Source organism: Ischnura elegans, chromosome 12, assembly GCF_921293095.1.
Source record: "Ischnura elegans chromosome 12, ioIscEleg1.1, whole genome shotgun sequence".
In the NCBI taxonomy this organism is placed as follows: domain Eukaryota; kingdom Metazoa; phylum Arthropoda; class Insecta; order Odonata; family Coenagrionidae; genus Ischnura; species Ischnura elegans.
Genome location: NC_060257.1, coordinates 57,744,689 through 57,805,636, shown reverse-complemented (window position 1 = coordinate 57,805,636; position 60,948 = coordinate 57,744,689). Strand labels below are relative to the sequence as shown.

Sequence of the window (60,948 nt, the reverse complement as noted above, 5' to 3'; positions counted from 1 at the left end):
TATACCTCGTAATACAAAACGAACGCAATGATAATGGGACCGTATTAAAAATCTTGCATATATTTGAAGGTCTGGGGGGGGGGGGCACGTGCCCCCGTACCCCCCCCCCTGGATCCGCCTATGCCTAACGCTATTAAATGCTTGGGGCACCCATATTTTTACCGCTAACAGGAGAACGGCTCCAGCGATGCCGGAAAATAATGACCGTTTCTCCCGATGCCTCGAGGGATGGAAATCCCATTCCTTTTTCCGTTACTAGGTACGTCCCTTCCTCCGTCCCTGAAACCATAGCTTGCACCGTCCTTCTGCCAATCAGAATGTTCGGCCGCTTACGGTGATTGTGATTAAACACGACGGTATTTAATTGAACGGCGGTTATAAATACGGGGAGTGATGAAATATGCGATAGAAAAACGGTAGGAATGACCGTCTGATTAAGAAAATGATGGGTCGAATGATCCCTGAAAAGCTATCGCTGAGCTATCATTTTGAGGGACGGAAAAAATGATCGCGTGATTCAGGCTTAATTGATCAGCCGGATACTCATGCGGGATTTTGCCGTTTGCGGAAAATTCACCGTTGCCGTTGATAGAAATCGAAGGGTCACTGTGTAAAAATGTAACTTAAGTAAAAAGGAATGAGCCGAGTGATGTCTTGAAGAATGGGAATCCCTTGAGCCATCGCGAAAAATGATCGCGAGGAACGGTCATTTTCCCACCATCATTGGAGCGATCGCTGGAGCTGTCCCTCGGACGGGATGGAAAATATGATCGTGTTTTTCAGACTTTGAGGCAGATAAATGAGTCAGTAAAGAATAATCTAATCTAAATAATATCAGCATAATAATAATTGAAACAACTGTCGTGGTTTTCCACACTTTATAAATCTTTCTCGGCTGGTTTCAATGCTTACTCATCATTTTGAATAGACAACTCTCGAAAATGACGCGTAAGCATTGAAACCGGTCGAGAAAGATTAAAAAAACGTGGAAAATAACAACAGCTGTTTCAATTATTATTATCTATGGACTTCCACAAGGTAAACTCGACTGAATATCTACATAATTAAAGCAAGATTATTAATCCCCCTCAACTCAATCTATCTGGAGAAAAGGCCCATTTATTCATCCCGATTAGTACTTCAAACGGTTGGGTGTATACTATACTGTATAGTGCCTTAAACATTAGAAAATACCAGCCATCAAAGCTACCCCATGAAGTCAACTTTTACTGATCGTGCTATTTAGGCTTTAGCAACGGAAACAATCACGCGAATGAAAACCTAGTGCGGTGATTGTTGCGGGTAGTTACGGCGGAAACGGATCATTTATATTATTTCTATCAATTAAACCACTATCGTCCGTACCGATAGTTTTTCCAAGGCGAAATATTATATCGGAATCACCGACAACCTACCTTCATTGCCAAGCCCACCTTGGGGACGACGGCCAAAGGAAAGGAAGAGGATATAGGTGACTATAGAAACGGAGGGGTTGGGGGAAATGCATTGTTTATCCGTTGCTTGGCAAAGGCCAGCCAAGACCTTCGAGACGTGTTGCATCTAGCGCGCGCTGGGTGGGGGTTGGAGGGGTATGGACTACGTCACGCGTAGTTGGACCACGCTATCCGCGGCGAAGTGTCGCGACCGTGCGTGATATCATTCGCGGCTCTGTCGAAGAGGGAAGACCGCGTAGAGTGCGGTGCAGGGACCAACTCTCCGCAGCGTCCAGGGGAATGAAGGTAAGGGACTGATACACACAACGGGCGTGTAGAATTTGAGTTTCCCGGCGTATGATCTGCAGGAATAATCTATCTATCTAGCGATTTGATCGTTGGATTATTCTTCCTCATAGGATAATCCTCTAAAACCGCTGTCACAGTAATGGCTTCTCTTGGTTTCGCTAGCTAGTGGGTCCTTCTCGCTTCTATAGCGATAAGGCAGGGGTCTCCAAAATACGTGCGCGCGGGCCGGATCCTTCCCGCGCACTCGTTTCAAGTAGCGCCCGATTCTCGCTCGTATCGTTGGTATCGAATACTTAAGTAATCGGCAAATTTGCTATCGGGCCCGACGGGCGATTCGGAACTTGGAATGTGGTTCTCGTGGCCTAGTAAATTGGAGACCCCTGCGTTAAGGTTTTTCCCCGTCCCATCCCTTCCCTACCCCAGAGGCGTCGTCGGGCTCCTATCGCGGCGGCGCCTCTTTCCTTTTCTTTGCTCCCCCTCCCCAGGTGATCGGGCGTATTAGCAAGATTGCTGGGTCCCGGCCCCGGTGTTTTGTACCCTCGCAGAGCTCCCCTGAGCCCTCATTACCTCTTGTCGGGTTTCCCAGTCCAACGATTTGATCGATGGATTTTTCTTTTTAATAGGAAAATCCACCAAAATCGTTGGCACATTAATGGCTGATGCCTGGTGTCGCTATTTAGTAGGCCCTTTCCGTTTCTATAGCGGTGAGGTGTTTACCTCGTCCCTCCCTTCCCACCCTATCCATATCCAAGAGGCGTCGTCGGGCTCATATCGCTTTCCTTGTTCCTTCCCATCCAAACCCATTCCCGGGAGTGCAGGCGTATAAGTCTCGGACTTGGTTCCCGGCTCCGGTGCGATGTAACCCTCAGAGAACCCACCTTGGTGTCCTGATAATTGTAGGGTTTCCCAAAGGGCATTGCTTTGGATATATGGCCCCAACGTAAAAACGGTGAAGTCTGCCATCGTATTCATTATAATTATAAGAAACACTATAAATGTAGTTGGGAAGTGTGCTATAATTTCGGATATAAGTTCATGGATTCGTACATGCTACTTTCGGGTCCACCAAAATCGTTCAAACAATCAGACAATAACTCATACGTGTTAATTTACCGAGTAATCAGACCTTAATGGTGTTGTAAATGCATGTGTTGCTAAAGTGTACAAATTTCTAGGATGCTTGTTTTAAAAATCAGTACAACGAGCGATATAAACAAATATCCATATTTAGATGAGCTACATATCAAAAAAGTCGTCTATTCATTTATTAATAAATTATAAGAATTACTATAACAGTAGCTGAGAAGCACACTAGTGTTTCGGATATAAGTTGTTGTAGAAGTTTACCTCGAGGAGAAAATTAGTAACATTCTGAAGTTAACTGCGATGATGGTAGCTCGTGTTTCATTTCATAATAGTTAATAAGAAAAAATAACCTTCTCATAGCGAACCTCGGGATGGGTTTTTCAAGCCAAATATTATTTCATGGCGAGCTTCACCCGTGGTGTATTTAACTATTTGAACCCGTGCGCGTGACTGCGAACAAAGTCACAAGTTTCGTGCAGTGATTTATGCTTGTGTTCTGTGCAATCATCAGAGTGATGAAAAACAAGTGCTTTTTCTAGCTTGTGCGAATGAGACCAAGATTGATTCGTGTCGTTTCTTGACTACGACGATAGCATTTATTTTCATGTTGTTTATATTGATTGGAAATTCTATTTATTTACATTAAATTCAATACTCACGAAGGAGGAGAAGTGTCAGGAATTTGATGAAATCCATTGGTAATTTCATTGTCTATATTAATGGATTTTGGGGGTTACCCAAATTATTGCTTCCATACTGGTCAATGTTTATCCATTAATATTGACAAACATGGGCCGCGAAAGTTTTAGTAATTGCGCAATTATATGGTTTAGTTAACATTTTCCTTTCCATGTAATAACTCTCTTTTGATCGCTTTGAAGAATTTCCTACCAGAATTTCCTATTATTCATATTCTTGTACTTTTTGAAATTATGGTCAATGCAACCTAGAACATTTATATTTCATAGCCCAAAAAGTTAAAAATTTAGAAGAACATCTACTGAATGCTTATTAAATTAACTTTATCTCAAATATTAATTTACCTAAATTAATGGTAGAGATAAAGTAAATGTCCCAACAAAAGTAGAGACATAGAAGCTTTTGGAATCTCTGATAGATAGAAAATTTTGTATTTCGATAATTATTTCTAGGGTTTCAGACGTTTCTAGCGGGGGTCGATTCTATAATTTTCGTCATATCTCGTCTCGTTTACCCTAAACATTTGTATGAATCAGTCAATCAGTCAGTCAGTGATCGGAAGTGGATTTTATAGTATATAGATACTCAAGTAGGGTTTTAATATTGGTTTCTGCTTTTTGGTTATGGCTAAGTCACATTTAGAATTCATTTCTACTATGCATACTCTGCCAATTTTTAGTTTATTCCCGAGGTAAACTAAAAATTCATATGGCATATCTCTGTTTGTATTCTGTGCTGGTATCTATTTTGAAGTTTTCATATTCCATAGTAATGACGGCGAAGGGCTGAAATGCTTAACGGGCTAATTTCCGTTGAATTGTAAGCACGGGCTTATTCATGCTTCGCTCATCATTTATCTTAAGCTGTTTCCTAATACACGTGAAATTTCCCAGTGGTCTCGACTGAGCCTGATTACAAGTTGACTAAGGTTGCAATGACTCAATTATACATGCTTGTGCAAACAAACTGATTATGGTTGATTTACTGATAGTTTACCGCTCTCGCTATGCAATTGCCGAAGATACATATCATAATAACTATTATAAAAGGTAATAAATCATCAATTATTTACCGTGAGGAAACAATTTACTCGCGAAATTTCCCAATAGTCCAGTCACAGAGCCTGATAGCAAGTTGACTGTGGTTTCAGTGAATCAAGTACACAAAAGTTTGGGTATAAAAACTTATTAATATTGTTTTACTGATCGTTTACCGTTCTCGTAATGGAATTTCCGAAGATACAACTCCTAATAACTATAGATAATAGGTGATAAAACACCAATTATTAACCAAGAAAAAACAATATATGATTGTTGAACAAAAGAGGGGTATCAGCTGAAAAGAAAAGTCATAAACACTGATTTTCCGGTCGTCAATGCGTTAAAATTCGCAGGCGCGAAATCAATTGGCAATATTAAGCATATTCTGTTGTGTCCGATTTCTTATGTCTCTAATTTTCTTATTAGTGATGTCAAATTTCACTGTTAAAATAAAGTAAAGAAAAATTCTCCCGTACTAAATTTTGCTATTTTCTCGAAAACTCCAATTACTTCGCTTTGCTTATCATCATCCTTGCAATTTCCTCGTAATTGCGCAAATATTCGCTTGCATAATTGGCTGACAACATCTGGTGATTGAACTCTGCAGCGATTTTGATATGATACATGATTATGGGTGATCAATATTTGTAGATAAAATTTATTTGATGGTCGACTCTTATTTTTTTCATTGTTTATGTACCGTATCTGTGTTTCTAAGTCATTTAAAAACCCTTGATGTTAAAGAAAGGAATCAAAGGAATCCCACAAAACATTCTGTAGCAATTGCATATTCACTCGGATGTTACGTTCAAGGCTTAGATTGGTTGAGCTTTTAAAAATGGGTATCTTTCAGAGCGACACGGAGAACATTACATTAGAACTCCTCTTCATTTCCAGATCCGACAGAAACGATAAATTAAGAGAGATAATTTGCCGAAAAGGTTTTTCCCCCGCACGATAAACGACTTCAATAAATTCTAGGCGTACTTTCGGCAGAGAATTTCCTTTTTATGGGCAAACGGCTGGTGTCCTAACACCCCGCGCCACACACCAATTGAGGAGTCTTGCTGGGCAATATATAGATGTAGTATTCTATAGCTTTTATAGAAATGGGACATTCTGTTCACGGAATTCGTATTCTATACTTCAGTCTACCGTAGAAAATAAAAAAATACGCTCAACTTCCGTGGTCATATCCGTGAGCTTTGACCACGGTCGAAATTATCTTCTTAAGCAACTGCTTCTCGTGAAAAAACATGATATGGACGAGATAAGAAATGTGTAGCAGTATCAAATCCGACAATTTCAACATTTTCACACACGTGCCTACATCGGAACGTAATGTAGCGAGGTAGTGACCTTTTCGTTTACTCCACTGATCAAGCCAATCAATGCGTCAGCTATGAAGTTGAAAACCAATCGCATTTCTTCTTGGTCATCGCGGCAATTTCAAATGACAGCGATCGATGCATTAAAAACTTTGCGGGAAAACACTGGGTTGGTCAGTATCAAAATTAGTTCGGGGATTTTTTTTAAATCTCCTCATATTTAACAAAATATTGAGAGATTAAAATTTAGAATGTTTGAGACCGAAACAAAGTTGTTTTTTTCCTAAATTCTCATTTTCACAATCTTTCCCCGATGATAACGATTTGATACGCGATTACAATGAATCGTGATATTTTTGCGGCTATCTCGCTCTTTTTTCAAGTGTCCTTACATCTTATTTATCAAATATGTTGCTCAAAAACATACAAGGTGTGTTCAGAAAATAATGGGAACTATTTTTTTGAATTTTCTCGAGTTAGGAAAGTCCGATTTTCAAAAGTTTTTTTTTATTATGTTGGTATACGATGTACATGCCCCTGAAGTATGATAACGCTTTCAGCTGTTTGAATTGTTCACTTTGTTTTCGGTATCCGCCAAGATTTGACGTTCTTTTAAGAGCTATAGGCGATTTTTGGCTCACACTTCATAGCTTATTCGACGATTTTTGGACGAAAAACAATACTGTTGAGGCCGTTTTACACGGTACACGGAAGTGCGCAATCTAACGTACGTGCGAAGGCGCAATCAAAATTGCGTCGTGTAAAGCGGTGAATTGCTAGAACACATGACAGAATGCGTGGATGCGAGACGGCAAAATAGCCCCAGTCCTAATTTCGTTCATGCATTCGCGCAATTCCACGCCATTTTAGAAATTAATGCAGCTCTAACCTGCGCATTCCGTGCCCCGTGTAAAACGGCCTTTACAATACCCCGGCCTCCACATTCGCTAGACATGGTTCCGCATGAATTTTTCCTATATCCAAAAATAAAGAGAACCTTTACGGGCGGTCGTTTTACAAACATAGATGACACTAAGACGATTGGGTACAGAGCTAAAGGCTATCCCAAGGATCGAGTTTGAGAAGTATTTCGAGGACTGGAAGAAGCAGGGGCGCAGCTAGGAATTAAGGTTATGGGGGTTTTTATGGCGCAACTAATACTTACGAGAGTGGGGTATTGCATACCCACCAGGGTAATCAGGCGTTGCTGGTGCCTTCCTCCAGAAAAAATTGAAGAATAATGGTTCAAAATGGCGAGTTTTACGGCTTTCTAAGGGATCTTTGATAAATCCTAGCACTATTCTTTAAGTAATGCTGATCCAAATAAGGAAAATGGATTAAACTAAAAAATTTCTCTGAACTCAGGGGGGGGGGGATTTATCCCCCAAAACCCCCTCCTTGCTGCGCCACTGGGAAGAAGTGCTGGCACAAGTCCACAGTACGCAATGGGGACTATTTTGAAGGCGACAACATTAATGAAAGGAATAAATATTTTTTCGGAAAACTAAAACTTCTGTTATTTTCTAAACCACGTATTATGCGTCCCTCCTATGAACTATGCTAAGATTGAGAGAGCGTCGGATAATACTCAAGTCCTAAAGTACAATTTAATTAATCAACTCATGACATTCAACATATTAAAAATTGATTTATCATCACGTGCTTATAATCAGAGGATAAATTAATATTATACTAACAATAATACTTTTTACATTACAGGATTTCATGAGCAGCAGTCACAGCTGATCATCAAGGAAGCCACAATGTTGAAGGAAATCGCGTCAGTTATTTCAGTGCTGATAGTGCTGTATTACGTCAGCAGTACATTCCGTTATGTCGCGAAGTTTTTCATTTTCGGCCTGCTGAGCGTCATTTCAGCTTCTATATTTATTCCATTGATGCTGAGAAAGCCGAGGGACCCTAAAAACGCAAAGTAAGTACATGCATTGTTAAATGAGAACCTCCATTTGTACACGACCGCTCAAGCCCAAAGGGAACTACGCTATCAGCGCTAAAGTGCTTATGAAAGATGCTCCTTTCTCTTAACTATCGTATCAGTTTCGCTGATGTTCATGAGTTAACTATTGTTTGACGTCGTATTTTTCGTCAAGTGTCGTATACTTGTTGTTGTCGAGCCGGAAGTAATTATAAGTAAAATCCAGTTTCCATCAAAAGTCCATGCTATTATCCATTTGGCTATACCAAGCTTTCAACCCGCCTGGTCTTAACAGGGCCCACTGATCTCTATAGCCTTCTCCTCTTTCCCACCCCCCATTCCCCACCCTCTCCCTTCCCCTATCTTATCCTAATCCCCTCAGCCTTTGGGCATTCTCTGTCCTCCTCCTCAGTCTCTCCTTGTCTCCTTCCCGACGAAGACCCTAAGGGGTCGAAAATTTGAAACTAACGTGTGAGTTCTCTTTTATTTGTGTCTATGTTTTTGTGGCCTATCATGGCATTTATTTATATCTTTAAATTATATTGTATAAAAATACCCGATTGTACCTTCTTTATGTATAAATATTGTGTATTGTTTTATTCTCTGTATTTTATATTGTTCACACTTTTTCTTACATAGCCCTGAAGATGATTTAAAAAATAAATCGAAACGTTGGCTGAAACTTATTTTATAAATTACCTAAACTCCAAGAAATACTATATTATATATTAAACAAGGTCAAGAAAAGGGAAAAAAATAACACTTTTTTTCAGCACACGTGAAATGCATAGCGGTAGATTTTACGAGGTCTAACCGATTTGCAACGTGAAAGATAAAAGTCTTATATTGCGTCCAAGTATAATTAAGTAAATCCGAGAATAATAAATTGAGCCTAACTAGAAAATTGCTTGCGAAAGAAATTGACAATTATTTATTCATTTTATAATAATATTATATATTATATATAATTATTATATCATTTTAATAAATATATTATGCTACAATAATAATTATTCTTCGTTTTTTAATGATATAAGCATGTACGATGTGTTTATAAATACTCTAACTAACTACGGACTCTTTCTTTGGTACTGTAAAATTTATTGCCTCAGGGATACAATACCCACCAGGTACAATATCCTTGTTGTGATTTCCTATCAGACGTAAATATTATTCTTCCGAGAATTAAGTAACACATTAAAAAAGTGTTTTTCCGTTAATACAAGGAATAAATCAAACAGAAAGTGCGATAATAGAGGTATTTACACTATCGCCAACAATTTTATTTCATCAATTTTTATTATAAAAATAAGTTAAATTGCATTCATTTTCCAAACATTTTTAATTCATGGCAGTTCAGTTTGGTTATTTTTTCTACATTACGTAATGTGAATATATATATTATTAATTTGCAAATAATATTTTCAATTGTTTTTTTTATATTCCCATCAAACTTTTGCTTTGGTGACTTTTGATTTGTATATTATTCAAATTTCTCCTAATTTCAGTTTACCAGCATGGGGGTCCAGGATGACAGCAAAACTTTTAGGAGTGAAATATAAGATCAGGGGGAAAGAAAATATATGCCATGATGAAGGGTGTGTGGTACTCATGAATCACCAAAGTGCCATTGACCTGTTTGGTGAGATGAAAATTTTATTATATAAATATACTACCTTCTACCTAATGATATTGCTTAATCAATCTAAAATAAGTGATGGAAAGGTGTAGGTCGGAATCGATTTTCAAGCAATCGATTTTTGATCGAAAAGAAAAGCTCGAATTTTCAACAAAATCGAAATTTGAACCAAAACATCGATTAATCGAAAATATCGACGGTTCTCTTATGAAAAAAAACACAGTTCGTGCAAAAACACATTAATTATTATTTCGAAAAAACACGCCAAATACACATTCAAGAAGTAAAAAAATCTATCCACAATACTTGCTTGAATTATTAATGGTAAAAATTTATAAATTCACGATCATTGAAGTTTTGGGGAACCATTCGGCTCCTCTAAAATATTTAAGAAAGATCAAGTTTTCTTGAAGATCGTATCTTTTCAATTTCATCGGTCATCTCTTTCTTCTGCGACGTCAAATCTTTTATCTGGGACGGATGACGTTATCATTGGCCGGTAATGACGCTGCTGACATCATACGAAATGGTCAACATCAAGGTTGAAAAATCGATTTTGGATCGAAACTCAAAGTAGCTCGATATCGATTTCCTCGATATTTGACCATAAAAACTCGTTTTTTGTATTTAAATCGAAATATATTTTTCCATCACTATTTAAAATAGTTTTTTTTATCATGTAACGGATGTCATCGTGGTTTTAAAAATACTCTGGGTACAAAAATTGATATCCTCATTTTTAATTCAATAATGGGAGCGAGCATTGAAAACTTAGCAACGGAATATATTTATCAAAATGCATACTATAATAGAGGGGATTTATTTTAATTTCATTAGAAAACATATCATTTGATATCCAATTATGCCCATTTTGAATGAAAATTAAGCTAGGGTTTTCCACATAAAATATTTATTAAATCACTATCATGGTTTCAACGCACTAGTGATCTAATAAATATTTTATGTGGAAAAACATAGTTTCATTTTCATTCAATTTATTAGATCACTAGTGCGTTGAAACCATGGTATTGATCTAATAAATATTTTATGTGGAAAAAAATAGTTTAATTTTCATTAAATATGAATAAGTTCCATAAAGTAAAGCCTCAAAGCATCAACTTAATTATTCCCATATATAATGTCATTCCATCATGACAAAGTCATTGGGGAGATTTGGTGAAGTTAAAAAGATACATTACGTAGTAAAGGTATCAATTACAGGTAATTATACATGCATAAACAATTGAATACTTTCAAAAAGCCTGAAGGGTTAATGAAAAACATAATATAGAATAAAATATGGGATATAATGAGCACGTATAAATGGCGTTAAAGGAGTGATTTTCATGAAGATCGAACCTCTAGTCTTCTTGTAAAAAACAATAAAACTCTATTAACAATTTGTGCAATATCCTAGAGTATGCCTCAATGGTGTGGGATCCCTATGAGGTGGGACATATAAAGGCCTTGGAGAGAGTTCAAAGAAAAGCGGCTCGATACGTTTTGGGTGGGCATCGGAGGACAGAGAGCGTATCAGGCATGTTAAAAATACTGGGGTGGGAATCTTTGGAAAGTAGGAGAAAAAGAAACCGACTCTGCGGTATGTATAAAGTATACAAAGGGGATAAAGCGTGGAGGGAATTAAGCAATGAAGTGGGAAAACCTAATTTCATTGGTAGGAACGATCATAAGGTCAAAATCAAATGCCGGGCGCAGAGGACCAATGTTAAAAAATTTTCATACCTGAATAAAACAATTGAAGATTGGAACAGATTGCCTGCAGAGTTATTTGAGCTCTTTCCTAATAATGTAAAAATATTTAAGGAAAAGCTGAAAAAGTATTTAATTTTTTAGAAATTTTAATTAAATTTTAAAATTTGTACAACTGTCTAGTTGATATGTGACTTTGTGGGGATGTTGTGTTTTTATTTTTTGTATATACATGTTACCACCTGGCCAGTTGCCAAATTGTAACTTATGCAATAATAATAACTAATTACCTTTAGTTTCTCAACACCCTGATTCTATGTATTAATGTAAGATATTTTTCAGTTTTGGCCAATTTATGGAAAATAATGGAACGGTGCACAGTGATAGTGAAGAAGGCTGTGTTCTTCATTTGGCCGTTTGGATTGGGAGCTTGGCTGTGGGGCACAATATACATTGACCGACAAAACAAGGAATCTGCAAGGTCGGCTGTGAACAAAACAAGTATAGCGATAAAGGAAAGAAAGGTAAGATTGTTGAGATAAGCAAAAAACTTGATTTTTAAAAACAAAATTCATGTGTACTAAACATCTTATTATGGTTTCAAAAATGGACTATACCACCATTTAATATGCATGCATAAATGGGTCATGTAGCATTTGTATTTGTTCGCAATTTAATGACACATGATTGGCGAATTAATCTCATGAACAATTCTCTATCCCTGTTGGGAGAAAAACAGTCCATGACTGTTGATTAGGGGCGGTTATAAAACAACTTTTTTCGAAATTCAAAGTTCAACATATGTCAAAATGTAGCCCGAGGTACCAAATGAACAGAGAAAAAATTTTGTTTCTGTAGGTTGACATCCTACGTTGGCACCAGGGCCATTTATGATGAGCTTAAGCAACCCGCAACACATACCCTCTTTTACGCTATTTCGGCGATAAAAGTCCTGATTTAAACGGTATTTTCAGCCGATTCCGCACCAGTCATGTCTGAAATTGTCGAGGCAAGCAACATAGATCGAATACTCAAGTTTTTTTATGCAATAATCGGTACTAAAATGCAAATAAACGTAAAAAAAACTTTTAAAATTTCTTAATTCATGGCATATAATTTAATTTGGTGTACTCATATGATTATCATCGCACTAATATGACCCTACCTATTATATAGAACAAAATTGTTGATGTAAGCATATATTGTACATTATGTAGGAATGAAGGGCTATAAAAGTAAGTGATTGGCTTCTTTCGGGTTCTCTCCCGCGTCTGTTCATCTCAGGCGACGACATGTTTCGCAAACGTTTCAGTTTGATTCTCCAGGTCCGAATTGTAGGATGCAAAAATCTACCGATTCGATCGATGGATTTTTCTTCCTCATAGGAAAATCCACTAGGATTGGTAGAAAATTAATTGCATATGTATGCTTGGTTTCGCTAATTAGTAGGGCCTCCTTCGCTTCTATAGCGTTGGGATGTTTGCTAATTGTAAATTGTACAGGATAGGGGTTGCAGAATCATGCAATTAAATAGGGTAGAAAATTATGGCATTGAAATTCAACAGAGTGGAAAAGGTCGACACGGAGGATGAAAGCATGGGGATATGGGAAAAATTGCAAAGAGAATGAAAGACGGAAACTATCAGAGATGAATGGAGTAGAAAAGATAAGGCGATTAGGAATAAGAAGAAACAGAAACAAATGGTAAAAAAGAAATAGACATAGATAGACCATAAGAAAGTAGGAAAGAAAGAAGTAGAAGAAAATATTGTCGTAGAATAAAATGAAAGTGAAATAATTAGGAAGGGATAGGGGCTTCCGCTCCTATCCCTTCCCAGAGGCGTCGGCGGGCTCCCATCGCGGCGGAGCCTATCCTTTTTCCTACCTCTCCAGCCCCTCCCCGGGTGATCGGGCGTATAAGCCACGGGCTTGGGTCTTGGCCCCGGTGTGTTGTATCCCTAAGAGGGTTCACCTAGGACCCTCATACTCTCTGTAAGATGCAGTGGGTGATTTCCTTATATACCTTTCCTTCGGCTGGGGCCGATTCGTTTTGTTGCGCTTTCTTGTTTTCGTTGTAAACTAGTTTCCAACAGCTGGGCAGTGTGTAGCCATCATCTCTATTGAAATTATTTGGGTTTTTCTTTATTTCGATGACTTTTCTGATGAGTTTCGGATAATAGCGTCCTTATTTTGTGATCAATCTTGCTTCTTTCACATTTACACTGTGTTTCGGTCCGCTCCATGTGTGTTCGGCGATGGCTGATGTACGAAACTGCCTGTTTTTAACGGCTCTCCGGTGCTCTTGAAGGCGGCATCTATGAGTTCTAGACGTTTGGCCGATGTATGCCTGGCCGCAATCACTTCACCTCGTATACTTCTTCGTGGACGATTTCGGGCAGTTTGTCTTTCCTATTGCTGAGTAAATCTGCTGTCTTGGCGACGGAGGCGTATCTGGTCACCGCGTCGTGTCTCCTGAGTATTCTCGCGATTTTTTCCGCGGTTCCAGCCACGTAAGGCAGAAAGGAACATACCGGTTTTGCCAATGTTTGTAGTGCGGGCTCCTCAGACGTCCTTTTAAGGGCCGTAGATGTCTTCCCTTCTACCATTCTGTCTGCTTTGAGGATATTTTATACATTTACATAGTGTTAAAAAATGGAGTGCATTTGATACGATGGTAATCTTTCATAATTCCAAGGCCAAATTGCAATTGGATCCGAAATGTGGATAATTTTAAAACATGAGATTATTTTCTTCATGCATGCTATTGTTTTAAATATGGAGTCAACGGTGCACCCAGGATTAAAACTGGGGGGTGGGGAGAGTTGTAACATTTTAGCAGAGAAAGGTTGATGAAACCAAAATTAAAATATATATGAAAGCGCATTATTTGATTTTAAAGTATTTGCTTGAAAAAATATTGATTTTTATTTTAATTCCATATCTTATAATAATATAATTTTTCTTCAAAAGAAATTTGTTCAAAACTTTCGTTTTGAACTAAACTAATTTTCGCTTCTATGGGAGGGGGAGTAAGCTGCCCCCCTCTGGGTACGCCCATGTATGGAGAGGGGACACTTATAAAGATGCCAGAAGCTTCTGCCTTATAAGACCAAAAAATACTGAAATGTAAATTACAAAGTAAAATAACAGCAGTATTTTTTTGCAAAGCATCTATCAACTTAAGGTCTCTAAAATATTATTTCATGTTTTTAATGTATCGGCATATTATTGGTTACTTTCCATATCGCTTGGTTTGGAAAGATAATTGCAAAATATAATCTCCAACTCTATCGAGGATTGAGTCCTCAGAGGAAAAACTTCTCACTTTCAAAGCTAAAATTTGCTCTTCTCCGCTCTTGTCAATCAGAAAATCCGAAATCTTTTCAGCAAGATTCATATCCTGGTAAGCGAAGGAAATTGTGCAAAAACTTACACATATGTAACCTAATTGCAACACCATTTTTTAAATACCGTCCAACTACTTATAAACACCAATGAACATGTAAATACAATGGGAATCAGAATCCTACGATGAATCATTTTATTTCAGAACTATATTTTTTGGAATATGTATCTTTAATTAGTCATTAACAAGTCACAAATTGAGTAATTTTATCCACTTTGTGTTTCAGGCGAAGATATTGATGTTTCCAGAAGGGACCCGGCACAATGGAGAGACGTTACTGCCTTTTAAGAAGGGTGCGTTTCACGTAGCTCTCGGAGCAGAGGCACCAATACTGCCAGTTGTAACTTCTCGGTATTACTTTATCGACCATAAAAACAGAAGATTCGATGAGGGTGAGTACTTACTATATTCTAAAATGACACCATATTCAACCTTTATATCAAATAGATGCTGTTAATTTGCATTATAACCAGGGCAATGACATTATTTTTTTATTACCTAAATCGCAAGATTATTACTCCTGGAGAACGCATTTCACGCTCTTAGATTTTTAAATGACGATATCTATTTTTCGAGATCAAACGAAAAGTGAAAAATTTTAAGCGCGCGAAAACGCGACGGCTAAGTAGGAATGATGGGAAAAGTCTGTGTGACGTATTTCTGGTTCCCGCTGCGCAAAGTGAGGTGACCTTGGGGCGAGGCTTTGAGCGCTGATACGACGCAGGATGCTAGCAGGTAGCTGAGTACCCTGCTAGCAGGTAGCGCTTGTCTTTAATAAGGATTATTATTACCCTATCAAACGAAGGAAACTTTCCGACCTTAGGCAATTTTAATAGGTGGTTATTAAGATATGTTTCCCTGAACTCTGTGCCTCATGCATGCATTGGTAATCTCAGAAGATGTGAAACTCCTATCCTCTCGTGTAGAAACTAAGTCCCTGTGACGTCACGTGCAGTGGAATCGCATGGGCGCCAATCTGGCCTTTTTCAAATGAGGTTAAAATTGACCATTGCCATTCGTGTAAACCGGTATTTCTAAAACCAAATACTTTGTATTTTATGAATACATTAATGGTGGGTAACGACACGTAATCAATGCCTTTCGTTTTCTTTGATGAAGGAAACTACCCTATTCAACATGTACAAATTGCCCTGCGGGCTACCGACAGAGATGAACCATCACTAACATGCACCAGACGATTGAAATTTATTTCCACTAACATGCACTACGCAACATGTACGCTAAATATCGATGGCTAAGTTCTAAGAACACGTATGTCAAAAATAGATACTTTCCAGGAGAGCAAAAAAAAAACGATTAATTTTTTTAATTGCATATACTTTTAATTGAAATTAAAAACTAAAAATGCATAAAACTGAAAAAGAAGCATACAATTGCAAACAAAGAATTGTTTTTTGCTTGAATTTTTAGTTTTTATTTACAGTATTAGTAGTAAACAATAAAAAATTATGGTACTTTTTCACACAATCTATAAAATTTATAAAATTTTCAAAGTATGTCCCATAACTTTTTATTGTTTACAGTGGATTTTCACAAAGTTAAGCCGGAAACAATCGAGTTTAGTATTAGCAGTAATAACTCAGACCGGCCAAATTTTGAGATAGGTACGTGTTGTTAGAACTTAGCCATCTAGATGACACATGAGTTATGGGATTAATTTATATCCCACTGAAGTACAATAAATAAAATCAGAAATAATTTCAATTTTTGCATAGAGTGCTTCCGTCGATAAAAATATCATTGATAGGAACATTTTACCTCTTTGAATTTTTAAATATTATAAAGCCCAATTCTGACCACTCACTGGTTCATACCAACGCTCACGGCGAACGAGACGATGTACGACGAAAAGTTATACAATCGATCCCATTTAAAATCGTCTGCAACCCTAGGAAAAATTGTCGAAACACTAAATTTTCTGGGTATTACAGTTTTGCCAACTATGCCTCTACTTTCTGGCGGCATTTGGGGTTCAAAAATCGAAGTATCAAAAATGTCTTTCCGAATCTTGACCACGTGTTACGTCGAGAAACTAATTTTCAGGCCGATAGGAGCACGCTTAATTTTGGTAAAATCGTGCGATAGGGTGGTGTCCTATTTTTTTTATTGAAACGAAAGAGTGAAACGAAACGAAACAATTTCGTTTCACTTGCCATCCCTGCCTCTGGCATCAGCTATCCTGGGTTAAAATTTCGTGACACAATTTTTCTCCACATCATATAATTTAGCTCAGATCTCGCGGCATCCTGCAGAGCTTAACTGGAATATCTAGCAGGGTAGGGGGAACGTCGTAATCGGCTCCAAGTCAAGTGTTCCTCTACCTCCTCTGATTCCCTCACGGGGGAGCGCTGAAGAAAAAGTCAGCGCGTGGCATTGAAAAGTGTGGAAGGACGTTGTTTGAAGCATCGACAAATTGTTTGCCCGCGCTATTTCCGCATTGTTCCGAGTCAGAGAAATGTTTGTGAAGTGCTTTCGACCTCAAAAGTGTGACCGCAAATTGTATGAAGTGGAACTAATTCCTAGGACAAAGGACGAGGCCAACATATGTAAAATGCAAGACCATGACGTGAAGTTCAAAAAGAAAAGTATGAAAAAATTAATGAATCCAGGTCATCAGCAGAAAACAATCGAGACTGCGTTAAAAAATGGTTTGTTTCTTAATCGTCAGCGTTAGAGGGGCATTAAAGAGGTAGTTTATTATTTATTTATCGCGTAAATTTGATTTTTAACCTTGGAATCTCTTTAACCTCAAGAGAAATCAAACCTATGCTAAATTAAATTTGCAAGTACAAATTGATCTTACGACAGACCACCAGTTAAGCAGGTTCGTCAAGAAAACCAATTTACATCGTTAAAGAGGTAGAGGTTATAACATGATTTTAATCATGGTTCGTGACCATGATTAAAATTAAATGTTTTACATTCATACTCGTAATCCATCGATAATAATACGAAAAACTAGGGTACACAGATCGTGGATAACTCAAACTTTATGTTTATTTAATTCAATCTTTTTCCAAGCTCTTTCGGCCGACATTGGCACCATTTTCAGATAATTTGACTTTAACTAAATAATTCACTTGAAAAAAAAACTCACAAAAGCAGTCTGGTGTCGAGCAGTTCTATTTTTATCGCGATACTTATAGCATAGCAAACATTAACAGATTTTGGTCAAAATGACACTCATATTCAGTATTAATCAGTACACTAAACATGCTGCTTTATGATCCTGTTTAAAAATTTAGACTGTCAACTGCAATTTATAGAAAATATAGCACGCAGTGATTAATTTTTGTCGAAGTCAGCGGATGTGGCACAAATAGAACAGCTTAGCAACAAGTATGTTGAAAGTCTCATGAAAATGACATGGGCATCACATTTGTCGCACCAACCTGCTTAACCGGTTGTCCGAAGGAATGTCATTATGTGCACGCATATTTTATTTAGCACGCATTTACCTCCTCGTGATGTTACAGAGATTCTAATATTAAATATCAAATTGACTCGATGAGTAAATAAATGATACGCCAACGACTAAGTTGTATAAGTGGGTATCCTAACGTCACCTATCACAACCAATCTTGGGACAGAAAATATTAGAGATTTAAGCATAATCTAACCTAAATAATAAATAATAACAGAATTACTAATCCTCCTTAATCTAATCGGTATGGAAAAATACCGATTAATTTGTGGGATAAGTACTCCAAAAAGGTTGCGCGTACAGATCGTAAACATTTTAAATTAGTTTAGAAACTAGCCACGGGATAACTTTACAGGAGTCACCCGCAATGCACAAATGGTGCGAAAAATCCACAGAGAAAAAAATCATCTTCCATCGACCAGAGCCACCGCATGAAGTCAACTTTCTTCGGGAGAGATTTCATAGAACAGGACAGTGAAAAGATGCACAAATCTATCGCACTGTCTACTTATTTTAATCTTAAAACTGTACGACACGAGTTCCAAATGGCTCGCAGTCATCAACGGGTAACTGGCACGGTTTTGATATTAATATAAGTAGACAGAATGATATCTTTTCGTATCTTTTCGAAGCTGCCGAATAATGCGTCAATATAGTTTAAAATATTCCGAAGAATCCATAGGATAAGTATTAACATCGATTTGTATATTCTTCAATTCGTTCCCGATATTCGCAAACGATCATTTCTTTTCATCGCGAATCATGAAGGAGTTTCCCACTTCCCCCATTAATAGCTACGCACGTGACGATATAGTGGCCGTCTGCCGAGGAACAGCCGATGCCCTTCGCTTTGCCAGTCACCTACTATTTCACTCAAGAGCTGACCGTCTTCCTCGGGGTTCTCAACATCTCGTGATATTTCCGCGATCACGCACGCGGTCAATGTCTGTCTAACAGTCCGATGTTCACTTGTTTTATTTCCGCGAGAAAACGCGGTTCGCCCGACCGCACTGTTACGCAACCGTTCTATTAATTAGTGTTTCGATGAGTAATCGCGGAGAAATGACTCGAGCGGAGTGAATCTTGTGATTGTGTTGCAAATCTCCGCGGCGGTCGCGCTTACTTCGTGAGTCATCTATTTTCATTGTTTTAGCCTCGTTTGGCAGCGATGAGCTAAATCGGTCCAATCATCGTTGTCGATCACCGTTCACCATTCTTTTGAGTGAGTCAATCGCGAATGTTCCATCGTCGGTCGCTACCAACGTCAATCACGATCGAAGTCGGTCACTACCTATGTCGGTTAAAACCTCTTTCTGTATATATATAAGGTGTTTCAGGAGGATTCTGCAATCCTTCAGGAAGTGGTAGGAGAGTCAATTTAAAAAAATGTGTTCATAAACATGGGGTCAAAACTCCTTAGTTACTGAGATATGGCAACGAAAACATAATTTGAATGCACTTTGAAGTTACCACGAAAACGGTTTTTCTTGGGTACCCAGCCTTCTCGAAATTTTATTCAAAACTCTGGATTTTAAGGACATTTAATAATTAAGGTTGAACGAAAATGTGCAATAGGGTAGTTTCCTTCATCAAAGAAAACGAAAGGCATTGATTGCGATTCGTTACCTAGCATTAGTGTATTCATAATATACAAATTATTTGGTTTTAGAATTCCCAGTTTAGACGAATGGCAATGGTCAATTTTATCCTCATTTGAAAAAGGCCAGATTGGCGCCCATACGATGCCACTCCACGTGACGTCACAGGGACCTAGTTTCTATAAGAGTAGATAGGAGTTTTTCATCGTCTGAGATTACCAATGCATGCATGAGTCACAGAGCTTAGGGAAACATCTCATAATAATCACCCATTAAAATTACCTAAGTTCGGAAAGTTTCCTTCGTTTGATGAGGTTTTAACAATCCATAATTAAGGCAAGCGCTACCAGCTAGCAGGGTACTCTGCTACCTGCTAGCATCCTGCGTCATATCAGCGCTCAAGCCTCGCCCCAAGTCACCTCACTTGCGGCAGCGGGAACCTGAACGACGTCACGCGGAGTTTTCCCAGCATTCATACTTACCCGTTGCGTTTTCGCGCGCTTGAAAATTTTCACTTTTCGTTTAATCGCGAAAAATAGATATCGTAATTTAAAAATCTAAAAGCGTTAAATAAGTACTCCAGGAGTAATAATCTTTCGATTTAGGCAATAAAAAAATAATAGGAAACCACCCTATTGCCGAAAACAATTAATCTTGAAGCTTAATTAAACGACAGATATGAGCGAGTATCAACAATACGATTGTGCAATATCACCCATTTTGAAATTAATTGTTCCAGACAATTATAATGGTACATGCTAGTCAAATCTTAATTATTTAATGTCCTCAAAAATTCAGAATATTGAATAAAGTTTCAATATGACTGAATATCCAAGAATAACCGTTTTCATGGTAATTGCAAAGTGCATCAAATAAAAATACATGCGTTACAATAGTAACTAAGGAGTTTCGAAGCTATGTTTATTAAAAAAACGTTTAAAATTGTCTCACCTACCACCTTCTGAAGTGCTGAAGATTCCCCCTGAAACACTCAGAATATTTTTCCATAAATATTCTGGACATAACTCCATGATTAGACACAGTATCCCAAAGTTGCAAAAACCAAGATTATCTGAGGAGTCGCATTTGATGATGAAATTCATTCGAGAGCGCCCGTTTTCGATTGTGAATCACCGGAAACATTTTATCAATCTTGAACGATCGACGCTATCTTCGATCACGAATAACTGGCCACAGACTTCAATCACGAAAAACAGACCACTGATTTCGGTCGTGAACGACCGATCAGTGACCTCTATCGCGAATGACAACGATCAACATCGGTCGCGAATGTTTAATGTGTAAAACTATTGTATAAAACTTAATTATCACTTGACACTATTTTATCTTTCTTTATCCCTTACATATCAATATGGCTTCTTCCACAACAATCCCTTGTTTTTCTCTGTAACCAAGGCGCCAATTCAACATAAAGTCATTGAAAAATCAATAAGCAAAAACAAAAAACAAAAAAAACTTCAGAAAATGAAATACGTAAAAAGAAAGGAAACGTATATAAAAGCATAAACAAAAAATGATTTCGGTCATTCAAACCACAAGCATCATGATTGACGGACAACAATGGCACAATCGACCGAGTCATGAACGGCAAAAAAGAATGTGCCGTTCTTCGGAGTGATACCGTTCAACAATAGATCACACAAAACATCTCGATTGCGTACGTCGGTCGCTCACGACCTACCAAATCACTATTGTTTGGAGAGGTGAAGTAGTCTATTAACACCTAGTTCGCAACCGCTCCTTCATTAGAAGCTGGATGGCGTTAAGCACATCAGAATAACAAAGCGAGCGTAGAATTGAAAGAGGCGCACGTCTGCCATGGCGTTTCATAATAGATGAATGACATGGCGTTTCAAGCATGAAACACAAGCAGTGCCCTATCACTAGCTACTTAACAGAGCTATTTCACAATGAATGAGTTGATACAACTATAGGAATGGCGCAGTATTAAGGTAGAATGCACACCGTCTTTTGCTCACAGCTTTATTTTTTTCCCTCAAAAGACAAAAAGGCGACAACAACAATAATTATAAGCAAACTGTTTACAAATAACAACTGTTACTAATACTTCTAACACCTCCATTTGACAGCTTACTTGGTCAGTCCCATTCTATTCCTTAATTTTTCAAATTTAATTTTTGGAACTGGCTTCGTCAGTTCATCAGCAAACATGTCCTCACTCCTTCTCTAATGAATACCATCTTCATCTTGAACTTCCATGGTTGATAATTATTATGGTTTGATTTATGGACGGTTATCCTTTCACCATGAGCTTCCGACGATATTATTTTAAGTTTTTTACCCGATCGAAAGCCAGAGAAAGATTCAGTGATCACGTAGGCCGGGAAGATCCTCTTCATTCATCTATTTCATCTATCACAATGTCAAGAAGATTGGGGACGAGTTTCGTTCACAGAAAACTTATCACTGTATTTCAAACAAATACCACGTGGACCCAAAAAAATTGTTTTTTCGTCTCGAAAATGATGACATTCCAGCAATTGTTCTCTTTAACCTCAATGTATGTAAACAATTACATGTCGAGACTTTTCTTTTGGTTCCTTCTATTTCTGAAGCTGTGCGACTCATAAGGAAAGCTATGACAATATATGTACAAATGTACTTGACCGGCTATTTCGATCGCGTTCATAAATATGTCTATACAACAAGAAACTGATCTTTTACAAATTATACGTAACCATATACTCCAAGAAATTTGAAGTCATGATGCTCTAAAATGTATGGCTTATATAAAATTGTGGTACACAGGGAAATAAAATGATGATCTCCGTAATATAACCTCAAATTTTAAGTTCATATTCATTTTCTAATAGCTGCAACAATGTTAGCAAACAATAAATACATATTAAAAAACTTATTGTGTGTATGTCTCGCTAAAACTAGAGAATGGCTTAACCAATTTGGCTAATTTTGGCTTTAAAATGATCTAGAAAGTTCAGGGAAGGTTTTAAAGGCGCCAATACAATGAAACAGGGCTCATGAGGCCCTGGAGTGGGCCCCGACTCATTTCCATAAGAAATTCATATAAATTTTCTTATTGATGCCTGAGGACCCTTTTTCTACTGCACATTCGAATTAGTAATACTAGTTGTCACATAAGGTTGAAGCATGCAATTGGAAGGAAAAATAAATACACACTCTTATTCTAGCAATCGATTTACGTTTTCTACGTGATTTGCGGTGAATTTTGAAAAAAACATTCACATAAATGTAGAAATTTAGCGTTTTCAGCTTACTATCCCCTTGATGACCGTCAGTATTGTTACTATAGTTTGACATCTCTTTCTAAGTTTATTCACAAAATAAATCCTTTGCTTTAGTCTGTAAAAAGTTCATATGTCACTATATATTCACATATTTAGATTGAGAAAACTTTTTTCACATTTTGTAGGCTAATAGTATTATTAACCGTTTATATTTTTTAAGTATATTTACGGTGTAGTTTAAATTAGTTTATCGCTAAAAGTGCGAGAACTTCCTTTTCTTTGATTAATTACAATGCAAAGGAGAAGACGTTCTAACTTAGGTCGTCGAATTCAGTCAAATGTTCTACGAGCTATCTTAAATGCTAAACGTACTGATGACCAGCGAGAGACAGATAATAATAATGATAATCGTATTGTTCGTTCAATTGTATTAGGCTCAACTATGTGGAAAATAATACACGAAAATGAGACTTCGTTGATTTCCACAGATTTATTTCGGCTGTACGACATGTTTCGACAGAATCGTATTGTTGTGACAGAATAGGGTGGTTTCCTATTATTTTTTTATTGCCTTAATCGAAAGATTATTACTCCTGGAGTACGTATTTCACACTTTTAGATTTTTAAATGATAATATCTATTTTTCGCGATTAAATGAAAAGTGAAAATTTTCAAGCGCGCGAAAACGCGACGCGTTAGTAGGAATGATGGGAAATCTCTCCGAACGTCGTATTTCTGGTTCCCCCTCCGCCCGGTGAGGTGACCTTGAGGCGAGGCTTAGCGCTGATACGTCGCAAGCTGCCAGCGGGTAGCCTAGTGCCCTGCCGCCTGGTAGCGCTTGGCTTGAATAAGGATTATTAATACCTTATCAAACGAGGAAAACTTTCCGACCTTAGCCAGTTTTAATAAGTGATTATTAAGACATGTTTCCCTGAGCTCTGCGCCTCATGCATGCATTGGTAACCTCAGACGATGTATAACTCCTATCTTCTCCTATAGAAACTAGGTCCCTGTGACGTCACGTGGAGTGGCATCGCATGGGCGCCAATCTGGCCCTTTTCAAATGAGGATAAAAATGGACCATTGCCATTCGTCTAAACCGGCATTTATAAAACGAAATAATTTGTATATTATGAATACACTAATGGTGGGTAACGAATCGCAATTATTGCCTTTTGTTTTCTTTGATGAAGGAAACTACCCTATTGCGTTCTAGAGTGACTGAAAATGATGCGGATAGGCTTAGAATGCAACGAGTTCGTGCAAATTAAACTCGACAACAGCGAGCAAGACGCAATGAAATTGAGCGATTCCGCAAATGCATTGCTCCTGTGATCCTGGAATGAGTAGCATTCAACTACGACCCGAAAGTAGATTATTGTGCCGACAAATCATTAGAAATTGGGGAAATTTAAATCATACTTCAATATTGTGTAAAGTTTTTATATTTCCTCTTCGTACTTCACAAATATGTTATTACACTTTAAAAACACTTTTTATAAGTTAAAAACTCGGAGGCAAAGACACACCCGCACGCCACAACTTTTACAATCCAACTCTACTCTCCCTCCCGCGCCGTAAACAACAATTGATCCGTTCTCCTAGGCTGCTCATTATTGCCCGCTTCATTTTCCTCCTCCCATCAGTCGTCACACCCACATCCAATCCAAAACAACTCAAAATTAAGTGCTACAATTGTAAGGCGTTAAAATTCACCTGTCAATTTACTGGTTTATGCTGGAATGGGGGAAAAGTAAAATTGCCATAATTGATGCCATCACCGGATCCAAAACGCTCATTAGTTTCTGGGATTGGAAAATACTCTAAGCACTTCTTGGCCAACAGTCAAAAATGCAAAGTTTGTTTTCAAATGACTCTGTAATATGTACGTGGCTGAAAGACGGGACTTCCTTAAATGTTTGGACTTCCTCAACTATTTTAAAGCCAAAATTGACCTAATCGGTTGAGCCGTTTTCAAGTTTTAACGGGACGAACGAACAGCAATTGTTTTTTGCATACATATACGACGGAGATACGAATTTCACCGGGCTATCTTGTCATTCATAATTTATTTTAATATTGATCATATTTTGGTGTTTAATTCATCATTAGTAACATAAAAGCCTAGTCTTAAAACTCATTCGTAACACTTGAGTGTGTAGTATGGACGCTGGTTGAATGAGGAATACAGAACCTAGCTTATTATCATCGATAAAATTTTACTGCTTTCAAGTGATCCTCGTTTTCCTTGTTCGAACAGAATTTTTTTCACTGATTAGGAATCATTGAGCGTGAGTAATGTTTCGGTGTAACAAATGAATAAAAGCCTATTTTCAAAGTGTACGCCTGAAGTTGTGGTGGAACATTATTGGTTATTTCATCATGAGCTAATTAACAGTCTCCATGCGGAAAACTTCTTAAGCAGTCATACCACCTCCCAGCCCATGGCGAATGACTGATTATACTGCCACGGGGCCTATGACGGTTTTTTCAATTCCCCCACAGTGTCACCGCTGGGTAGGGGTCTCTTTTCGGCCCGTCGTCATCAATTGAACCCCTAGCGTCGCTAAGGAAGCACTCGTTCTTTCGCGAATATATAAATATATATATAATAATAGCTATGGCTAATGACGTCAGTAGTCAGAAGTATGCTTAAGAAGTCAAGACATTTTTTGGAAGAAAAATGTTTTTCTTTCGCAGAAATATAATTGCATGACGTAATTGTACGTTAATCATTATTTTAAACGTAAAATTATCGAAATAATAGATTCGCCATTGAATATGAACACAAAATTTACACCCGCACTGAAATTATGACGGCAGTGACGCCATATCGACCGTTCGCGAATGTGGGATTCTAAACAAAAACTTTTCGAAACCATTGGAAAAAATTGTTTTCCCATCATACACGACATCAATAGAGGTTAAAAAGTGGTATTAGGGGTACGTATAAAATGGAAAAGTCAATGTTATATTTTATGATAGTTCGTTCCTCAATTTGAACTTCCCTTATTTTCTTTACACCATCGCAAATACCGAGCGGAGGGCGTTGGATATGTGATGAATGTCATGAAAACTTTTTAATTTATCTCCTCACCATTCAATGTGATTCATTATCTTTGGGATAGGACGGATCTTCGGCTTGCGATAAGAGAGATGAAAAATCGTATCATAGCAGAGATTACGCCGAATGTTGACCGCTGTAGTAGTCACGTGGAAGCCAAAAAAAGACTTGATTGTTTGACTGAGAGTCGACTCAAACAATCTTGGGCGCAGATGTGGCCTCGCATAAAAAAAAGATTTCTTTTTTATTTCATCCGCGAACAATCGCTCCAGTCTGTCGTTCTCTTTTTCCTTATCTATTGTCCGTGAGAACCAGGATCGATAAAGAGGCACACAATTCAGGAGTGGCTCTCGAAAGCCGAACACTTTGAGGATCGTTCAATACTAAGAGAGGAAAAAATGGGGATATTTAAGAGTCTTAATGATCATCACCGCAGGCCATCAACCCCATCGATAAAATACAGGGTTTTCGTTAGAGAATGGTGCGGTTTTGAACGTAGTTTCAATGAAAAGAGAACTAATTAAAGTTTATGTTTTTATATTTTTAGAAATTTTCGTCTCAAACAGTTTCTATTACATAATTAATAAATATATTAAACTAGCTGACCCGGAGACCTTCGTACCACCTAAAAATCAATGAAGAGTTTAGTTACACCATTTATAAATCAAGAGCGGCTGTACCCTGTTTAATTATATTATACTTTTTATAGTTAAATAAGGAAACAAATTTAATAAAAATACGTAAATAAGTATCGGAATTGCTTGTCAGAAAGACATTTTCTTTATTGAATCTACTTGGGGAGGATCGGAACACGTTTACGCGGATTTTTTTCAATGAATTTTCTAATTTTGACGTTTTAACTTAAGAAATGTTCGACGTTGTGGTTTTTATAATGCAGTTCAATTAGTCAAAATTACATGTATTCAGTTGTTGGCTATTTGTGTTTTTAACCGTAAAAAAATGTTTTTAGGTCTAAGTCTGTTGTGTTTGAAAAATTATAAAGAAATTTTTGCCAACGATTTGGTATATTTACACACCTTCATCAGGGCTTCTAATGAAAATGAGTACTAAATTTTTATACATAAACAGCAGAAAAGGTTTTAACAATGTTTTTTACAATAATGAAATGAAAAAAATCATTTAATCTCTTCATTTTGTTTATACACCTCTGAATTTTTATCATTTTATTAAGCATTACATTTAATGTGCATATCTATTTAACTTCTCTTGAGTTTTGGTCGGATAAAAAAATTATTATTCATGTTTAACGGTTAAACAGTTGGTATTTCCTCATTTTACTTGTTAAATTTCCACCCCTGAATAACTCGATTAACTTGTTACAGCGACGGGACGCCCAGGAATTAAATATAGATAATCCTTCGCCAACACAAAAAAATAAAAACATATATGTAACACGCAGTGGTCACAGATATATTTTTAATACAACTCAAAGGACATAAGATTTATAATTGAAATAAACAACATGAAAACGAACGTTGAAAATGAACACAAAATGAAAAAAAACGAGGGATTTCATTGAGATAATAGGCCTAAACCCTTTTACGTATCAAGATTCGTATGATTTTTTGTATTTTTAATTTTGAATATTTTATAGGAGTGAAGTGTTAGATTTCCCTGAGTTTCCTCTTAACGACGCGTCGTCTCCATCCATTAGGCTAGAATGAGGAAGAAAGAATATGCGCTTGACCTCGCCTAGTCTACAAATGAAGGTCAAGGAAAAATACCTAAGATAATATTTACTCGTGATACATACACCTTCAAACAAAGCCAATCGCTTCATAAATCCTTCATGTTTACATTTACGTGGAACAATCAAAACAACTGGTCTGAGAGGTTTGAGTTTACTTACGAGCACGGTGGCTTACGTCCACTTACAGTCCAAGCAAAAGCTTACGGCGTTGCGCAGTAGATGATTTTCGAACCGGAAGAGTCTTTTCCTTGAAAACCGTTGACGGAGGTGAATGGATTACACTGTCAGGATCATGAATATAAATTTAAAAAATAAAGAAAAAGAAGATACATTTTCCATAAACAATATAAAAGGTATTAATAAGGAAAAGCCTGTGGCTCAAGACCTCATTACACGGTACATTTTCCCGTGCGTGTTATTTTGTATTTGCGTGAACGATTTTTAGGAACCAGTAAGGAGGATGTACGAATGTAATTAATAGTAGCGGGCGTAACTTGGTGGAAATCCATAATCGTAGGCATAGAAGAAATAATAACTTTGCTATTTGCACATGGTAATTTATTGAGACCGACCATGGTTTCGTTACAGCGTAAGATTATCAAGGTCTTGAATCATCAATCATCACCTATCAAGACCTTGATAATGTTACGCTGTAACGAAACCGTGGTCGGTCTCAATACTATTACCATTACTAATATTACAATAAATAGCAAAGTTATTATTCCTTCTATTCCGACACGTACGAATGAATAAACAAAATCGGAACAGGTTCTACCTTTTGCCCACGCGTTTGCACAATTTAGGTGGTTACACGGTGCATTTTCGTGTTCATTCACGCACTCATGCGTTTAGGCATTAACTTGTACAACGTACATGTTCATTTATCGTATAACCAGGCCTTTAGTCTCGGATGAGCGCTGAGGATCTTACCCTACCAAAATTCGGGCTGGATTACAGAGTGAATGAAAAGTAGACATTAAATTTCATAAATTTTAAATCGGCTTCGTTGAAAAAACTAGGATTTTTGTCGCGCGCATAACAATAGCAGTAATTTTGAAGCTAAACTTCCCCAAGCAACGATATCAGTGTATAAGAAATATGACAACATTACATAATAAGCATTGCCTAGACCTCGGTCACAGAGTGGATTTCAAAAGCACGAAAGTTTTATGCCGCACGGACAATTATTGGGACCGAATAGTCAAAGAAGCAACACATATCACGCTAGAACAGGGGTTCCCAAACTTTTTTGTACCACGCCCCCCCCCCACCCCCGCTACACATATCAGCTTCCCATTTTGCAATACCCTATTTCCACGGTGCCGTACATACCAACTCCTACTTGCACAAGTACTTGTACTCGTACAAGTATGTGCCTACTTGATACGGTGAGTAGGTAGATTTTTTTGTTCACTGTTGAATGCGGTAACGCAGAATGGAAAGATTCAATAATTGTACGTATGATGAAAATTAAAAAAAGTATTACATGAAAAACGAATATAAAAATTGATACAAAATTTAACATTGTAACACAGATACATTTTCAATTTAAGGAAGGTGAAACAATAGGCCTACCTACTTACAAAAACAAAACATAAAATGTAATTTAGTGAGATGGGTGCGCTTACATGTTCCGGATAAGTTGGCAGATCCTGGGTTGAGTTGCAGACAAAGCACAGCGTAGGTCACTTTCGACATCAAGTTTGTTGCGGTACTTGGTTTTGATCGCCACAAGAGTTGAAAACGCTTTTTCGCACATGTATGTTGCTGAAAAACGCAAGTACATCCGAACAGCTTTCTGAACAGAAGTACACGGATATCGCAACCCAAATCGGTACACACACCCGTTGCATCTGACAGTAACCGCTATGGAGGGGGACGGTTTTGAGAACCTTGAACTCTTGTGTGTTTTGTAGTTTTAAAAACTGTAACCTTCTTTGATAAACAACTTGCAACTTTATTGAAACTTTACAAAAACAATCATGAAAACTTAGAAAGACTTTATTTCAAAGATCTGAGGAAATAATTTTTGTAATTTTTTCATTTATTTCATTTGGGTGTCACGCCCCCCCCCTGGAATTTCTCCACGCCCCCCCAGGGGGGCGCGCCCCCCAGTTTGGGAACCCCTGCGCTAGAAAAAAAGAAAATCAATAGAGACAAAGGCTTCCAGTTAAGTAATACGTGGAAGGATGTCATCAACTACCATAAACCACACCGATTGATAACTGACTAATCAAGTCACACTTAAACGGGTCTTTTGTCGTCTACGGTGTTTGCTGTAGCGTAAAAGTTTCCCTTCGGAGCAGAAAAGTTTCCCACCCCGTAAAACAAGATAAGTACAGCATCAATAATTGTTTCATTGCAGTCGCAGTGTTTTCGTCCACGCCTAGGATTGCTCAGAATTTCAATAGGGTGGTTTCCTATTATTTTTTTATTGCCTAAATCGAAAGATTATTACTACTGGAGTACGTATTTCACGCTTTTAGATTTTTAAATGACGATATCTATTTTTCGCGATTAAATGAAAAGTGAAAATTTTCAAGCGCGCGAAAACGCGACGCGTAAGTAGGAATGATGGGAAAAAAGTCCGTGTGACGCATTTCTGGTTCCCCATCCCGCCTTGTGAGGTGACTTTGGAGAGGCTCTGAGCGCTGATACGACGCAGGATGCTAGCGGGTAGCTGAGTACCTTGCTGGCTGGTAGCGCTTGGCTTAAAAAAGGTTTATTAATACCTTATCAAACGAAGAAAACTTTCCGACCTTAGCCAGTTTTAATAGGTTATTATTAAGACATGTTCCCCTGAGCTCTGTGCCTCTTGCATGCATTGGTGACCTCAGACGATGTATAACTCCTATCCTCTCGTGTAGAAACTAGGTCCCTGTGACGTCACGTGGAGTGGCATCGCATGGGCGCCAATCTGGCCTTTTTCAAATGAGGATAAAATTTGGCCCTTGCCATTCGTCTAAACCGGTATTTCTAAAACCAAATAATTTGTGTATTATGAATACACTAATGGTGGGTAACGAATCGCATTCAATGCCTTTCGTTTTCTTCGATGAAGGAAACTACCCTATTGGGTCATGTAAGCTTTGACACTCCATGTTTCGATATACGTAGTTACATGTAAACAACCCTGAAGTTATAGATCCTAAACTTGGTGAAGATCCGACGAAAATAAGCATTTCGATAAAATTTTTCTATCACCGCAGAAATCAATCCTGTCCTTGTGCGTGAAAAATTGATCATATGACTAAGATTTTAGCCCTACAATATTTTTTCAAACAAATTGAACACCCATAGGGAGATAAAAGTATCAAAATTTACGAAATCTGGTGACACTGACCGGCGAAGGTGATTCCATTCTCAAAATTAACCAAGGATGTCCATTTTTTCCTTCTCCAGGTGACGTAATCCTGACCATTCTTCCGCCGATACCGACCAAAGGGAAGACTACGGCGGAGTTGGACGCCCTTATCGAAGATACGAGAAATCGCATGGTCGAAGTCCACCGCAAAACAACAGAAGAAGTGTTAGCATACGCCCGACCGATCAAATGAGCTATAAGTGCAATTACTGTGGGAACACATCATTTTTTGTTACTGTTCATGAAAAAGTGATAGCAATTACCAAAGATTCAAAGGAAATTCTACATTTACGAGCGGGTTTTTTTTTAACGTTAAATTCAAAGATTTTTTTAACACAACAACAACTGGTGAGAAGGAGGTGAGGTTAGGGACGTGATGACTCGAGAATTTTTTTCAACGCAGTTTTTTTTAAGATATGCCTTATTTTCAAAATGCCATTCTGGTAAGATATTCCTGGACAAATAAATTTCCTACCAAAAAATTTGGGATCACTATCATGGCGAAGAAGCAACTATTTTGTGGTGGACGGCTTCTTTTTTAAAGTGTTCGTATCTAGAAATCAAAGGAAGAGAAGTATTTTATTTTTTTACTAGACATTGCGTCGATCTCACATCAAGAGGGAAATGGCTAAGTTATTATTTTTGTAATAAGCCAAACTGTGACTTTTTTTGGCAGTTCATAAGATATGAAGCATTTAAAGAGTCATTATATAATTTTTCTACTTAATTTAACCAATGTCTTGAATAGTTCACTCTTGTAAATAAAACTGTGAAACAATCTATGCGTTAATTCATTGCTTTGAGGGTAAATATTCTTTAACAATATTGTCTTAAACAATTATTATTTGAGCTTAATTAAACGAGAGCTTTGAGCAATACGATTGTGAAATGTCACCCATTTTAAGATTAATTGTTTCGTACGCTTAAAATCGCACATTTTCGTATAACCTCGATCATTATATGCTCTTAAAAATCCAGAGTACCAAATAAAATGCCATAAAGGCTGGAAACCCAAGAAAAATCGTTTCCATGGTAACTGCAAAATGCATCGTACATGATGTTTGCGTCGCCATAGCTCAGTAACTAAGGAATTTCGATCTCATGTTTATGGACATAAAATGCTTTTCCCCTACCACCTTCTGAAGTATTGCAGATCGATACTTCCACTGCACAAACGCTCAACAATCGCCCATCGAATCAAATCCGCTCATCTAGTAGGTAGCCCTAGTCAGGGGCAGATCCAGGATTTCTTTCTGACAGGTCTTCTCATACTTGAGATAAAAAAATACAACAATTACAGTAGAAAATATTCTCTTCATTCTGATGTGAAAATAATTAATAGTTAAATGATTAAGGCTCCGTAATACACAAAATAAAACGAACGTAATGATAACCGTATTAAAAACCTTGTCTATTTTTTTAAGCGTCTTGATTTTATCCCATCCCCCTTAATCCGCCTATGGCCCTAGTAGTACTACACAAGCGGATTTGATTCGGTGGGCGATTGTTGGGCGCTTGTGCAGTGAAGGTATCGAGATTCCTCGTGAAACACCCTTAGGAACAGGTGATGAAGGATGTCAAGAATTATGTTTAGTTAAAAATGATAAGCTGATAAAAATACTAAGAAGAAAGGTGCACCAATTTGATCATGAAGATATTATCAAATAAAATAGACATCAAAACACTGCTGATAAATTTATCAGTTCCGCAGTAAGATGATAATAAGAAAAGGACTTGGCAGATATCGTGGACCAAAGGTAAGGTTCAGAAAATATTTTTTAATTTCCTTATCAATTAGCAGTTTAATGCTCGAATTATTTTATCTCACTCCACAACCACACGTGTGCGATAAAACATATCGTCCAAAATGATACGATCACATTGGTGAAGTTCCTTGTCAAAGCCTTGAAACTATACTCCATCAAGAAAAAAATTCACTATTGACATATTCACCTGGACGGACAAACATCTGCGGCCTAATATTTTTCCTCCGTTTGATAAAAAATTATCCAAATATTTTCTTTTAAAGGTGTGTCGCCATTTAAAAATCTAAGAGCGTGAAACGCGTACTCCAGGAGTAATAATCTTTCGATTTAGGCAATAAAAAATGATAGGAAATCACCCTATTACTGTCTTTATTCTTTGCCCTAAAATTCGATCAGATCTGGTTTGATCGATTACAGAATTCACCATTAAAAAGTATTAAAAAAAAAACACTTTTCGCAAGAACCGTATAAATTGCACAGAAAAGTAAAAAAATAAACTCTTCGTCACTTGTATAATGAAGCGAGGGTCCTGATTAAGTTTAGATACTAATATTGCGTGTCAATCCTTACTCACCTATCATATTGTCCTACATTCATTTCCAATAAACGTTGTAAGTACCCACCCTTTATTCTCACATTGACGAAAATCTTACTTTTTTTACTTTTTAGTTATTTTATCCTGTTTTTTGGAAGAAGCGTTTTTTTTCCTTCCACATAACCTTATTTTATTGCGTATTTTCCACCCAGCGGGCCCGAGTTCGAATCGTGGGGGTGGTAGAGATTTTTTCAGAGACTGCTTGGGTGGTTCGTGGGGAAGACTTAGCACTGTGTCCGTCGGATGAGACCTTAAACCGTGGTCCCCTTGGCGCCTTTCGTTAAGAGCAAACTAATGCCGAAGCCGAGTTTTTATCCTCCCTTACTTTCCTAACCTACCGTCGCGACGCGTCGTGGCGGAAATAACCTTACCTGCCTGTCTCCTCCTCAAAATACCATTTCAGTATTCCTAGATGAACTCGAGGCTTCATAGCATTATTTTGCTGAGTGAAGGAAAAAAATTAGGTAAGTTAGACGATGTCCTCCGCTTAACATCATTGCATATAACAGCATATCTAAAAAATCTGACGGAAAAAACACGTGTAAGTATTACTATAGAGTAAGTTTAACAGATTCAGGCGTTATATGGTGGAAGTTCGACATATTTAAATAAAAGAAGCTAGCACATTTCCACAATATTACATTATTTCCACCAATAATACTGTGGAAAAGTGCTGCCATCTTTTATTTAAATATTACTATGGAGATTTCCTCATTAATTTCTGGATATATGAGCTCTTGGATCTGAGAAAAAAACACTTGCGGGATGCGAATCACCCTGACTAACTATCAAGCATTAAATTAATTACATAAATATTTGATGCTTAATTAAAATGTCTACTCACTAAAATGGCTATATTACTATGTCCGTCGGATGAGACGTTAAGGCGTGGTCCCCTTGGCGCCTTTCGTTAAGAGCGAACTAATGCTGACGCCGGGTTTTTATCCACTCTTCCTTCCTTAACCTACCATCATGGCACAAATAATCTTAGCTGCCGGTCTCATCCTCAAAATACTATCCAAATACCATACCAGCATTCCTAGATGAACTCAAAACTCCATAGCATTATTTTCCTGTGAGAGGGAAAAAATAAATATACTAGGTGATGTCCTAAGCTTAACGTCATTGCATAAAACATCATATCAAAACCATCTGACGGAATAATACGTGTAAGTATTACGGAGATTTCGTCATTATTGTCTCGATATATGAACTCTTGGATCTGAGAAAAAACACTTATTGGATGCGGATCACACTGACTAATTACACAGGCCAACAATGAAAAAACTTTTTTACTGAAAATACCTTATTCTTATGCTTTTAAAGTTGCTGAATCCAAATATGATGGTTTTTAAGTTGTATCACACACCATTTATTCACATTTTACAGTTAAATTTATGAAATCAAGCAATATTCTCAGAATTTAACAGCTTTTTTTATAGTTTAATAAAATTGAAAAGGTAGGTCTAAAGAATGAAGATAATGGGGGATTACTGTTGGTACTTCACCGAGAAGTTCAGCAAGCGATTCATCGCAGAGAAAGCTAGACAAGAAGCTTCAAGGAAAAAAGGGAAAGAAAATGTAGACCAATTCCAGTAGACAGGTGAACACTGTATTATCACGCTGTAGTAAATACGAACAATTTTATCACGATGTAGTGAACAGTAAATACAAACAATTTTATGATGTAACACAGTGTTTCACTGATTTCCCTGTATACCGTATAGGTTTATTAGACTAAATATCAAATACATATTGCTCGGAAATTATTGGTGATACAAATAAACTAAGGCCAGGTTTAGATTCGGTACATAAAAATCTATAAATATCAGCTATTAGAATAAAAAATGTTTTCAAACAAAATTTTTTTGTTGGCCTGTGTTATCAAGCATTAAATTTATTACATAAATATTCGATGCTCAATTCAAAAATTTTCATTGCGACGAGAACACCCTCTGCCTAAATATATGCCTTAAATATCTGAACGTGTATTGATTTATTGGGTGCGATCCCAGGAGGCGTATTGTCGATACCTTAAATAATTTCGCTCCGTGAGAGACGGATTTAATAGTTGCTACTTACAGCCACCAAAGTCCGCCAAGAGGTTACCAACGTCGAAGTTTCTTATCCTTCCAGATTTAATCTGGATTGCGGACGGTCAAAGTTCCGTCGTTATCTAAAATGGATTTGGAAATAATATTAACATACATTGCTACGTAATTTGCTTCCAGCTTTCCTATGCAAGGCGGTGTAGAAAATTTCTGACCATACCATTTTATAAAAACCCGTAACGATAAGTTTGAATGGGTCCTCTTCCGCCCTTATGGATACTAAAATTTGCATTCGATGAAGATGAATCACATGTTTAGAGATGGAGATTTGGAAATCGTATTAACATACATTGATACCTAATTCGCTTCCAGCTTTCCTATGCAAGACGGAGTAGAAAATTTCTGACCATTCCAATTTATAAAAACCCGTAACGTTAAGTTTGAATGGGTCCTCTTCCACCCTTATGGATACTAAAATTTGCATTCGATGAAGATGAATCACATGTTTAGAGATGGAGATCGAAAAGATAGAGTGAAAATAAATTCTATTCACGATTTTTACACCGATAGCGGACATTCGGTTCATGCAGTGATAATTATATTCAATAAAAATTAAATAAAAAAGGCAAAAACACGCTTTTTCTAAAAAAAAAACAGTATAAAATAACTAAAAAGTAAAAAAGTAAGCTTTTCATCAATAGGAGAATAAAGGGTGGGTGCTTATAAGGTTTATTAAAATTAATGTAGGACAATCTGATGGGTGAGTAAGGGTTGACAGGCAATCTATATATATAAAAGAAAGTCGAAAATCGTGTTAGTTAGAACACTTATAACTCGAGAACGGCTGCACCGATTTCAATGAGATTTGGTTCTTTGGATTCGTCTCAGGCGGGGTTAACATATAGGCTATTAAAAAAAGGATAATTTCACCAAAAAAAATTCATCTCTTTCTTAGTGACATGTTTTTAGGAGTTAGTAACGCAACAACAATTGATAAGTAGGTCAAAACTACAAATTAAATTATTTGTTTTGTTTTTACCAATTTAATAACTGAATTTTGTAGCAATATAACATTTTAATTACTAAATGTATTCAAAATATTGAAATTGCATTTAAAAAATTTAATTAGAGCTGATTGTAAGCCCAGCTCGAGTTGACTCTTAACTACCGTGTTTGCAAACAAATCTCCAAGCAATTGTTGACAAACGGTAATGTCCGTGTTCCTGTCGAGGCGAAGACAAAGTCACTAACTATCTATCTGAATATTTAAAGTCCTTGGACGTACGTGGCTTACCACGATTTACAGCTAAAGGTAGGCTCTGTGTTAATAATCTTTCGAAACATACCCCAACCATAACTATCCAACGGAATGCGTTTGGTGACTTAAAAACATTGATAATGAATGTGATTCACGCGACTTTACTCAAAGGAAAACTCAAAGATGAGGAAGTTCTCATTCCGAAGATTCCATGATCCCAACTTATATGCCCTTTTGAGCTAAACGTATTCAATTTCCAATTCGTGTTGCACTCGTGATAACGATTAACAAATCGCATGGTCAGTCTTTCAGTTTTTGTGATGCTGGTGCTCACGTGCTAATGAAAACCCATGATTTTCTCATGATCAATTAAACGTGGTATGTTAACGAGTCGGTAAACCATCCGCTGTATTTCTTCCTTCACTTCAAGAGCGCAGCTAGGAAATAAGGATAGGGGGTTTTAAGGGACAGCAAATACTACGGTTCTGTAGGGTACAGAAAACTCGCTTAGGTAAGGGGGGGTTTTAACACCCAAAAACCCCCTCGCTGCGTCACTGCTTCACTTCGCTATATTTATTTAGCTTCATCCGCTTTATCCTGCGCCTGATAACAAAACAAAAACTGTAGTTTATTAGAAGGTGCTTGACGCAAGACATTAAACTCGAATGTGTAGGGCACACCGTGGTGCGTTTACGCATGCAGCACGTTTACGCAGTGCATTTCTTCCAAACAGAGATACTATACCTGGCGCGCCTAAAGTCATTTGATACGAATGCTGCTTCATAGGGGCATTTCTCACACGATTTTGAGCATCAGTCAAGCTTCGGTCTGGCGTTGTGTTAGCCTGCCCCGTGAACGGGCCAAGTTTACGCAACGGACTTGGACCTAAAAACATTTTTTTTTACAGTTAATTACACAAATAGCCAACAACTGAATCCGTATAATTTTTATTTCATTAACTGCTTTTTGAAACCACAATGCCCAAAATCTCTTAAGCTAAAATGTAACAAAATTCATTGAAAAAAATCCGCGTAAACGTGCTCCGATCCACCCTATGTAGATTCAATAAAGAAAATGTCTTTCTGACAAACAATTTTGATACTCATTTACGTAGTTTTATTGAATTTGTATCCATATTTTATTATAATAAATTAAACATGATTAAAAACGATACAGCCGCTCTTGATTTATAAATGGTGTAACTAAACTGTAAGTTCATTGATTGTTAGGCGTTACGAAGTTCGCCGGGTCAGCTAGTATTAATATATAAACCTAATCAGGGCCCACGCTTCATCTTTAAAGTGATGAAGAGCTTATTTTTTATTAATTTTAGTGCAATTTATACGGTTTTCGGAGAAAAGTATTTTTTAAAATTTAACTTTGTACTATTTAACGGTGAATTCTGTAATCGATTAAACCAGATCTGATCGAATTTCAGGGCAAAGAATTTAGACAGTAATAGGGTGGTTTCCTATCATTTTTGATTGCCTAAATCGAAAGATTACTACTCCTGGAGTAATACTCCTTAGCAGAGATCATTTCACGCTCTTAGATTTTTAAATGACTATATATCTATTTTTCGCGATTAAATGAAAAGTGAAAGATTTCAAGCGCGCGAAAACGCGACGGCTAAGTACGAATGCTGGGAAAAGCCCGTGTGACGTCATTCTGGGTCTGGCTGCCGCCGAGTGAGGCCACTTTGGTGCGAGGCTATAAGCGCCGCTACGATGCAGGCTGCTAGAAGGTAGCGCTTGGCTTAAATAAGGATTATTATTAACATATCAAACGAAGGAAACTTTCTGACCATAGGCAATTTTAATAAGTGATTATTAACCCGTTAACGCCTAGCGGTACCATATGGTACCAGCCGGTAGCGCAATGCTAAACGTAACTTTTTTGTCATTTAATGTAATTTATTTGGGTTTTTGAGAGTTTAAACATAATAAGAATGTTTTTATTTACATTTTCCCGAAAAGTTTGCATTTTTAAAGCTGAAATTAACGTATTTAGAGCCGTTTGAAAATTGAGAATTTTTAGCTATGCGAAAAAAACAGGATTTTTAGTGCAAGCATTTCGATTTTCTTTACTTGCGTCTTATGTACTCATAATACGAAGATGTTTTTATGTAATTATGATTTTTATAACATGTACATTTCATATTAAGCATGGTATTTGTATGTGAGCCTAATATTTGGGATGTTATGATGCAAAACATTTTGGTGGTACCATATGGTACCGCTAGGCGCTTGCACTACCATGTTTTGGCGGATGGCGTAAATACGAATATTTCTGTTGTTTTCGTTTTCTAACAGTTTTTTATTTTACAATAATTTATTTTTCATCAAATATACTATAAATTTTGCGTTATTTAAATGTTATAACGCATATTAAATGTTTACATAAATTAATTTTTTTGTTATAAGGACGTCATCCAAGTACATAAGGCCCTAAATTGTCCGCATTTTTTCAGAATCTCGTACCCTCACGAGGGCTCAAGGAGTGGGAGGCATAATTGCATACCTGAATCCTATTTAGAAAAACATGAATAGGAAGAGTATCCGTGTACTCAATTAGGAAGGGGGTATGATGGGGAATAAGGGGGCTTGCTAAGGGGAAAATTCAATGACGGCTGGCGGCGAGAGACGACAACGCGACAGGCATCACTTCGACGAGAGCAGCGTAATCCTAATTTTTGTCTAACGTATCTCAATCACACTCCGATACTTTTCACACTTTCATGTGCTAGTAAAACCGAAATAACTTACACATACTGCTTATAATATAGCACGTGCTGCTGCAAAGAGAGGATGAATACCTTCCTTCTGACTGAGGAAAATGGAATAACGAGTGGACGCCAATTTTGCTCAAATTTGAAGTTGTTGTTCGAAAAGGTGGACAGTCAGCTGAGTTTATTTCAAGAAATGTCTGAGAGTTTTTAAAAGTGTAGTGAAACTGGACAGAGCCGTTAAGCACCCAAAAGGTATAAAATAAGGGAGGAAGGACGCGTTTTTGATGATGAAGAGATCGTAAAGCACGATAGGATTTCTCGTAATCCTGATTACCAACTCACTGTTTCATGAAGCATCCCCTAGTAGAATATTTCAACTGTTCTTTGACGAAAATGTCCTTACACACTAAGTGTTAGAGTCGAATAGGTGTGTACAATTCTGCAACTGTTATAACCCAAATATAACACATGAGGTACTGAAAATATTTGTTGCAATTCTTTTTATAAGTTGGCATAAAACGACTCCCAGTAAAAGGCACTATTGTGAAGCAGCACTAAACGCCAGAAATAATCTTGTTTATTACACAATGAGACGTAACAGATTTCTACAACTTCGTAGGTTTATTCATTGCGGTGATTACACCGCTATGGATAAATCATATAAGATATGGAAAATGCGCCCTTTTATGGGCATGGCAAAAGAAATATTCGGCGGATATTTCAGAGAAAAGCAGTCCTTGAGTTTCAATGAGTCGATAATGTTCTCTTTTGGAAGACATGGCTTAGCAATTCATGCGGGGAAGGCTAATTAGGTTTGGCTAGAAAGTGTGGGGCATCAATAGCTCAGATAGCTACTTCGTAAAACTCAGGAATGTGAAAGCCTACGAAAAAGGAATTGGGAAAAATAGTGTGGGGGTCGACAAAATGTTCGTGGCCCATTTTTACTTGGATTCAGGATGCAATGACGCCTAACGCATGGATACTGATGCGGAAATCGTGAAAAAACATAACTCAGCTTGAGTTCCGATGGCCAGTAGTATAATCACAGCTGAATACAAGGATCCCCTAAAATATCAAGGACGTGCTCAATTTACCAGAAGTGCGACTGGAATGGAGTACATGGCTAAAGAAATAGATTTGTAATTGATTCATGTTTCAAAGATTGCATTCAACTGACAGCGGCCTATCTTCTTTCCAATGCCCCTGATAGGTTTGACGGGCACAACCAACAAATAAACTCCAAGCCCAAGCGGGGACGGTGTGCTACTGAAAACTGAACCAGTAGAATAAGAACAGAATGCTTGAAATGCAATGCTATGACTGCTTTGTTCATTCCCATGTGCGGCAACGACAGAGTGAAACACTAAAATCATGTTATTCTTGATTTCTACGTCAATTATACATAACTTCTATTTTATAATCAATAATATTTAATAATTAATTGAATATTATCGATATTTGAGCGTAATTTTGGATGAAAATGAATATATTTTCCGGAAAATAATAAATATTTAACGTTTTTGGCTTAAAAATGTGTTTTCCGAAAAGTTTTTCAAATTTCGATTTTTTGACCCCTTAAACGCCTAGCGGTACCATATGGTACCAGGCTGTATCTGGGTTACTATTAGAGATAAAAGAATAAAATTTGCACTGAATGACTCAGAATTTAATTCGTATTAAAAAAATTGGTTACCACAAAAATCGCAGAACCTTTTTAATTCAGGCGTTACCGGGTTAAGAGATGTTTCCCTGAGCTCTGTGCCTCATGCATGCATTGGTAATCTCAGACGATGTAAACCTTCTGTCTAGTCGAATAAAATCTAGGTCCCTGTGACGTCACGTGGAGTAGCATCGCATGGCGCCAATCTGGCCTTTTTCAAATGAGGTTAAAATTGACCATTAACATTCGTCTAAACTGGCATTCTAAAGCCAAATAATTTGTATATTATGAATACACAAATGTTGGGTAACGGATAGCAATCAATGCCTTTCGTTTTCTTTGATGAAGGAAACTACCCTATTGGCAGCTGGAATGCTTCATCATTCACCACTCTCACCAGTGCAACCGCGTGACTTTCCGTCTTCCCCTTCCACTTTTCCTTCTTCTTTTCCTTCCACTTACATTTCCACGTGTGGGGATATTTTTGATTCGTGACATTACGGTACGTCCGAGAGGAGTGCCAAGAAGCGTTCCCGCCGCCGAAACAGCTGTGCGGTTGTACGGGAGAGGAATTCCTCTAGAATCTTTTGAATTGCCTACCATCTCTTGCCCACCTTGTGAACTAACGCGTCTAATCTAGATCAAAGGTCCACAACCCGCGGCCCACCGGCTAATTACTTGCCGCCCCTACATCTGCTTAGTACCCCGCAAGCCGCCTAAAATGCGTATGGCAGGGGGTGTTGGAACTCATGGGCGTACCCAGAATCAAATCTAGGGTGGGGTGTGGCAAACTGGCTGTTAAATAAATAAAACTATTTTTTCAAGGAAATAATCTCATAAACTAATAAAGCGCTGTTATAATTTTCTTAAAATGTTTTCAAAAATTCATTCACCTTTTCCATGCTAAAATGTCACAACTTGGCTTGCCCCTCCCTAGGCCATGGCTTGCCCCCCCCCAGTTATGATGGTCGTTCAAGTTGTAAGTTTATTGCACAGAAAAGGTTAATGAAACCAAAATTTTAAGGAAATTATGACAAAAACTTATTTGTTTTTGTAATTATTTGCTTGAAAAAAATTATTTTTATTTTTGTTTTTTTTTAACTAAATTTATTTTCGCTTCTGGGAAAAATGATATGTATTAGTACAAGATATGTCACTAAAATAATACTATTTTTTCAAGGTAATAACTCATAAACTAGTAAAGCGCTGTTATAATTTTCTTAAAAAGGTTGGTTTCGTTCACCTTTTCCATGCTAAAATGTCACAACTTGGCTTGCCCCTCCCTAGACCATGGCTTGTCCCCTCCAGACCATGGCTTGCTTCCCCCTAGACCATGGCTTGCCCCCCCAGTTATGATCCTGGGTACAACCTTGAATCAATCAATGAGAATTAATGTTTTTTTCCATTTCTTGTTATGTTGTTGTTTTCTTGCTCTGTCGGTGGCCGCCCCAGCAATCAACTTCTTTTTATTTCTTCTCGTTTTGGTAACTTAACATGGAGGCAACTCCAACCCTGGTTGTTTACCATAGGAGTGCCTATATTACACCATGTGATAATTCTATTTTCAACGTTAATAGCAGTAATTTAGTGGGATATAACATCTATATATTTATATTTATACCAAAATATGTTGGACGTAAAGAAACAATTTATAAGAACCTACATTTGGGGTATTATTCTATACCGAAGTGAGGCATGGATAATGACAGCAGCGGGGAAAGCAAGGACAGGGGCCTTGGAAATGCGGTGCTAGAGTAGAATGATGAGGATCAAATGGATTGACCGAGTTATTAATGAGGAAGTCCTAAGAAGAATTGGAGAGAAGAGAAGCCTCACGAAAACCTTGATAAGAAGACGGAACAGCCTTATAGGAAATAACTGGAGATATGATGGCCTGATGAGGATTATCTTAGAGGGACAGATGGATGGTAGGAAGAGAAAAGGAAGACCTCGAACAAAATATATGGAACAAGTAAAGAAGGATGTAAAAGAAAAGAAATACGTAGGTGTGAACAGATAAGCTGATAGGAGAATTGAGTGGAGAGCTGCGTCAAACCAATCTTAGGATTGTTGACCAATGATGACCAAAATAAGAATTTCAATTGAACGTTTCAATTACTTAATTTTATCTCAAATGATACCCAGCACCCTTAGAAAACCACGTATGGTATCGTTAAGTGCGTAGAGCACCAGGGGCGCAGCAAGGATTTAAGGCTAGGGGGGATTTCAGGCGCAGCTAATACTGGAGTGTATGGCATCCCTGCCAGGGTAATCGGAAGGTGCGAGGGCCCTCCGCGAGAAAAAAATTAAGATAAATGGTTGAAAATGGTGAGTTTTACGGTCTCTGAGGGATATTTTATTAATCCTTACACAATTCTATTAGTAATATTAATCCAAATAAATAAAATAGATTAAACTTAATCTTAGCTCTGGGGGGGGGGGGGGTTTATCCCCCAAAACCCCTCGCTGCGCCACTGTAGAGTACATTATAGACACTTGGACGTATGTACACCAATCATGATCGGACAATACAGAGCACACAGCTAGATAATGGACTTCACTCTCGTTATATAATTACGTCACTTCTTCAGCGTCAAGGTTATATTATCTCTATGCTGTTACGTAGCACTCCTTATGCTGCCTTCCTCTTGCCTTGCATGCAATTCTGGGAAAATCAGATGATCATATCGCTGACTTGGCCTATGCACCGATTGATGTCCAAAGTCCACTCATAGAGATAATGCCACACGAAACAATGAGCGGAATCTATACCCACTCAGCTATTAGATCAGACCACATGGCACTGCTTGTACGAGAACTCAAGTTCCTTCATTTGCAATCACCAACACCCTATCTATTATCCACTGAGATAACGGTTCAGCTGATCTCTGTGAAAATACGCATCGAGTTTTCTAGCTGATAAAGATTCTGAGCTTGAAGAGGTTGAATGAGTTTCGTTACCTAGGAAGCCGAATTACCAACGATGGACGAAGCAAGAAAGAAATAATCAGTAGAATAGCATGCGAAGAGGACCTTCTACAAAAAGAAACATAGTCGGATTTTGGAGGGGGAGTTCGGGGGTACGTGCCTCCCCCTCAGACGCTTAAAAAATGGACGAGATTTTAATGCAAATATTAATATGTTTGTTATTAATGAATTTTATTTTTCAATATAAAAGTTAAAAATATTTAAATATTAACGACTTTCAATTGGGTAAATTAAGTGTATTTTTCGTAGAATATTGTTTGCATGTTGTTTTTAATCACAAATATGAGAAGACCTGCCTGTCAGACCGTGGTGTTCCCCCCAGAAAAAAATCCTTGGTCCGCCCTCGAAAAGATGAATCTAATTACAGTTGAGAATACAAGTAAGGAAACAATTCTTAAGATGCTAGATATGGAGCACGTTTGATGAATGGATTGTTTACGGATTCGTTACTTACTTCGCGAGCTATTCGCGTCGAAAAGTCAATGGCCTCAACAACCGCGTATAAGTTTACTACGTCACACGCACTCGGCTTCTCCGCTACCCCTTGGCCTTTCGTGACATTTTGAGAGATTTTTTCCCTTAGTGAGCGGTTCTTCCCCGAAATGCTTCAAGTAACTGGAAATCTATTGACATCACCAACTCATGAAAAGTTATCAGTCAGATAAGCTAAAAGTCAGACAAAAATTTACACTATTAATTGCAAAACAACTTGACAATATCCATCACTATTTCCCGATTTAGACATTCATCTACAACATCTACAAATTACCCTGCGAGCCACCTCTAGGGTGTTTGGCAGGGGGTGATCAATCACCAGCATGCAGCATGCATTTGGACTCCCACATGCACACCACACCGTCCAAGAAACGTCCCGTATAATAACAAACTATACTACTATATGCTGTTAGAAATAGAATATAGAATAGAAATTCAGAAACATGCAGTAAGTTTTACATAGGTTAGTAGGCTACACTACAAGTCATGCAATCTATTTACGCGTTCTATTGCTGCCGTTATAATCTCTTATTGATCGTGGAAAAAATGACATTCGGAATCTGTCTGTTCTGCAATCTATCTCTCTTATTTTATTTATATGATCTGATCTTCCGTAGTACGTTGGCGTCCGCAAGATATGGTTAACTTCGTCAGAAAAGACACTGCTCTTGAATTTATCTAAAAGGTTTAGTCTATTTTTCAATCTACGGTCCGACAGAGATTCCCATCCGAGTTTATGTAAGAGGTCAGTTACACTAACAAGACTATCGTAACGACCTTTCACATACCTGGCAGCTCTTCTTTGCACGCGTTCTAACTCTGTTATTAAGCCTTTTTCATGAGGGTCCCAAACACTGGCAGCGCATTATGCATTTATACATTATAATCAAGACATAAAACATTATCACATTATAATTTACCTGCTGTAAAGGCCTGTTTACACCATACATTAACACGTTCGAGTTAATATCTGTTTGCATGAATGATTTTTGTGTACCCAAACGGAACATGTACGAATACATTAGAACAGGTTCTATTTTCTGTGCATGCATTCGCACAAGTTGGGTGGTTACACGGTGCATTTTGGCGTTTATTCTCGCGTTCATACATTGAGACATTAACCCGTACGTGTTAATGTACCGTGAAGACAGGCCTTAACAGTCTGAAAAGTTTTTGTGCCATCAATTAATAGTGCTGAATTTTTATTTTTTACACGTGCCATACCTTTAAAATGATTAGATATACAATTAAGAGTGCTTGGTACATAATAATTTGCCAACCTTTGCGCTGAGGAAACTAGGAAATAACGGTGCTATTTCTCATGTATTATTTTTAACTCCGAAGACAGAAATCAAAGGTCATTTGCTTCAGGCATCCACTGGCTCTGCGACAGCATACGTAGGTAGCTTGGGGCGAAAACGGTTTCGCCAGCGAGACTGCTAGTACCTCCAGTTCGACGGATTCACGAAGAGCGTTGTGTATTTATATTATCATCGCCTGCACAGAATTTCAGTTGAGATCAGTGGTGTCATGGTGCCGGAACGCCATTCCGGCATCGGTTAAGAAAAGACATAATAGTCAAATAACACTTTTGTCAGTTTTGTTGCCTCAAAATTTCTAATTTGTACATTCGTAACCAGAAAAAATTTGCAATAAAATTTAAATAATACCTTGTAATAAAAAAACACAAACTTCTGAAAAAAGTTAAGGAAAGAGCGTTACGTCACTGCTAAGTAAGTTTGCCTTGACGTCACTGGTTGAGATGAACATATCGCGAAGAAACATATGGATGAATATCTATAAAACCGAATAATTGACTCTGAACGAAGCAAGAAAGAAATATTGAGTGGAATAGCGTAGGAGGAAGAGAACTCTATACAGCAAAAAGAAACTTCTTACAGATGAGACAATAAGCATAGAAGTGAGGAAACCATTCAACAGATGTTACATTTGGGGCATGAGACTTGTTCGTTGACAGCAGCAGAGAAGTCATGAGTGGAAGCATTCGAAATGTGGTGTAACCGATGGATGATGAAGATAAATTGGATCGACCGAGTAAGTAATGAGGAAATGCTAATGAGAGTGGGAGAAAAGAGAATTCTTCTAAAAACATTAAGGAGAAGGCGAGACAACTTAGTTGGCCACATTATGAGACATGATGGCCTGATGAAAACAATCGTTGAAGGACAGGTGTAAGGGAATAAGGGCAAGGGACGGCCCCGAATGAGTTACAAAGGAAAGGTTATAAAGGATGTAAAAGAGAAGAAATATGTCACTCGAGGAAAATGTTAGCGGATAGGAGAGAGGAATTTTGAGCTACGTCAAGCCAATCTTAGGGTTGTAGACTTATGATGAGAAAATTAGTCTCTCTAAGCATAAAAGAAAGTTCTGAATCCGACTCAAATGCTTCAGTACATCAAAACTAACTTTCATATTTTTTATTACTATATCCTGAATTTCAACACGGGGTGTAAAGGATATCGTCCTGTACTGCCATACTTGGTGGTATAGATACTTTTTTTATCATATGGGCTTTCATAGATGAGAAAAACTTACAAAAAACTATTTCAAAATTCAAGTTATAAGCGATTTTGAAAAAAAAATTATTGAGCGCAAATGATGACAATAATCGTTGATAGTATACATTAAAGAAGCTCGTCTTGACAACAGCGTGATAATGTCTTCGCTTACTACCCTAGAGATAACGATTTCGAAGCCCGCCTGGATGTGTGTGAGAATTTTGTGTACGAGAAAGTACAACTTGTAAACTTTACGAAGGTTTTGAAGAGAAACTGAATATAATTTATCTTTCACTGAGTCAGAATAATCTGTTAATGTACATGAGTATGTAATGCCTCTTTTCTTGTTACGGCTGAAAGCTGGACGATTTGTGTATAATGTTTGTAAACATGTCAAGGCTGTATTTTTGTCAAGCTAAATCTCAGTGAATGTCCATCTACAAGTTCATATGCGATAGAGGTTATAAACTTTCCATGACATGGTGCCATTTCTATCTGAACCATTCAATATAAAACGTGCGTTACGCATTAAATGGTCTAGCAGGTTAAGATGGTGAAAAGTACCCCCAGAGATTTTGAAAAATAAAAAATATACACTTGAAGTGCATCCAAAATATTATGTTTCCCCAAAGTTTCATACCTCAAAAATGAAAAATAACCACAAATAAAATTGATACACGATTTTTAGTTTTTTTAACCATATCTCCTGTTTTTATTTTTGTAAAATCGTTATCTTGATTTTAAAATGTAAATATAATTACGTTCTACCATCTTGATTTTTTTCAAAATTTTTTGACTGAAAACTCAACTTTTACATAAGTTTGAAAATTTCAAAATTAAATTACAAAATTTAAGAAGCAATAGACACGCCGAAAAAAATATATGTTGTTGCCCCTGCCCTGAAGTATAATCTAAATTTTTTTCAGACTTTTAAAATTGGTGGAACACGGTCAAAAATACGAACAACTGCTGTGCGCCATTTGAATCTATGCATTCCAAGAGGATATTTCATTTGATTGTTGAGAGCAACTATTGTTGATCAGTTTCTAATATTATTGATTAAGAATAAACATTAACATAAACAATGCCTATCACACTTAGATTGATCGTAATTATTGTTTATAACCATACTATTAAACCTTAACATAACATACTGTTAACCTTCCGTCGGGAGCAATGGATCTGACAGACTTTTCTTGCCAATAGGAGTCATAGACCCTTTATACTCATAGTATCTGTTTGCTTTGTAACGCTATATGCAGCCTTTCAGTTTTCGCATTTATACCAATAGATCAATTGCGAATTATTTAGCATAATTAAGCAAAACAATGGTAAAATAAAGCGAAATAAAAATTGTTGTCCGTTGTCTGCTTTCTGCTCGGGGATGCTGAAGAGTTATCGAATGAAATTGAGCAATAATAATTTTTTTCAGTCATGTATTTACACTTGCGCGCAATAAGTATAGCAATAAAATTAAGAGCATTCCAATGAGTTATGAGAAAAACAATATTTTATTCTCGAAAAGCCCAGTCTTAATTTTCAGTTCATAAAAAAGCTCTAACTTACACATATATAAATATGATGAAATATTTACGCTATAAAAATACATTTATACACATAGTTATTCTTGATGGCCATGGGGTGGGAGTGGCGTGTAACTGTTAAGTTGTAAAAAAAACTCCGATGCTATAGGCAAATATGAACTTTTTCGATGGTACTGGTATGCAAAAAGAAACAGAACCAAAGATTGGAGTCACACTGGAAATGTCGGTAACCAAAGCATTTAATCAAGCCTTCAAATGTTTCTCCCAAGATCTCTTTGAGCCAAAATCGAGGAAACAGCACTTTCCATAATGAAGACAACCTCCATAATTGTGAACTGACACTTTCGAAGTAACAACTTTTCCCCTGAGCCATAGGGCACCTTAGAAATAACCACCGCAACATCTATCACCACGTCAGAACGAAGGTTTTCGTAGTGATGGTTGATTTTAGCATTTTTTTCGTGTTTTCTTCCGCGTCAATTGTCTGGTAGACAACAGCTTCCTTCACATCGCCTGGTAAAGCATTTGACAAGGGGAGTAACCGAAAACCGGGTCACAGATTTCAATCGAACTTTGCAGTGTTGTAGTCCGTAGGGAGCTGCCCGCGAATCACCCCCATATGGAGTTATATAACTAAAAGTTTAAACACGAAACTCAGTTCAACATTTACAGGTCAAATATATTCCCTTGGAAATGGGCTGCAATCAAGAATGAGGCGTAGGCCGGTGGTTTCGATATTCGACTCTTATTCGGAGTTCCTTGGATCGATTCTCGGTTGCGGCACGTTGATTGAAATGTGTGACCCGGCTTTAGGACACCTCCCTTTGTAAGAGACAGCAATGAAAGAGCTGCACACTACCAGCCCACGATACATAAGCGCGGCAAAACCTGCACGCCGACACCCTCGACCTGAAGGCGATGGTAAGGCAACATAGTCATAGTGTAGTATAATAGTAAGATGTAAGTATAATATAGTAAGATAGTAAGATATAAAGATGATAGGAAATAATTGCCAACAAGGTAGATGACGCGGAACAAAATCCGGGAAAAAGTCACAGATTATCCATTACCACGTGAAGTTGTCCATCAGTGAACATTTGCGTGAGCGAAAGGTTTACAACGGTGCTGTAGTACCAGCCTTACTAAAAGAACATGGCAGGAATGCTGGAAACGTCAGAGACCATAGAAAAATAACAACAACACTTTTATGGCTGTATTCATAGTTTCCTTAGCAAGATACTAACGCCTAAGAAGCGTTATAAGTAAAAGCATACTATCACAATGGTATTTATAGTTCGTCACTAGGGGCTAGCTTATAGTATGCTACTATCTTAGTGGCGGACTAAATTACTCGCCCCAATAGCGTATTTTAGCGGAAATCTATTAATACGGCCGTAAATCTTTCACTCAGGATCCCTATGGATGAAGTTCGGCGAAGTACTCTTCAATCGCAATTGTGAAGGCCAAAGCTACAGCCTCCAATTCCCTCATCCCTTTATCTGGATCACTTGCAGCGGGCCGGTCTCTTGGAAGCCCAAGTTCTGGAACACGGAGCTCGCCTCGCGATTGTCTTCTTTCACCAGCAGCGTCACCTCGTTTCCACCGTCCGCTATCCTTTTCGACAGGGCCTTCACGACAGCGGTCCCGTATCCGTTTTTCCGATGGTCCTTCACAGTGTACAGCATCCCGAGGCCGTAGTAAACGTGGAGGACCCAGGAGACCAGCCGTGATGAGCTGTCCTCCGTGAACAAGCCGACCGTCTCCTTCATGTCGATCGTGTCGTGTACGAGGTCTAGGGATGTCTGAGTGGCGTATGGCCACACGGAGTTGACAGCGGTCGCGTGACTTTCGTCCAGTTTTTTCATCACGAAGCCGTCGGGGATCCTGAAAAAATAGGGAGGTAAACCAATCACATCAATCCGAACGAGAGTTTTCACCATTTTAAAGGCCGAGTTTAACCATCAAGCCCGTACGGCACTTTCCAATTTATTGACCCATAAATCGGCGTGCAATATTGTTTAAAATATTGGGCGTTGCGTACCGTACGACACATATCAATATTTGCACCAATATTGGCCGAAATAGTGTTCTAATGTCTCGCCATTGTATTCAGATGAGTTTACGTTAAATAAGCATTCGTGTGATTTGTACGCTTCAATCAATGGAGAGAAAACTTATTTCGTCCGCATGTTGTAAACTTGAAGCGAATTTTCGAAAACAATGCTTAAGCCAAACCTGATGTTTTGCTAAGAGCTTCTTGATTTGGCCACTAGGAGTCAACATAACTGACTTCTGATTGGATATTGGCCGCGAAAAAAATAGAACCAATTCTAAATTCCAATTTGGGCAAGAAATTGTGTACAATATTAATCCAATATCCAATGGATTGGCCAATAAATTGGGAAGTGTCATACAGGCTTTAGAGTGCCGTGGAGCGCTATCGTGCTCCTCCTATCTCTCACGAAACGAGCCAGGAGCACTAAGGCGCTCCACATGAAATGTTACTCTTGGATGATGATAGTTCAATAATCATTCAACAGCCAATTTAACATTAAATATTTCTTTAAATCACAAAAATTATCTCATATTACAAAAAATTCGTCAAATGATACATTAAAAAGGTGAAACTACATAGGTACAATAAAGATTTCCTAAAGTTTTTAAATATACCTTTAGTTTTTTTTGAGACCTAATTTTTTCCTAACCTACTCCAAAATAAAAAAAAATGCCTCGGCAATTTTAGCGTGGAACCTAGAAAATCGGTTGACACTCAAAGGGTTAAAGATAAATTGAGGACCCTAGAAGCCAAGGGGTGCAAGTGCAATTTTGATAATTTTGGAGATAAGTGTAGAGAGTTAGTGGGGTACACAACATCACTGTGGCCGAGGGATAAAAGTTAATCATCACTGAATATATATAGAGGATGGAGAAAAGCTGTGTCACGAAATTTTAACTCTGGATGGCTGATGCCAGTATGAATCAACATTATTAATGGTTGAAAACGCATAATTTCTAAATTACAGAAACTTTGAGATTACAGATTTTAAATCGAATTTCGATTATTAATAGACAAAGATCGAGGAATCGAAACTGAGCCACGATATTCGAGTTTTGATTCAAGTTTTCGACTCAACGCATCAATTTTCATAAATGTGCCAAATTTGAATCAATTACGACTAGCTCTCTTATGTTTGCCAGCTCTTGATGGTAAATACTCCACTGTGAGACGCTTTGTTGTAGGTTTTATAAATTCATAGTCAACGCCGAGCTAAGTTTATGTGAACGAAAGGAACGAATGTGAACGAAACTTTATGAATTGAGGACCCTAGAAGCCAAAGGGACAAGATGCACAAAGGGTAAGAAAAAAAGACTGCTGTTCCACAAAATAAAATAAATATTTGCGACCGGTTTCGATACGGCGTATCTGGTATGCGTCATATCGAAACCGGTCGCAAATATATATTTTATTTTGTGGAACAGCAAAGTCTTTTTTCTTACCCTTTGTGCATCATGAAGGAGTTCTACCATGAAGGATCTAAGGTTTTCCCGGCGAATAGACTGGAGGAAGAGTTCTACCATGTTACGCCGCCCGCCATCGCATCTACCAAGGGGCCAAGTTCAACTTTTACAATTTTGTAGACAAGTGCAGATAATGCTTGGTGGGGTACAAAACATTGCTAGTAAGAACCAAAATTATTGATGGTTGAAAACGCACCATTTTTAAATTACGGAAACTTTGAGCCATACGCTCCGATTGGCCGCGAGTTTGCGGATGCATTGGCTACATCGCGATCTCCGGATATATATATATATATATGTCCCATATAGTTTGTGTGTGGGTATGTGATACTTGGGACATTTATGTCATCAAGGCCGCCCTCAGGGAGGATCTAAGGTGTAACATACGCCACAACAAAAACATTTTCAGGGGAAATATATAATTTGGAAGATTTTTAAAACGTAAACTATGCAGGGAGGGTTAGGGAGAGGGGTAACGAGCCATCGAAATTAGTGGGAAGAGTATCCCTGTGTGTTATCAATACTCGTGAAAATATATATACGAAATTTATTTAGAAATGATCCAACCATTACACATGGGCTACGTATAAAACATATCTGCAGTCATATATGGACAACATATGATCCGATTATGATGAATGCATGTATAAAGAATTTAGGAGAATATTAGAGACTATATGTGAAAATATATACTCGTGAAAATATATATACGAAATCTATTTAGAAATGATCTACTCTTTACCCACGGGAAACGTATAAAACATATCTGCAGTCTTGAATGGACAACATATGATCCGATTATGATGCATGCATGTATAATGCATGTCTCTTTTTTTTTATCTTTTTCTTTTTTTTTATCTTTTTTTTTAGATAATATTTTATATATTGTAACTTTTTTTAAAATTTTGTAATATGTTAAGCAATATGACTACTTATTTGAATGGCTATTAACGAATGGTTAATATTTTATAGGCATGGAACTATTGTATGAAAATATTTTTAACTATCAAATGTATTATTGTAAACAATTAAACAATTAAATTAATTACGTCTCGCAAAAAAAAAAAAAAAGAATTTAGGAGAATATTAGAGACTACATGTAGTCAATCATTAGCTCGCTAGCTCAGGGGGAGCGGGAAAGCTTTTCGATCAAGGGTGACTTAGCTGGCGAGCTGCCTTGGGTATATCGCAATCTTCAGAAGGCAAAGCATTTGAAGTCATGAGTTGTTCAGAGCATCCGGCAACAGTGCAAACTCGCGGCCATACGGAGCGTTTGGGTCATTGTTTCTGAAGTTTAAAAATGGTACATTTTCGACTAAACATCATTAGAAATTTTGGTTTCTAATGGCATCGGCTATCCCGGGTTAAATTTTCGTGTTACAATTTATCTCCACCCTGTACATCAGTGATCCACTTGTATCCATGTGCCATCCCTGTGCCATAACAATATTGCGTACCCCACCAACCATTATCTGCACTTGTCTTCATAATTATAAAAGTTGAACTTGTACCCCTTGACTTCTAGGGTCCTCAGTTTAAGACTCGTTCACATAAGCTTATCTTGGCATTAACAATGACTTTAAAATGCAACAAAGCATCTCTTAAGTGGAGTATTTATCCTCAAGAGCTGGAAAAAATAGAGATCTAGTCGTCGTAATTGTTTCAAATTTGGCATATTTATGGAAAACGAGGCGCTGAGTCAAAAATTTGAATCGAAACTCGAAGATGATGGCTCAATTTCGATTTCCTCGACCTTGGACTATTAAGAATCGATTTTGGATTTGAATCGAAATCGATTTTTCCATCATTGGTGCCTCGTTCAGATTACGATAGTCCGAGCGATCGTACTAACGACAGTCGGCCGAACTAGCAGTGTGAATGCATGTCCTGACAATAGTTATCGTAGATCCAAGCATTGCTACTTAACGATGGTTAGGCGCTGGGAGACCGGAAGAGGAAGCGACAAGAGAAAGACGAAAAGTTCGTGAAGCTCCATTCGATCTATTTTTTTAATGGATTTGTTCTAGGAAGGAAGAATATGGGCGGAAGAAAAATTATTCTTTAAATACACGTTGAAAACAGTAATATCTTGGCCCTATATACCTCAAATGCTTTGCTCACCGACAATTTCTCGTTCAATTTAGATGTCAGCACTAGAGGGCAGCACAGGTTTTAACAATCGTTGTGTGAATGCACGATAGTTCCGACGATTGCTGGAACACTAGTAATCTGAACGAGGCATAACCCGCCCAGATGGCTGGTTCAGAAAACTTACTCGATTGTGAATTTCCTGGCTGCATCCGCGGCCAAGCAGTAGGAGTCGAAAACGTAACTCCACGCCGTGGGCAATCCTCTCGATATAATTTCATGCTCCAGTCGGCCGAAGAACTCCTTCTGCACGCCGAAGTACACCATGGGTCCCTTCTCCCACTTGATGATATCGTTCCCACTCAGGGCCGTCGTGAGGAAGGAACAGCTTTTGTACGGGGAGTAGATGAACGCCACATTCAACCTGCCCTGCATGAAAGAAATCACAGCGTCAGCACGCGCTGAAAATCGAACACAAACAGTCATTTTCAACTAATTAATACGTCAGAATTCAACTAGATTAATCGTGAAAGGAATATCTTTTCAACCAAGTAACTCTAAAAAAAACCACCAGTTCTATTTTGAATATTTTTTTTGTCCCTTTGATATTTTTGTATTTGATATATTTTGTAGTCAACCACTTTGTCGTCGTTTAGGCGACGGAAGATTTTTTTACATTTGAATTGCGTTGGAAAAGTCAGAGTGAGTTTTGAGTTTGAGCTAGAGAGTGTTTGAGTCAGAGATAAAAATTGGATGCAATAAATTTTATTCTATTATAACTTCAATAACGCCAATATTCTACATTATGGCTCCTTTTGTCCTTTTTTTCATAGCATCTTATTGTTAGTTAATCTACAGTTACAATAGCAAAATATGAAAGATTCCTCCCATTTCGCGCGAAATCAATGTTAAAAAGCTAAATGCAGCCTACAATTTATTTATAAATTATACAAAACAAGATGTTATATCATTGAAAAAGAAAGCCATGGTGTTGACTTACAGGAAACCAATGGCGCAGCGAGGGGGAGGGTTTGGGGGATAAACCCCCCCCCCAGAGCTCAGAAACTTTTAAAAGTTTAATCCACTTTACTTAATGGGATTAATATTACAGTAGATTCCGGTTAATTGGGACATATCAGGACTTGTGATTTTTCCCCCAATTAAGCGGATGCACCAATTAGGCGAACTATCCTGTATATGGGTGTAAACAAACGTTAATATGATAGAGAGAAGACTAAAGAATGTTTATAATGCAACGTAAGTTTATTAAACTATTAATTTGATAAATAAATCAGCGAGTTTAGTTAATTTATTATCATTTTTAGGAATAGGGTGGTTTCCTATTATTTTTTTATTGCCTTAATCGAAATATTATTACTCCTGGAGTACGTATTTCACGCTTTTAGATTTTTAAATGATAATATCTATTTTTCGCGATTAAATGAAAAGTGAAAATTTTCAAGCGCGCGAAAACGCGACGCGTTAGTAGGAATGATGGGAAATCTCTCCGTACGTCGTATTTCTGGTTCCCCCTCCGCCCGGTGAGGTGACCTTGAGGCGAGGCTTAGCGCTGATACGTCGCAGGCTGCCAGCGGGTAGCCTAGTGCCCTGCCGCCTGGTAGCGCTTGGCGTAAATAAGGATTATTAATACCTTATCAAACGAGGAAAACTTTCCGACCTTAGCCAGTTTTAATAAGTGATTATTAAGACATGTTTCCCTGAGCTCTGCGCCTCATGCATGCTTTGGTAACCTCAGACGATGTATAACTCCTATCCTCTCGTGTAGAAACTAGGTCCCTGTGACGTCACGTGGAGTGGCATCGCATGGGCGCCAATTTGGCCCTTTTCAAATGAGGATAAAAATGGACCATTGTCATTCGTCTACACCGGCATTTATAAAACGAAATAATTTGTATATTATGAATACACTAATGGTGGGTAACGAATCGCAATTATTGCCTTTTGTTTTCTTTGATGAAGGAAACTACCCTATTATAACTTTTTTGGTAAAAAATTTATTTCACAGCCTTGGGCAACGCTGAATGAGTGTCTTTTACTAAGTCCTATTAAAGAAAAGTCCTATCCTCTTGCGGATAGAATAACAACAAGAGCTTTCAAAATAGGGCAAAAATAGAAACATTTGTGAAATTTAAGAGAAAATTAAAGGAGGAAAATATTAAAAAATAGTATTCTGAAAACAAAAAAATTTAATTTCGTCGCGAGTACAGAGTCTATGTCGCCGACTCATGGCCCAATAAAGCGGCATGCTGTCCCAATTAAGCGAAGAATACTCTGGGATATTCCTCTATTGGGTTCTGCTCTTCAAGATCTGCCCCAATTAACCGGTGGACCCATTAAACGGAATCTTCTGTACTTACAGGAACACTAATTGTGGGTAAGAAATCGCAATCAATGCCTTTCATTTTCTTTGATGAAGGAAACTACCCTATTGAGTAGTAGAGAATTTTTCTGATATTTTCGTCGATTCATGCTATTTATTTTATTTAGCTCATGCTAAAATAGTTTCACAACCCTGTCAAATTAGATTCTTGGGCTTACTGTCTGCAGTCAACCCTCTTTTCCCCCTCCCTGTAGAGACCCCAGACCAAAATTAGATATCGATTATTAGTATCAGTATGAGATCTTTTTTATTAGGTGGATCGTTTAAGATTTCAAATACTTCCAAATGCTGTTCATGGTCCTTAGAACCAGTGGTGCAGCGAGGGGGGGTTTTGGGGGATAAAACCCCTCCCCCAGAGCTCAGAGAAATTTTTAAGTCTAATAGATTTCACTTAATTGGATTAATATTACTTACAGAATAGTGTAAATATTAATTAAATATCCCTCCGAAAGCCGAAAAACTCACCATTTTGAACCCTTTATCTTGAACATTTTCTAAAGGAGTGCCACCGCACCTCCCGCTTACCCTGGCGGGTATTCCACGCCACCAGACACCCCAGTAAATTAAAGGTGGAAAATAAAACCTAAAACCCCCCCTCCCCAGCCTTAATTCCTAGCTGCGCCCCTGCAGGAAACAATAAAATACATCGTTTAATATATGTATGAATTATGAATGGGGTAGGTACCTAAGATACTCCATACAGTCGTTCGCGTAAGTTTTCTATGCACAGTCACAGAAGGCTTCATGAAAATGGATTAAGTGTTGCGAAGATGAAAGCCAGTACCACGATTATAAGTTTAGGGCAGGGATGGAATTGAAACTAAACGAAAGTCAAAACCGGTAAAATTTCAATAGTTTCGCTCGCGAAAGCGAAATGTAGAAACGAAATCGGAATCAAATCCACTTGGGGTCGAAACTAAACTAAAACTCTTGGACGAAACGAAACACAGGTAATATTTCGCACCGGAGGGACCACGTGCTTCACCTTCGAACGGTTTCGACCCACACACCGAGTACGAAGTATGGTTGAATGAAGTAGAGATTTAGCCTACCGCCATTAGATGCATGGGACACTCATATTATTACCACTAACATGAGAACGGTGAACGCAAACTGGCCATTCGATTTTTAAGCTTAACGTAATTTTTAACCCCTCTACACGTTAGTCAAACGCAGAGTCCTCTAGATTGCTCTCTCAGCACTACTCTCTCATCATAACTTCGTAGTTATTATATGGCAATATAGAGGACTCTGGTCAAACGTAATGGGTCGAAACTATTCCCTCTTATCCCCCTCCACTCAAATTTTGGGATCGTAACTAAACTATGAGTAGCGGAGTTTCGATTAATGTAGTTTCGTTCCTGGGAGTAAATTTTCGTCCCGCGTAGAAACTAAACTCCTTGGTGATTTTAATTTCGTGCGGGAACGAAACTAAACCTAGCCCTCGTATTTTTATTTCCCTCCGTCTCTAAACGAAACATTTTCGTTTCGTTTCACTTGCCATCCCTGGTTTTGGGATCGAGGAGGACCTCGATGACCCATGATTATGCGGTCCCAGTAGCGTTCTGAGCGGCAAAGAATTTTTGCATCTCCCCATATTGTAAAGGCCGTTTTACACGGCACGCGGAATTGCGCAATCTTACGTACGTGCGAAGGCGCAATCAAAATTGCGTCGTGTAAAGCGGTGAATTGCTAGAACACATGCGAGAATGCGTGGATGCGAGACGGAAAAATAGCCCCTGTTCTAATTTCGTTCATGCATTCGCGCAATTCCACGCCATTTTAGAAATTAATGCAGCTCTAACCCGCGCAATTCCGTGCCCCGTGTAAAACGGCCTTTAGAACAGCTCTAGTAATTTTCCACACTTTTTAATTTGCTTAACTGGTTTCATTGTTTATACATCATTATCAACAGTTGCCAGCTCTTGATACTGACGTATAAAAATTGAAACTGGTTGAGCATATTAAAGATTAATATCTAATTCGCGAATGAACCGTTATGCGCATGATCATTCAGTGAAAATTGGAACATGTTCTATTTTGCTCGCATGATCCTGTGAGTGACGGCCTTAAGGCTAGAACGACGGCCAATTCGACCGCTTTAACCTGGTGTAGAGCCCGAGAGGAATACCTGAATTTTATTCACTAGGAAAAATTTAAAGACATTCAACTAATTTAAATGCAAGGACGATGACAGCATATCTAGAGGCCGACTGGATTGTAGCATTTGTATACCTTTCCATTGTAATATTTGAGTGAGTTAAGGAAAATGCAAAAATCAGTATAGATACCTCGGCCGTGGCGATGACGGCTCGTTGCCATCGCACATTTTCTGGGCGGTACATCTTCGTGGTAATACCAGGGAGCTTGACGCTCCACCTCCAAGTCCTCCGGATACAGTTGAGAATCTGCAGGAGAACATAATGATCAGAACAGGCCACTTAACCCTTAGTTAGCGCTCAGCGGGGTTTTCGCCGCATTTTTCGAAAATTCAAAATAGCGCGTTTACTGCACGTAGATCACTGGTGGAACATTTTGGTATTCTATTTCTGTGCTTTTTCCTCGACCAAGAACACTACCGTCTGCAATTTCTTAAGAAAAATTATTCAAAGTCTTTATCGAGAAATTTGCATTTTAATTGGATTTATTTTTGTTTATGAATGAAAGAGAAAAATATTTAAGGTGCTTTTAATTGTTAGAAGTTATCCAAATGCGTTAAAACAACCTAAAATTTTAATGTATATTTAGGAAAACCAAAAATATTAAAGTGCGGCAAAAAAGCCGCAAGCTTGCACTGGCGCTATCCCAACGGGCGCGTATCTAAGGGTTAACAAGATCGTCCTGCATTGTATAAAGCCTGAATCATACGATCATTTTTTTTCGTCGCGAAAGTGATCACTATTACTGCGCAAAATGATCGTCGGCGGCAATTGTTTTTCGCGATCGCGATCAGGATTCCCATCGCTATTTTTCATCACTCGTCCGGTCGCTTTTTCCGTCGCTAAAACCCCATATCAGCCAATCGGAACGCATTCCCCTATGGAGCGATTGCAGCGCAACGTTTGACAATTGTGGGAACGACATAAATAAACAAACACGCTATATAATTTCGTGATGTGGGTCCTATGACAACGAGCTGTGATATTGGAAATGATGCGAAAAGCGACGGCGGGAGTGACCGTGTGATTCAGAAAAATGATCACAAGAGCGATTGCTTTTCGCGACGAGAAAAGTGATCTCGATAGTGATTACTTTCGCGACGAAAAAAAATGATCGTGTGATTCAGGCTTAAGGCATTTAAAGGAAATAGATTTAAAGACATTTATTTTTTATTTTTTTATTCATTTTATTCTCAAACCACCGGATACAGCTCTTTTTGGCCATTTTACACCTGGGTGTTCAGCAAATGTAACAAGTAAACGTACACAAACGACCATCCCCTGGACCGGGGAAACGTACCCAGGCGGGATTCAAACCCGCGACCTCTTGTTTGGCAGGCGAGAACGTTACCCCACCGTCACCGAACATTCAGTTCTATATATCAACTTATATAAATTTACTTGTTAAAATCGTCTGCCAAATATAAATATATCACCATATAAATATAGCTATATAGTACGTAAAGGAATTAGATCTCAAGACATTGAGTCATAAATATCAACTAATATAAATTTATTTGTCAAAATCAGTGGCGCAGCGAGGGGGGGATTTTGGGGGGTAAACCCCCCCCCCAGAGCTCAGAGAAATATTTAAATTTAATCCATTTTACTTAATTGGATTAGGATTACTTATAGAGTAGTGTTAGGATTAATTAAATATCCCTCAGAAAGCCGTAAAACTCGCTATTTTGAACGATTAATCTTAAAATTTTCTGGAGGAGGGCCCCCGCAAATCCCGATTATCCTGGCGGGTATGCAATACCCCACACCCCTAAGTATTAGTTGCGCCTAAACCCCCCCCCCCCCCTCCCAGCCTTAATTCTTACTTGCTCCTTTGGTCAAAATACTTTGTCAAATATAAATATAGCACCATATAAATATATCACCAAATAAATATAGCTATCCAGCGTTTAAATGAACTAGATCTCAATATATTGATTCATAAATATCAACTAATGTGAATTTATTTGTCAAACTCGTTTGTCAAATATAAACATAGCTACCAAAAACTAACAAACTCCGAGATAAGAAGTCCAGTTTTTATAAAACGACATTCAGAAGGCCTGAGGATGACCCCAGAGTCTGAGCTCGAAACGTCGGCAGATTGAAATTTCTAACACGGTGGGAATCCCGAGAGAAATTTACCCGCAAATAAAAAAAA

The 60,948-nt window shown here is 37.8% G+C and overlaps 2 protein-coding genes across 3 annotated transcripts in view; one reads left to right on the top strand and one right to left on the bottom strand.

Moving 5' to 3' along the window:
• The first annotated feature begins 1,634 nt into the window (after positions 1 to 1,634).
• Positions 1,635 to 31,796, top strand: LOC124168865 (1-acyl-sn-glycerol-3-phosphate acyltransferase alpha). The gene is made up of 6 exons (XM_046547226.1): positions 1,635 to 1,739; positions 7,615 to 7,828; positions 9,340 to 9,473; positions 11,523 to 11,704; positions 14,813 to 14,978; positions 31,055 to 31,796. Exons 2-6 carry the CDS (start codon positions 7,659 to 7,661, stop codon positions 31,207 to 31,209), a joined length of 807 nt encoding a protein of 268 aa, XP_046403182.1. The 5' UTR covers positions 1,635 to 1,739; positions 7,615 to 7,658; the 3' UTR covers positions 31,210 to 31,796.
• A 16,699-nt stretch (positions 31,797 to 48,495) lies between these two features.
• LOC124168864 overlaps positions 48,496 to 60,948 on the bottom strand; it is a 19,773-nt gene continuing 7,320 nt past the window's right edge. The window contains exons 2-4 of one of the 2 annotated variants that reach the window (XM_046547224.1): positions 58,920 to 59,036; positions 54,415 to 54,656; positions 48,496 to 50,504 (exon numbers count right to left, since the gene is read on the bottom strand). In XM_046547224.1, coding sequence (XP_046403180.1) covers positions 50,108 to 50,504; positions 54,415 to 54,656; positions 58,920 to 59,036 — 756 coding nt within the window. In that variant the 3' untranslated portion in view covers positions 48,496 to 50,107. The remainder of the gene's footprint in view (positions 50,505 to 54,414; positions 54,657 to 58,919; positions 59,037 to 60,948) is intronic. The other variant, XM_046547225.1, reaches the window with a different exon arrangement.

Excerpts from the sequence above, each read along its gene's own strand:
- LOC124168865 (XM_046547226.1), top strand. The coding sequence starts at position 7,659 with ATGTTGAAGGAAATCGCGTCAGTTATTTCAGTGCTGATAGTGCTGTAT. Across the intron at positions 7,829-9,339 it reads AGGGACCCTAAAAACGCAAA|TTTACCAGCATGGGGGTCCA; the intron begins GTAAGTACATGC and ends TCCTAATTTCAG. Across the intron at positions 9,474-11,522 it reads AAGTGCCATTGACCTGTTTG|TTTTGGCCAATTTATGGAAA; the intron begins GTGAGATGAAAA and ends GATATTTTTCAG.